Source organism: Physella acuta, unplaced genomic scaffold, assembly GCF_028476545.2.
Source record: "Physella acuta isolate Inbredline_101_S28 unplaced genomic scaffold, ASM2847654v3 ptg002225l, whole genome shotgun sequence".
NCBI lineage: Eukaryota > Metazoa > Mollusca > Gastropoda > Physidae > Physella > Physella acuta.
The window spans coordinates 2,285-74,373 of record NW_026733725.1 but is presented as its reverse complement, the minus strand read 5'-3'; the positions used below and the strand labels follow the sequence as shown (position 1 = coordinate 74,373).

The following is a 72,089-nucleotide window of genomic DNA, read 5'->3' as shown; positions in this document are numbered from 1 at the left end:
ACTACGAACCACAACTAACACCACTAACCGACAACCGACCAACCAACGACAACTAATCCACTAATCGACGACCAACCAATCAACCAACCAACCAACCAACGACCACAAAACTACGAACCACAACTAACACCACTAACCGACAACCGACCAACCAACGACAACTAATCCACTAATCGACGACCAACTAACCAACGACCACAAAACTACGAACCACAACTAACACCACTAACCGACAACTGACCAACCAACGACAACTAATCCACTAATCGACGACCAACCAACCAACGACCACAAAACTACGAACCACAACTAACACCACTAACCGACAACCGACCAACCAACGACAACTAATCCACTAATCGACGACAAACCAACCAACGACCACAAAAATACGAACCACAACTAACACCACTAACAGACAACCGACCAACCAACGACAGCTAATCCACTAATCGACGACTAACCAACCAACCAACCAACCAACGACCACAAAACTACGAACCACAACTAACACCACTAACCGACAACCGACCAACCAACGACAACTAATCCACTAATCGACGACCAACCAACCAACGACCACAAAACTACGAACCACAACTAACACCACTAACCGACAACCGACCAACCAACGACAACTAATCCACTAATCGACGACCAACCAACCAACGACCACAAAACTACGAACCACAATTAACACCACTAACTGACAACCGACCAACCAACGACAACTAATCCACTAATCGACGACCAACCAACCAACCAACCAACGACTACAAAACTACGATACACAACTAAAACCACTAACCGACAACTGACCAACCAACGACAACTAATCCACTAATCGACGACCAACCAACCAACCAACGACCACAAAACTACGAACCACAACTAACACCACTAACCGACAACTGACCAACCAACGACAACTAATCCATTAACAGACACAAAAAATCCACTAATTGACGACCAACCAACCAACGACCACAAAACTACGAACCACAACTAACACCACTAACCGACAACCGACCAACCAACGACAACTAATCCATTAACAGACACAAAAAACTACAAACCACAACACCGTAAATACAACTGACAGACAAGCTAACCAACTTACCGACAACAACTGCACGTTATCGAGAAAACAAAAAGCAGACCAGCAATATCCAGATTGAAAATGGAAGCCCGTAAACTACACCCAAGTCATCAGAAGCCTGTAAACTACACCCAAGTCATCAGAAGCCCGTAAACTACACCCAAGTCATCAGAAGCCTCTGCCCTAGTCAATTATAACACGCAAGAAAGCCTTCAATTCAACAGAAAACCAAAACCAAGCAGTCAAGTCATAAATCGCCCGCGAAACAGACTTCAAAATTCCAGCTGCAGCTAATTAGCAATCAAATTACTCGCAGCCCGCTAACTCGTAGCATCTAAACAAAATCCGCTAAAATAGCTATCATGCCATCAATATTCCGCTAACTAGCTTATAAGTGAAACAAAAGCTAGCCCAATAACCCTCAAGACATTAAACAGCAAGACAAATAGCATTAAGGTCAAAGGCAGCCCGCCGAAAAGCCTAAAGTCATCAACTCCAAGCCAAATGGCTGTCTATTAATCAGCAGCAACTCAACTAGACGTCAACAGCTCGAAAAAAAGGCTTGTCGTCTGCATAAAGTCAAATACCCTACAAGTCATTAACTGAAAACCAATCAGCGATTATCATCTAGTAAACTTGCCGTCAAGTCATCATAACCAAGCCAAATAACTGTCAAGCCATCAGTAACAGCCTAAATCGTAGTCCAGTAATCAGTAACAAGTCAAATAGTCGTCAAGTCATCAGTAGCAATCGAAAAAGTCGTCAAGTCTTTAGTAGGAAACAAAAAAGGGCAAGTCATCAGTAGAAAGGCATATAGTCGTCAAGTCATCAGTAACAAGTCAAAAAACCGCCAAGTAACCAGTAGCAAGCCCAAAAGTCGTCAAGTAATAAATAGTTAGTAAAATAGTCGTCAAGTAATAAATAGCAGTCAATCTTGTCGTCAGGTTATCAGTAACAGTCCTAAAAACCTTCAAGTCATCAGCAGTAAGTCAATAGCCGTAGTCATCGTTAGCAAGCAAAAAAATCGTCAGGTCATTAGTAGAAAGTCATATAGTCGTCAAGTCAGTCGAGAAAGCCAAACAACCTCCAAGTCACCAGTAGAAAGCCCAAAAACCGTCAAGTAATAAATAGTTAGTCAAATAGTCGTCAAGTCATAAATAGCAAGTCAATCTAGTCATAAATAGCAAGTCAATCTAGTCGTCAAGTTATCAGTAACAATCCTAAAAACGTCAAGTCTTCAGTAAGAAGCCAAACAGCCACGAAGTCATCAGTAGCAAGCAAAACAGTCGTCAAATACACAGCAGTAAGTCAAATTGTCGTAAAGTCATCAACAGAAAGCAAAATAGTCGTCAAGTCATCAGTAAAAAAACCAAATAGTCATCAAGTCATCAGTATAAAGTCATATAGTCGTCAAGTCATCAGTAGAATGTCATATAGTCGTCAAGTCATGAGGAGAAAGCCTAATAACCGCCAAGTCACCAGTAAGAAGCCAAACAGCCATCGAGTCATCAATACCAAGCAAATTAGTCGTCAAGTCATCAGCAGTAAGTCAAATAGCCGTAAATTCATCGTTAGCAAGCAAAATAGTCGTCAATTCATCGTTAGCAAGCTAAATAGTCGTCAAGTCATTGTTAGCAAGCAAAATAGTCGTCAAGTCATCAGTAGAAAACAAAAAGTCGTCAAGTCATCAGTAGAAAGTCATATAGTCGTCAAGTCATGAGGAAAAAGCCAAATAACCGCCAAGTCACCAGTAAGAAGCCAAACAGCCATCAAGTCATCAATAGCAAGCTAAATAGTCGTCAAATCAACAGCAGTAAGTCAAACAGTCGTCAAGTCATCGTTAGCAAGCAAAATAGTCGTCAAGTCATCAAAAGAAAGCAAAATAGTCGTCAAGTCATCAGAAGAAAGTCATATAGTCGTCAAGTCATCAGTAGAAAGTCATATAGTCGTCAAGTCATATGGAGAAAGCCAAATAACCGCCAAGTCACCAGTAGGAAGCTAAACAGCCATCAAGTCATCAGTAGCAAGCAAAATAGTCGTCAAGTCATCGTTAGCAAGCAAAATAGTCAAGTCATCAGTAGAAAACCAAAAAGTCGTCAAGTCATCAGTAGAAAAACAAAAAGTCGTCAAGTCATCAGTAGAAAGTCATATAGTCGTCAAGTCATGAGGAGAAAGCCAAATAACCGCCAAGTCACCAGTAAGAAGCCAAACAGCCATCAAGTCATCAATAGCAAGCTAAATAGTAGTCAAATCAACAGCAGTAAGTCAAACAGTCGTCAAGTCATCAAAAGAAAGCAAAATAGTCGTCAAGTCATCAGTAGAAAGTCATATAGTCGTCAAGTCATCAGTAGAAAGTCATATAGTCGTCAAGTCATAAGGAGAAAGCAAAATAACCGCCAAGTCACCAGGAGGAAGCCAAACAGCCATCAAGTCATCAGTAGCAAGCAAAATAGTCGTCAAGTCATCGTTAGCAAGCAAAATAGTCGTCAAGTCATTGTTAGCAAGCAAAACAGTCGTCAAGTCATCAAAAGAAAGCAAAATAGTCGTCAAGTCATCAGTAGAAAGTCATATAGTCGTCAAGTCATCAGTAGAAAGTCATATAGTCGTCAAGTCAAAAGGAGAAAGCCAAATAACCGCCAAGTCACCAGTAGGAAGCTAAACAGCCATCAAGTCATCAGTAGCAAGCAAAATAGTCGTCAAGTCATCGTTAGCAAGCAAAATAGTCAAGTCATCAGTAGAAAACCAAAAAGTCGTCAAGTCATCAGTAGAAAACCAAAAAGTCGTCAAGTCATCAGTAGAAAGTCATATAGTCGTCAAGTCATGAGGAGAAAGCCAAATAACCGCCAAGTCACCAGTAAGAAGCCAAACAGCCATCAAGTCATCAATAGCAAGCAAATTAGTCGTCAAGTCAACAGCAGTAAGTCAAACAGTCGTCAAGTCATCAAAAGAAAGCAAAATAGTCGTCAATTCATCAGTAGAAAGTCATATAGTCGTCAAGTCATCAGTAGAAAGTCATATAGTCGTCAAGTCATAAGGAGAAAGCAAAATAACCGCCAAGTCACCAGGAGGAAGCCAAACAGCCATCAAGTCATCAGTAGCAAGCAAAATAGTCGTCAAGTCATCGTTAGCAAGCAAAATAGTCGTCAAGTCATTGTTAGCAAGCAAAACAGTCGTCAAGTCATCAAAAGAAAGCAAAATAGTCGTCAAGTCATCAGTAGAAAGTCATATAGTCGTCAAGTCATCAGTAGAAAGTCATATAGTCGTCAAGTCATAAGGAGAAAGCCAAATAACCGCCAAGTCATCAGTAGGAAGCTAAACAGCCATCAAGTCATCAGTAGCAAGCAAAATAGTCGTCAAGTCATCGTTAGCAAGCAAAATAGTCAAGTCATCAAAAGAAAGCAGAATAGTCGTCAAGTCATCAGTAGAAAACCAAAAAGTCGTCAAGTCATCAGTAGAAAGTCATATAGTCGTCAAGTCATGAGGAGAAAGCCAAATAACCGCCAAGTCACCAGTAAGAAGCCAAACAGCCATCAAGTCATCAATAGCAAGCTAAATAGTAGTCAAATCAACAGCAGTAAGTCAAACAGTCGTCAAGTCATCAGAAGAAAGCAAAATAGTCGTCAAGTCATCAGTAGAAAGTCATATAGTCGTCAAGTCATCAGTAGAAAGTCATATAGTCGTCAAGTCATAAGGAGAAAGCAAAATAACCGCCAAGTCACCAGGAGGAAGCCAAACAGCCATCAAGTCATCAGTAGCAAGCAAAATAGTCGTCAAGTCATCGTTAGCAAGCAAAATAGTCGTCAAGTCATTGTTAGCAAGCAAAACAGTCGTCAAGTCATCAAAAGAAAGCAAAATAGTCGTCAAGTCATCAGTAGAAAGTCATATAGTCGTCAAGTCATCAGTAGAAAGTCATATAGTCGTCAAGTCATAAGGAGAAAGCCAAATAACCGCCAAGTCATCAGTAGGAAGCTAAACAGCCATCAAGTCATCAGTAGCAAGCAAAATAGTCGTCAAGTCATCGTTAGCAAGCAAAATAGTCAAGTCATCAAAAGAAAGCAGAATAGTCGTCAAGTCATCAGTAGAAAACCAAAAAGTCGTCAAGTCATCAGTAGAAAGTCATATAGTCGTCAAGTCATGAGGAGAAAGCCAAATAACCGCCAAGTCACCAGAGAGAAGCCAAACAGCCATCAAGTCATCAATAGCAAGCAAATTAGTCGTCAAGTCATCAGTAGAAAGTCATATAGTCGTCAAGTCATCAGTAGAAAGTCATATAGTCGTCAAGTCATGAGGAGAAAGCCAAATAACCGCCACGTCACCACTAGGAAGCCAAACAGCCATCAAGTCATCAGTAGCAAGCAAAATAGTCGTCAAGTCATCGTTAGCAAGCAAAATAGTCGTCAAGTCATTGTTAGCAAGCAAAACAGTCGTCAAGTCATCAAAAGAAAGCAAAATAGTCGTCAAGTCATCAGTAGAAAAACAAAAAGTCGTCAAGTCATCAGTAGAAAGTCATATAGTCGTCAAGTCATGAGGAGAAAGCCAAATAACCGCCAAGTAACCAGTAAGAAGCCAAACAGCCATCAAGTCATCAATAGCAAGCTAAATAGTCGTCAAATCAACAGCAGTAAGTCAAACAGTCGTCAAGTCATCAAAAGAAAGCAAAATAGTCGTCAAGTCATCAGTAGAAAGTCATATAGTCGTCAAGTCATCAGTAGAAAGTCATACAGTCGTCAAGTCATAAGGAGAAAGCCAAATAACCGCCAAGTCACCAGGAGGAAGCCAAACAGCCATCAAGTCATCAGTAGCAAGCAAAATAGTCGTCAAGTCATCGTTAGCAAGCAAAATAGTCGTCAAGTCATTGTTAGCAAGCAAAACAGTCGTCAAGTCATCAAAAGAAAGCAAAATAGTCGTCAAGTCATCAGTAGAAAAACAAAAAGTCGTCAAGTCATCAGTAGAAAGTCATATAGTCGTCAAGTCATGAGGAGAAAGCCAAATAACCGCCAAGTAACCAGTAAGAAGCCAAACAGCCATCAAGTCATCAATAGCAAGCACAATAGTCGTCAAATCAACAGCAGTAAGTCAAACAGTCGTCAAGTCATCGTTAGCAAGCAAAATAGTCGTCAAGTCTTCGTTAGCAAGCAAAATAGTCAAGTCATCAAAAGAAAGCAAAATAGCCGTCAAGTCATCAGTAGAAAACCAAAAAGTCGTCAAGTCATCAGTAGAAAGTCATATAGTCGTCAAGTCATGTAGAGAAAGCCAAATAAAAGCCAAGTCACCAGTAAGAAGCCAAACAGCCATCAAGTCATCAATAGCAAGCAAATTAGTCGTCAAGTCATTGTTAGCAAGCAAACTAGTCGTCAAGTCATCAGTAGAAAACCAAAAAGTCGTCAAGTCATCAGTAGAAAGTCATATAGTCTTCAAGTCATGAGAAGAAAGCCAAATAACCGCCAAGTCACCAGTAAGAAGCCAAACAGCCATCAAGTCATCAATAGCAAGCAAATTAGTCGTCAAGTCATCAGCAGTAAGTCACACAGCCGTAAATTCATCGTTAGCAAGCAAAACAGTCGTCAAGTCATCAAAAGAAAGCAAAATAGTCGTCTAGTCATCAAAAGAAACCAAAATAGTCGTCAAATCATCAGTAGCAAGTCATATAGTCGTCAAGTCATTAGTCGAAAGTCATATAGTCGTCAAGTCATAAGGAGAAAGCAAAATAACCGCCAAGTCACCAGGAGGAAGCCAAACAGCCATCAAGTCATCAGTAGCAAGCAAAATAGTCGTCAAGTCATCGTTAGCAAGCAAAATATTCGTCAAGTCATTGTTAGCAAGCAAAACAGTCGTCAAGTCATCAAAAGAAAGCAAAATAGTCGTCAAGTCATCAGTAGAAAGTCATATAGTCGTCAAGTCATGAGGAGAAAGCCAAATAACCGCCAAGTCACCAGTAAGAAGCCAAACAGCCATCAAGTCATCAATAGCAAGCTAAATAGTCGTCAAATCAACAGCAGTAAGTCAAACAGTCGTCAAGTCATCGTTAGCAAGCAAAATAGTCGTCAAGTCATCAAACAAGAGCAAAATAGTCGTCAAGTCATCAGTAGAAAGTCATATAGTCGTCAAGTCATAAGGAGAAAGCCAAATAACCGCCAAGTCACCAGTAGGAAGCCAAACAGCCATCAAGTCATCAATAGCAAGCTAAATAGTCGTCAAATCAACAGCAGTAAGTCAAACAGTCGTCAAGTCATCGTTAGCAAGCAAAAGAGTCGTCAAGTCATCAAAAGAAAGCCAAATAGTCGTCAAGTCATCAGTAGAAAGTCATATAGTCGTCAAGTCATCAGTAGAAAGTCATATAGTCGTCAAGTCATAAGGAGAAAGCCAAATAACCGCCAAGTCATCAGTAGAAAGCTAAACAGCCATCAAGTCATCAGTAGCAAGCAAAATAGTCGTCAAGTCATCGTTAGCAAGCAAAATAGTCAAGTCATCAAAAGAAAGCAAAATAGTCGTCAAGTCATCAGTAGAAAAACAAAAAGTCGTCAAGTCATCAGTAGAAAGTCATATAGTCGTCAAGTCATGAGGAGAAAGCCAAATAACCGCCAAGTAACCAGTAAGAAGCCAAACAGCCATCAAGTCATCAATAGCAAGCAAAATAGTCGTCAAATCAACAGCAGTAAGTCAAACAGTCGTCAAGTCATCGTTAGCAAGCAAAATAGTCAAGTCATCAAAAGAAAGCAAAATAGTCGTCAAGTCATCAGTAGAAAACCAAAAAGTCGTCAAGTCATCAGTAGAAAGTCATATAGTCGTCAAGTCATGTAGAGAAAGCCAAATAAAAGCCAAGTCACCCGTAAGAAGCCAAACAGCTATCAAGTCATCAATAGCAAGCAAATTAGTCGTCAAGTCATTGTTAGCAAGCAAACTAGTCGTCAAGTCATCAATAGCAAGCAAATTAGTCGTCAAGTCATCAGCAGTAAGTCAAACAGCCGTAAATTCATCGTTAGCAAGCAAAACAGTCGTCAAGTCATCAAAAGAAAGCAAAATAGTCGTCTAGTCATCAAAAGAAACCAAAATAGTCGTCAAGTCATCAGTAGCAAGTCATATAGTCGTCAAGGCATCAGTCGAAAGTCATATAGTCGTCAAGTCATAAGGAGAAAGCCAAATAACCTCCAAGTCACCAGTAGGAAGCCAAACAGCCATCAAGTCATCAGTAGCAAGCAAAATAGTCGTCAAGTCATCTTTAGCAAGCAAAATAGTCGTCAAGTCATCAAAAGAAAGCAAAATAGTCGTCAAATCATCAGTAGAAATTCATATAGTCGTCAAGTCTGAGGAGAAAGCCAAATAACCGCCAAGTCACCAGTAGGAAGCCAAACAGCCATTAAGTCATCAGTAGCAAGCTAAATAGTCGTCAAATCAACAGCAGTAAGTCAAACAGTCGTCAAGTCATCAAAAGAAAGCAAAATAGTCGTCAAGTCATCAGTAGAAAAACAAAAAGTCGTCAAGTCATCAGTAGAAAGTCATATAGTCGTCAAGTCATGAGGAGAAAGCCAAATAACCGCCAAGTCACCAGTAAGAAGCCAAACAGCCATCAAATCATCAATAGCAAGCTAAATAGTCGTCAACAGCAGTAAGTCAAACAGTCGTCAAGTCATCGTTAGTAAGCAAAATAGTCGTCAAGTCATCAAAAGAAAGCAAAATAGTCGTCAAGTCATCAGTAGAAAACCAAAAAGTCGTCAAGTCATCAGTAGAAAGTCATATAGTCGTCAAGTCATGTAGAGAAAGCCAAATAAAAGCCAAGTCACCAGTAAGAAGCCAAACAGCCATCAAGTCATCAATAGCAAGCTAAATAGTCGTCAAATCAACAGCAGTAAGTCAAACAGTCGTCAAGTCATCGTTAGCAAGCAAAATAGTCGTCAAGTCATCAAACAAGAGCAAAATAGTCGTCAAGTCATCAGTAGAACGTCATATAGTCGTCAAGTCATAAGGAGAAAGCCAAATACCCGCCAAGTCACCAGTAGGAAGCCAAAAAGCCATCAAGTCATCAGTAGCAAGCAAAATAGTCGTCAAGTCATCGTTAGCAAGCAAAATAATTAAGTCATCAAAAGAAAGCAAAATAGTCGTCAAGTCATCAGTAGAAAACCAAAAAGTCGTCAAGTCATCAGTAGAAAGTCATATAGTCGTCAAGTCATGTAGAGAAAGCCAAATAAAAGCCAAGTCACCAGTAAGAAGCCAAACAGCCATCAAGTCATCAATAGCAAGCTAAATAGTCGTCAAATCAACAGCAGTAAGTCAAACAGTCGTCAAGTAATCGTTAGCAAGCAAAATAGTCGTCAAGTCATCTAAAGAAAGCAAAATAGTCGTCAAGTCATCAGTAGAAAGTCATATAGTCGTCAAGTCATCAGTAGAAAGTCATATAGTCGTCAAGTCATAAGGAGAAAGCCAAATAACCGCCAAGTCACCAGTAGGAAGCTAAACAGCCATCAAGTCATCAGTAGCAAGCAAAATAGTCGTCAAGTCATCGTTAGCAAGCAAAATAGTCAAGTCATCAAAAGAAAGCAGAATAGTCGTCAAGTCATCAGTAGAAAACCAAAAAGTCGTCAAGTCATCAGTAGAAAGTCATATAGTCGTCAAGTCATGAGGAGAAAGCCAAATAACCGCCAAGTAACCAGTAAAAAGCCAAACAGCCATCAAGTCATCAATAGCAAGCAAAATAGTCGTCAAATCAACAGCAGTAAGTCAAACAGTCGTCAAGTCATCGTTAGCAAGCAAAATAGTCAAGTCATCAAAAGAAAGCAAAATAGTCGTCAAGTCATCAGTAGAAAACCAAAAAGTCGTCAAGTCATCAGTAGAAAGTCATATAGTCGTCAAGTCATGTAGAGAAAGCCAAATAAAAGCTAAGTCACCAGTAAGAAGCCAAACAGCCATCAAGTCATCAATAGCAAGCAAATTAGTCGTCAAGTCATTGTTAGCAAGCAAACTAGTCGTCAAGTCATCAATAGCAAGCAAATTAGTCGTCAAGTCATCAGCAGTAAGTCAAACAGCCGTAAATTCATCGTTAGCAAGCAAAACAGTCGTCAAGTCATCAAAAGAAAGCAAAATAGTCGTCTAGTCATCAAAAGAAACCAAAATAGTCGTCAAGTCATCAGTAGCAAGTCATATAGTCGTCAAGGCATCAGTCGAAAGTCATATAGTCGTCAAGTCATAAGGAGAAAGCCAAATAACCTCCAAGTCACCAGTAGGAAGCCAAACAGCCATCAAGTCATCAGTAGCAAGCAAAATAGTCGTCAAGTCATCTTTAGCAAGCAAAATAGTCGTCAAGTCATCAAAAGAAAGCAAAATAGTCGTCAAATCATCAGTAGAAATTCATATAGTCGTCAAGTCTGAGGAGAAAGCCAAATAACCGCCAAGTCACCAGTAGGAAGCCAAACAGCCATCAAGTCATCAGTAGCAAGCTAAATAGTCGTCAAATCAACAGCAGTAAGTCAAACAGTCGTCAAGTCATCAAAAGAAAGCAAAATAGTCGTCAAGTCATCAGTAGAAAAACAAAAAGTCGTCAAGTCATCAGTAGAAAGTCATATAGTCGTCAAGTCATGAGGAGAAAGCCAAATAACCGCCAAGTCACCAGTAAGAAGCCAAACAGCCATCAAATCATCAATAGCAAGCTAAATAGTCGTCAACAGCAGTAAGTCAAACAGTCGTCAAGTCATCGTTAGTAAGCAAAATAGTCGTCAAGTCATCAAAAGAAAGCAAAATAGTCGTCAAGTCATCAGTAGAAAACCAAAAAGTCGTCAAGTCATCAGTAGAAAGTCATATAGTCGTCAAGTCATGTAGAGAAAGCCAAATAAAAGCCAAGTCACCAGTAAGAAGCCAAACAGCCATCAAGTCATCAATAGCAAGCTAAATAGTCGTCAAATCAACAGCAGTAAGTCAAACAGTCGTCAAGTCATCGTTAGCAAGCAAAATAGTCGTCAAGTCATCAAACAAGAGCAAAATAGTCGTCAAGTCATCAGTAGAACGTCATATAGTCGTCAAGTCATAAGGAGAAAGCCAAATACCCGCCAAGTCACCAGTAGGAAGCCAAAAAGCCATCAAGTCATCAGTAGCAAGCAAAATAGTCGTCAAGTCATCGTTAGCAAGCAAAATAATTAAGTCATCAAAAGAAAGCAAAATAGTCGTCAAGTCATCAGTAGAAAACCAAAAAGTCGTCAAGTCATCAGTAGAAAGTCATATAGTCGTCAAGTCATGTAGAGAAAGCCAAATAAAAGCCAAGTCACCAGTAAGAAGCCAAACAGCCATCAAGTCATCAATAGCAAGCTAAATAGTCGTCAAATCAACAGCAGTAAGTCAAACAGTCGTCAAGTAATCGTTAGCAAGCAAAATAGTCGTCAAGTCATCAAAAGAAAGCAAAATAGTCGTCAAGTCATCAGTAGAAAGTCATATAGTCGTCAAGTCATCAGTAGAAAGTCATATAGTCGTCAAGTCATAAGGAGAAAGCCAAATAACCGCCAAGTCACCAGTAGGAAGCTAAACAGCCATCAAGTCATCAGTAGCAAGCAAAATAGTCGTCAAGTCATCGTTAGCAAGCAAAATAGTCAAGTCATCAAAAGAAAGCAGAATAGTCGTCAAGTCATCAGTAGAAAACCAAAAAGTCGTCAAGTCATCAGTAGAAAGTCATATAGTCGTCAAGTCATGAGGAGAAAGCCAAATAACCGCCAAGTAACCAGTAAGAAGCCAAACAGCCATCAAGTCATCAATAGCAAGCAAAATAGTCGTCAAATCAACAGCAGTAAGTCAAACAGTCGTCAAGTCATCGTTAGCAAGCAAAATAGTCGTCATGTCTTCGTTAGCAAGCAAAATAGTCAAGTCATCAAAAGAAAGCAAAATAGTCGTCAAGTCATCAGTAGAAAACCAAAAAGTCGTCAAGTCATCAGTAGAAAGTCATATAGTCGTCAAGTCATGTAGAGATAGCCAAATAAAAGCCAAGTCACCAGTAAGAAGCCAAACAGCCATCAAGTCATCAATAGCAAGCAAATTAGTCGTCAAGTCATTGTTAGCAAGCAAACTAGTCGTCAAGTCATCAATAGCAAGCAAATTAGTCGTCAAGTCATCAGCAGTAAGTCAAACAGCCGTAAATTCATCGTTAGCAAGCAAAACAGTCGTCAAGTCATCAAAAGAAAGCAAAATAGTCGTCTAGTCATCAAAAGAAACCAAAATAGTCGTCAAGTCATCAGTAGCAAGTGATATAGTCGTCAAGGCATCAGTCGAAAGTCATATAGTCGTCAAGTCATAAGGAGAAAGCCAAATAACCTCCAAGTCACCAGTAGGAAGCCAAACAGCCATCAAGTCATCAGTAGCAAGCAAAATAGTCGTCAAGTCATCTTTAGCAAGCAAAATAGTCGTCAAGTCATCAAAAGAAAGCAAAATAGTCGTCAAATCATCAGTAGAAATTCATATAGTCGTCAAGTCTGAGGAGACAGCCAAATAACCGCCAAGTCACCAGTAGGAAGCCAAACAGCCATCAAGTCATCAGTAGCAAGCTAAATAGTCGTCAACAGCAGGAAGTCAAACAGTCGTCAAGTCATCAAAAGAAAGCAAAATAGTCGTCAAGTCATCAGTAGAAAAACAAAAAGTCGTCAAGTCATCAGTAGAAAGTCATATAGTCGTCAAGTCATGAGGAGAAAGCCAAATAACCGCCAAGTCACCAGTAAGAAGCCAAACAGCCATCAAATCATCAATAGCAAGCTAAATAGTCGTCAACAGCAGTAAGTCAAACAGTCGTCAAGGCATCGTTAGTAAGCAAAATAGTCGTCAAGTCATCAAAAGAAAGCAAAATAGTCGTCAAGTCATCAGTAGAAAACCAAAAAGTCGTCAAGTCATCAGTAGAAAGTCATATAGTCGTCAAGTCATGTAGAGAAAGCCAAATAAAAGCCAAGTCACCAGTAAGAAGCCAAACAGCCATCAAGTCATCAATAGCAAGCTAAATAGTCGTCAAATCAACAGCAGTAAGTCAAACAGTCGTCAAGTAATCGTTAGCAAGCAAAATAGTCGTCAAGTCATCAAAAGAAAGCAAAATAGTCGTCAAGTCATCAGTAGAAAGTCATATAGTCGTCAAGTCATCAGTAGAAAGTCATATAGTCGTCAAGTCATAAGGAGAAAGCCAAATAACCGCCAAGTCACCAGTAGGAAGCTAAACAGCCATCAAGTCATCAGTAGCAAGCAAAATAGTCGTCAAGTCATCGTTAGCAAGCAAAATAGTCGTCATCAAAAGAAAGCAGAATAGTCGTCAAGTCATCAGTAGAAAACCAAAAAGTCGTCAAGTCATCAGTAGAAAGTCATATAGTCGTCAAGTCATGAGGAGAAAGCCAAATAACCGCCAAGTCACCAGAGAGAAGCCAAACAGCCATCAAGTCATCAATAGCAAGCAAATTAGTCGTCAAGTCATCAGTAGAAAGTCATATAGTCGTCAAGTCATCAGTAGAAAGTCATATAGTCGTCAAGTCATAAGGAGAAAGCCAAATAACCGCCACGTCACCAGTAGGAAGCCAAACAGCCATAAAGTCATCAGTAGCAAGCAAAATAGTCGTCAAGTCATCGTTAGCAAGCAAAATAGTCGTCAAGTCATTGTTAGCAAGCAAAACAGTCGTCAAGTCATCAAAAGAAGTCAAAATAGTCGTCAAGTCATCAGTAGAAAAACAAAAAGTCGTCAAGTCATCAGTAGAAAGTCATATAGTCGTCAAGTAATGAGGAGAAAGCCAAATAACCGCCAAGTCACCAGTAAGAAGCCAAACAGCCATCAAGTCATCAATAGCAAGCTAAATAGTCGTCAAATCAACAGCAGTAAGTCAAACAGTCGTCAAGTCATCAAAAGAAAGCAAAATAGTCGTCAAGTCATGAGGAGAAAGCCAAATAACCGCCAAGTAACCAGTAAGAAGCCAAACAGCCATCAAGTCATCAATAGCAAGCAAAATAGTCGTCAAATCAACAGCAGTAAGTCGAACAGTCGTCAAGTCATCGTTAGCAAGCAAAATAGTCGTCAAGTCTTCGTTAGCAAGTAAAATAGTCAAGTCATCAAAAGAAAACAAAAAAGTCGTCAAGTCATCAGTAGAAAACCAAAAAGTCGTCAAGTCATCAGTAGAAAGTCATATAGTCGTCAAGTCATGTAGAGAAAGCCAAATAAAAGCCAAGTCACCAGTAAGAAGCCAAACAGCCATCAAGTCATCAATAGCAAGCAAACTAGTCGTCAAGTCATCAGCAGTAAGTCAAACAGCCGTAAATTCATCGTTAGCAAGCAAAACAGTCGTCAAGTCATCGTTAGCAAGCAAAATATTCGTCAAGTCATCAAAAGAAAAGAAAAAAGTCGTCAAGTCATCAGTAGAAAACCAAAAAGTCGTCAAGTCATCAGTAGAAAGTCATATAGTCGTCAAGTCATGGAGAGAAAGCCAAATAACCGCCAAGTCACCAGTAAGAAGCCAAAGAGCCATCAAGTCATCAGTAGCAAGCAAAATAGTCGTCAAGTCATCGGTAGCAAGCAAAATAGTCATCAAGTCATCAAAAGAAAGCAAAATAGTCGTCAAGTCATCAGTAAAAAACCAAATAGTCATCAAGTCATCAGTAGAAAGACACATAGTCGTAAAGTAATGAAGAGAAAGCCAAATAACCGCCAAGTCACCAGTAAGAAGCCAAACAGCCATCAAGTCATCAATAGCAAGCTAAATAGTCGTCAAATCAACAGCAGTAAGTCAAACAGTCGTCAAGTCATCGTTAGCAAGCAAAATAGTCGTCAAGTCATCAAAAGAAAGCAAAATAGTCGTCAAGTCATCAGTAGAAAGTCATATAAACGTCAAGTCATCGGTAGAAAGTCATATAGTCGTCAAGTCATAAGGAGAAAGCCAAATAACCGCCAAGTCACCAGTAGGAAGCCAAACAGCCATCAAGTCATCAGTAGCAAGCAAAATAGTCGTCAAGTCATCGTTAGCAAGCAAAATAGTCAAGTCATCAAAAGAAAGCAAAATAGTCGCCAAGTCATCAATAGAAAACCAAAAAGTCGTCAAGTCATCAGTAGAAAGTCATATAGTCATCAAGTCATGTAGAGAAAGCCTAATAAAAGCCAAGTAACCAGTGAGAAGCCAAACAGCCATCAAGTCATCAATAGCAAGCAAATTAGTCGTCAAGTCATCAGCAGTAAGTCAAACAGCCGTAAATTCATCGTTAGCAAGCAACACAGTCGTCAAGTCATCGTTAGCAAGCAAAATATTCGTCAAGTCATCAAAAGAAAACAAAAAAGTCGTCAAGTCATCAGTAGAAAACCAAAAAGTCGTCAAGTCATCAGAAGAAAGTCATATAGTCTTCAAGTCATGAGGAGAAAGTCAAATAACCGCCAAGTCACCAGTAAGAAGCCAAACAGCCATCAAGTCATCAGTAGCAAGCAAAATATTCGTCCAGTCATCAAAAGAAAGCAAAATAGTCGTCAAGTCAACAGTAGAAAGTCATATAGTCGTCAAGTAATGAAGAGAAAGCCAAATAACCGCCAAGTCACCAGTAAGAAGCCAAACAGCCATCAAGTCATCAATAGCAAGCTAAATAGTCGTCAAATCAACAGCAGTAAGTCAAACAGTCGTCAAGTCATCGTTAGCAAGCAAAATAGTCGTCAAGTCATCAAAAGAAAGCAAAATAGTCGTCAAGTCATCAGTAGAAAGTCATATAAACGTCGAGTCATCAGTAGAAAGTCATATAGTCGTCAAGTCATAAGGAGAAAGCCAAATAACCGCCAAGTCACCAGTAGGAAGCCAAACAGCCATCAAGTCATCAGTAGCAAGCAAAATAGTCGTCAAGTCATCGTTAGCAAGCAAAATAGTCAAGTCATCAAAAGAAAGCAAAATAGTCGTCAAGTCATCAGTAGAAAACCAAAAAGTCCTCAAGTCATCAGTAGAAAGTCATATAGTCGTCAAGTCATGTAGAGAAAGCCTAATAACCGCCAAGTCACCAGTAAGAACCCAAACAGCCATCAAGTCATCAATAGCAAGCAAATTAGTCGTCAAGTCATAAGCAGTAAGTCAAATAACCGTAAATTCATCGTTAGCAAGCAAAACAGTCGTCAAGTCATCAAACGAAAGCAAAATAGTCGTCAAGTCATCAGTAGAAAGTCATATAGTCGTCAAGTCATAAGGAGAAAGCCAAATAACCGCCAAGTCACCAGTAGGAAGCCAAACCGCCAAGTCACCAGTATGAAGCGAAACAGCCATCAAGTCATCAGTAGCAAGCAAAATATTCGTCCAGTCATCAAAAGAAAGCAAAATAGTCGTCAAGTCAACAGTAGAAAGTCATATAGTCGTCAAGTAATGAAGAGAAAGCCAAATAACCGCCAAGTCACCAGTAAGAAGCCAAACAGCCATCAAGTCATCAATAGCAAGCTAAATAGTCGTCAAATCAACAGCAGTAAGTCAAACAGTCGTCAAGTCATCGTTAGCAAGCAAAATAGTCGTCAAGTCATCAAAAGAAAGCAAAATAGTCGTCAAGTCATCAGTAGAAAGTCATATAAACGTCGAGTCATCAGTAGAAAGTCATATAGTCGTCAAGTCATAAGGAGAAAGCCAAATAACCGCCAAGTCACCAGTAGGAAGCCAAACAGCCATCAAGTCATCAGTAGCAAGCAAAATAGTCGTCAAGTCATCGTTAGCAAGCAAAATAGTCAAGTCATCAAAAGAAAGCAAAATAGTCGTCAAGTCATCAGTAGAAAACCAAAAAGTCCTCAAGTCATCAGTAGAAAGTCATATAGTCGTCAAGTCATGTAGAGAAAGCCTAATAACCGCCAAGTCACCAGTAAGAACCCAAACAGCCATCAAGTCATCAATAGCAAGCAAATTAGTCGTCAAGTCATAAGCAGTAAGTCAAATAACCGTAAATTCATCGTTAGCAAGCAAAACAGTCGTCAAGTCATCAAACGAAAGCAAAATAGTCGTCAAGTCATCAGTAGAAAGTCATATAGTCGTCAAGTCATAAGGAGAAAGCCAAATAACCGCCAAGTCACCAGTAGGAAGCCAAACCGCCAAGTCACCAGTATGAAGCGAAACAGCCATCAAGTCATCAGTAGCAAGCAAAATAGTCGTCAAGTCATCGTTAGCAAGCAATATAGTCAAGTCATCAAAAGAAAGCAAAATAGTCGTCAAGTCATCGTTAGCAAGCAAAATAGTCGTCAAGTCATCAAAAGAAAGCAAAATAGTCGTCAAGTCATCAGTAGAAAGTCATATAGTCGTCAAGTCTGAGGAGAAAGCCTAATAACCGCCAAGTCACCAGTAGGAAGCCAAACAGCCATCAAGTCATCAGTAGCAAGCAAAATAGTCGTCAAGTCATCGTTAGCAAGCAAAATAGTTGTCAAGTCATCAAAAGAAAGCAAAATAGTCGTCAAGTCATCAGTAGAAAATCATATAGTCGTCAAGTCATGGAGAGAAAGCCAAATAACCGCCAAGTCACCAGTAAGAAGCCAAACAGTCATCAAGTCATCAATAGCAAGCTAAATAATCGTCAAATCAACAGCAGTAAGTCAAATAGTCGTCAAGTCATCGTTAGCAAGCAAAATGGTCGTCAAGTCATCAAACGAAAGCAAAATAGTCGTCAAGTCATCAGTAGAAAGTCATATAGTCGTCAAGTTATAAGGAGAAAGCCAAACAGCCATCAAGTCATCAATAGCAAGCTAAATAGTCGTCAAATCAACAGCAGTAAGTCAAACAGTCGTCAAGTCATCGTTAGCAAGCAAAATAGTCGTCAAGTCATCAAAAGAAAGCAAAAAAGTCGTCAAGTCATCAAAAGAAAGCAAAATAGTCGTCAAGTCATCAGTAGAAAGTCATATAGTCGTCAAGTCATGGAGAGAAAGCCAAATAACCAAGTCACCAGTAAGAAGCCAAACAGCCATCAAGTCATCAATAGCATGCAAATTAGTCGTCAAGTCATCAGCAGTAAGTCAAATAACCGTAAATTCAACGTTAGCAAGCAAAACAGTCGTCAAGTCATCGTTAGCAAGCAAACTAGTCGTCAGGTCATCAAAAGAAAGAAAAATAGTCCTCAAGTCATCAGTAGAAAGTCATATAGTCGTCAAGTCATCCCTAGAAAGTCATATAGTCGTCAAGTCATGAGGAGAAAGCCAAATAACCGCCAAGTCAGCAGTAAGAAGCCAAACAGCCATCAAGTCATCAGTAGAAAGCAAAATAGTCGTCAAGTCATTGTTAGCAAGCAAAATGGTCGTCAAGTCATCAAAAGAAAGCAAAATACTCGTCAAGTCATCAGTAGAAAACCAAAAAGTCGTCAAGTCATCAGTAGAAAGTCATATAGTCGTCACGTAATGAGGAGAAAGCCAAATAACCGCCAAGTCACCAGTAAGAAGCCAAACAGCCATCAAGTCATCAGCAGTAAATCAAATAGCCGTAAATTCATCGTTAGCAAGCAAAACAGTCGTCAAGTCATCGTTAGCAAGATAAATATTCGTCAAGTCATCAAAAGAAAGCAAAAAAGTCGTCAAGTCTTCAGTAGAAAACCAAAAAGTCGTCAAGTCATCAGTAGAAAGTCATATAGTCGTCAAGTCATGAGGAGAAAGCCAAATAACCGCCCAGTCACCAGTAAGAAGCCAAACAGCCATCAAGTCATCAATAGCAAGCTAAATAATCGTCAAATCAACAGCAGTAAGTCAAACAGTCGTCAAGTCATCGTTAGCAAGCAAAATAGTCGTCAAGTCATCAAACGAATGCAAAATAGTCGTCAAGTCATCAGTAGAAAGTCATATAGTCGTCAAGTCATAAGAAGAAAGCCAAATAACCGCCACGTCACCAGTAGGAAGCCAAACAGCCATCAAGTCATCAGTAGCAAGCAAAATAGTCGTCAAGTCATCAGTAGAAAACCAAAAAGTCGTCAAGTCATCAGTAGAAAGTCATATAGTCGTCAAGTCATGTAGAGAAAGCCAAATGAAAGCCAAGTCACCAGTAAGAAGCCAAACAGCCATCAAGTCATCAATAGCAAGCTAAATAGTCGTCAAATCAACAGCAGTAAGTCAAACAGTCGTCAAGTCATCAAAAGAAAGCAAAATAGTCGTCAAGTCATCAGTAGAAAGTCATATAGTCGTCAAGTCATCAGTAGAAAGTCATATAGTCGTCAAGTCATAAGGAGAAAGCCAAATAACCGCCAAGTCACCAAGAGGAAGCCAAACAGCCATCAAGTCATCGTTAGCAAGCAAAATAGTCGTCAAGTCATTGTTAGCAAGCAAAACAGTCGTCAAGTCATCAAAAGAAAGCAAAATAGTCGTCAAGTCATCAGTAGAAAAACAAAAAGGCGTCAAGTCATCAGAAGAAAGTCATATAGTCGTCAAGTCATGAGGAGAAAGCCAAATAACCGCCAAGTCACCAGTAAGAAGCCAAACAGCCATCAAATCATCAATAGCAAGCTAAACAGTCGTCAACAGCAGTAAGTCAAACAGTCGTTAAGTCATCGTTAGCAAGCAAAATAGTCGTCAAGTCATAAAAAGAAAGCAAAATAGTCGTCAAGTCATCAGTACAAAAACAAAAAGTCGTCAAGTCATCAGTAGAAAGTCATATAGTCGTCAAGTCATAAGGAGAAAGCCAAATAACCGCCAAATCACCAGGAGGAAGCCAAACAGCCATCAAGTCATCAGTAGCAAGCAAAATAGTCGTCAAGTCATCGTTAGCAAGCAAAATAGTCTTCAAGTCATTGTTAGCAAGCAAAACAGTTGTCAAGTCATCAAAAGAAAGCAAAATAGTCGTCACGTCATCAGTAGAAAAACAAAAAGTCGTCAAGTCATCAGAAGAAAGTCATATAGTCGTCAAGTCATGAGGAGAAAGCCAAATAACCGCCAAGTCACCAGTAAGAAGCCAAACAGCCATCAAATCATCAATAGCAAGCTAAATAGTCGTCAACAGCAGTAAGTCAAACAGTCGTCAAGTCATCGTTAGCAAGCAAAATAGTCGTCAAGTCATCAAAAGAAAGCAAAATAGTCGTCAAGTCATCAGTAGAAAACCAAAAAGTCGTCAAGTCATCAGTAGAAAGTCATATAGTCGTCAAGTCATGTAGAGAAAGCCAAATAACCGCCAAGTCTCCAGTAAGAAGCCAAACAGCCATCAAGTCATCAATAGCAAGCAAATTAGTCGTCAAGTCATCAGCAGTAAGTCAAATAACCGTAAATTCATCGTTAGCAAGCAAAACAGTCGTCAAGTCATCGTTAGCAAGCAAACTAGTCGTCAAGTCATCAAAAGAAAGCAAAATAGTCGTCAAGTCATCCCTAGAAAGTCATATAGTCGTCAAGTCATGAGGAGAAAGCCAAATAACCGCCAAGTCACCAGTAAGAAGCCAAACAGCCATCAAGTCATCAGTAGCAAGCAAAATAGTCGTCAAGTCATTGTTAGCAAGCAAAATAATCGTCAAGTCATCAAAAGAAAGAAAAATAGTCGTCAAGTCATCAGTAGAAAACCAAAAAGTCGTCAAGTCATCAGTAGAAAGTCATATAGTCGTCAAGTCATGAGGAGAAAGTCATCGTTAGCAAGCAAAATATTCGTCAAGTCATCAAAAGAAAGCAAAAAAGTCGTCAAGTCTTCAGTAGAAAGTCACATAGTCGTCAAGTCATGAGGAGAAAGCCAAATAACCGCCAAGTCACCAGTAAGAAGCCAAACAGCCATCAAGTCATCAGTAGCAAGCAAAATAGTCGTCAAGTCATTGTTAGCAAGCAAAATAATCGTCAAGTCATCAAAAGAAAGAAAAATAGTCGTCAAGTCATCAGTAGAAAACCAAAAAGTCGTCAAGTCATCAGTAGAAAGTCATATAGTCGTCAAGTCATGAGGAGAAAGCCAAATAACCGCCAAGTCACCAGTAAGAAGCCAAACAGCCATCAAGTCATCAGCAGTAAGTCAAATAGCCGTAAATTCATCGTTAGCAAGCAAAACAGTCGTCATGTCATCGTTAGCAAGCAAAATATTCGTCTAGTCATCAAAAGAATGCAAAAAAGTCGTCAAGTCATCAGTAGAAAACCAAAAAGTCGTCAAGTTATCAGTAGAAAGTCATATAGTCGTCAAGTCATGAGGAGAAAGCCAAATAACGGCCAAGTCACCAGTAAGAAGCCAAACAGCCATCAAGTCATCAGTAGCAAGCAAAATAGTCGTCAAGTCATCGGTAGCAAGCAAAATAGTCATCAAGTCATCAAAAGAAAGCAAAATAGTCGTCTAGTCATCAAAAGAAAGCAAAATAGTCGTCAAGTCATCAGTAAAAAACCAAATAGTCATCAAGTCATCAGTAGAAAGTCACATAGTCGTAAAGTAATGAAGAGAAAGCCAAATAACCGCCAAGTAACCAGTAAGAAGCCAAACAGCCATCAAGTCATCAATAGCAAGCAAATTAGTCGTCAAGTCATCAGCAGTAAGTCAAACAGCCGTAAATTCATCGTTAGCAAGCAAAACAGTCGTCAAGTCATCGTTAGCAAGCAAGATATTCGTCAAGTCATCAAAAGAAAACAAAAAAATCTTCAAGTCATCAGTAGAAAACCAAAAAGTCGTCAAGTCATCAGTAGAAAGTCATATAGTCTTCAAGTCATGAGGAGAAAGTCAAATAACCGCCAAGTCACCAGTAAGAAGCCAAACAGCCATCAAGTCATCAATAGCAAGCAAATTAGTCGTCAAGTCATCAGCAGTAAGTCAAACAGCCGTAAATTCATCGTTAGCAAGCAAAACAGTCGTCAAGTCATCGTTAGCAAGCAAAATATTCGTCATGTCATCAAAAGAAAACAAAAAAGTCGTCAAGTCATCAGTAGAAAACCAAAAATTCGTCAAGTCATCAGTAGAAAGTCATATAGTCGTCAAGTCATGAGGAGAAAGCCAAATAACGGCAAAGTCATCAGTAAGAAGCCAAACAGCCATCAAGTCATCAGTAGCAAGCAAAATAGTCGTCAAGTCATCGGTAGCAAGCAAAATAGTCATCAAGTCATCAAAAGAAAGCAAAATAGTCGTCTAGTCATCAAAAGAAAGCAAAATAGTCGTCAAGTCATCAGTAAAAAACCAAATAGTCATCAAGTCATCAGTAGAAAGTCACATAGTCGTAAATTAATGAAGAGAAAGCCAAATAACCGCCAAGTCACCAGTAAGAAGCCAAACAGCCATCAAGTCATCAGTAGCAAGCTAAATAGTCGTCAAATCAACAGCAGTAAGTCAAACAGTCGTCAAGTCATCGTTAGCAAGCAAAATATTCGTCCAGTCATCAAAAGAAAGCAAAATAGTCGCAAGTCATCAGTAGAAAGTCATATAGTCGTCAAATCATCAGTAGAAAGTCATATAATCGTCAAGTCATGAGGAGAAAGCCAAATAACCGCCAAGTCACCGGTAAGAAGCCAAACAGCCATTAAGTCATCAATAGCAAGCAAACTAGTCGTCAAGTCATCAGCAGTAAGTCAAATAGCCGTAAATTCATCGTTAGCAAGCAAAATAGTCGTCAAGTCATCGTTAGCAAGCAAAATAGTCATCAACTCATCAAAAGAAAGCAAAATAGTCGTCAAGTCATCAGTAGAAAGTCATATAGTCGTCAAGTCATGAGGAGAAAGCCAAATAACCGCCAAGTCACCAGTAAGAAGCCAACTAGCCATCCAGACATCAAAACAATGCAATTAGCCATCAAGGCATTAGCAGCAAGCCGACCTCTTTAGTTCATAAATTTGAAATCTACTAGCCCTCTAGTCATCAGCTGCAAACCAACCAGCTATCAAGATTTTAACAGCAAGCCAAATAGCCATAAAGATTTCAACAACAAGCCAATTAGCCATTATTTGCAAGAAAATAAACATTAAGCCAATTCATATTCAGTTATTCGAATAGCCATTACGTCATCACCAACAAGCCACCTAACAATCACGTCATCTACAGCAAGTCTACTATCCATCCAGTCATCATCAGTAAGCCACCTAGCCGCCATTTCATCAACAACAAGCAAACTAGCCAACAAGTCATCAGCAACAAGCCAACTAGTTGTCAAAGCATCAACAACAAGCCAACTAGCTGTTAAATCAACAGCAGTAAGTCAAATAGCTGTCGTGTTATAAGAAGTAAACTAATAAACAATCTATTCATTAGTAGAAAGAAAAGTAGCTGTCAAGTGATAAGCAGCAGGCAGAATAGCTAAGTCAAGTGAAAGAAACCAAGTATCCATCAAGACATCATCAGCAAGCCACCTAGCCATCAAGTCATAAGCATCAAGCCAACTAATTGTCAAGGCATCATCAATAAGCCAACAAGCCGTTAAATGAACAGCAGTAAGTCAAATAGCTGTCGTGTTATAAGAAGTAAACTAATAAACAATCTATTCATTAGTAGAAAGAAAAGTAGCTGTCAATTGATTAGCAGCAGGCAGAATAGCTTAGTCAAGAGAAGCATACCAAGTATCTGTCAAGACATCAGCAAGCCACCTAGCCGTCAAGTCATCAGCAACAAGCCAACTAGCCATTAAGGCATCATCAACAAGCCAACTAGCTGATCAACAGCAGTAAGTCAAATAGCTGTCGTGTTATAAGTAGTAAACTAATAAACAATCTATTCATTAGTAGAAAGAAAAGTAGCTGTCAATTGATTAGCAGCAGGCAGAATAGCTTAGTCAAGAGAAGCATACCAAGTATCTGTCAAGACATCAGCAAGCCACCTAGCCGTCAAGTCATCGGCAACAAGCCAACTAGCCATTAAGGCATCATCAACAAGCCAACTAGCTGATCAACAGCAGTAAGTCAAATAGCTGTCGTGTTGTAAGTAGTAAACTAATAAACAATCTATTCATTAGTAGAAAGAAAAGTAGCTGTCAAGTGATTAGCAGCAGGCAGAGTAGCTAAGTCAAGAGAAGCAAACCAAATATCCATCAAGATATCATAAGCAAGCCAACTAGATTTCAATTCATCAACAACAAGCATACTAGCCATCAAATCAACAGCAGTAAGACAAATAGCTTTCGTGTTATAAGTTGTGAACTAATAAACAATCTATTTATTAGTAGAAAGAAAAGTAGCTGTCAAGTGATTAGCAGAAGGCAGAGTAGCTAAGTCAAGAGAAGCAAACCAAATATCCATCAAGATATCATAAGCAAGCCAACTAGATTTCAATTCATCAACAACAAGCATACTAGCCATCAAATCAACAGCAGTAAGTCAAATAGCTGTCGTGTTATAAGTAGTAAACTAATAAACAATCTATTCATTAGTAGAAAGAAAAGTAGCTGTCAAGGGATTAGCAGCAGGTAGAATAGCTTTCAAGAGAAGCAAACCAAGTATCTGTCAAGACATCATCACAAGCCACCTAGCCGTCAAGTCATCAGCAACACGCCAACTAGCCATTTAGGCATCATCAACAAGCCAACTAGCTGATCAACAGCAGTAAGTCAAATAGCTGTCGTGTTGTAAATAGTAAACTAATAAACAATCTATTCATTAGTAGAAAGAAAAGTAGCTGTCAAGTGATTAGCAGCAGGCAGAGTAGCTAAGTCAAGAGAAGCAAACCAAGTATTCGTCAAGACATCATCAGTAAACAACCTAGCTGTCATGTCATCAGCAACAAGCCAACTAGCCATCAAATCAACAGCAGTAAGTCAAATAGCTGTCGTGTTGTAAGTAGTAAACTAATAAACAATCTATTCATTTGTAGAAAGAAAAGTAGCTGTCAAGTGATTAGCAGCAGGTAGAATAGCTTTCAAGAGAAGCAAACCAAGTATTCGTCAAGACATCATCAGCAAGCAACCTAACCGTCATGTCATCAGCAACAAGCCAACTGAATGTCAAGGCATCATCAACAAGCCAACTAGCCATTAAATCAACAGCAGTAAGTCGAATAGCTGTCGTGTTATCAGTAGTAAACTACTAATAAACAATCTATTCATTAGTAGCAAGAAAAGTAGCTGTCAAGAGAAGCAAAACAGGTATCCATCAAGACATCATAAGCAATCCAACTAGCCATCAAGTCATCAGCAGGAACCAACTGGCCAATCATTTACAAGAAAGTAGAGAATAAGCCAAGTCATCATAAGCAATTTGAATAGCCTTCAATGCATTAACAGAAAGCAAACTAGCCATCAAGTCATCAGCAGCAAGCCAACTAGCCATCAGCAGCAAGCCAACTAGCCATCAAGTCATCAGCAGCAAGCCAACTAGCTATCCAGACATCAAAAGCAATGCAACTAGCCATCAAGTCATTAGCAGCAAGCCGACTTCTCTTCAGTTCATAAATTTGAAATCTACTAGCCCTCTAGTCATCAGCTGCAAACCAACTAGCTATCAAGATTTTAACAGCAAGCCAAATAGCCATAAAGATTTCAACAACAAGCCAATTAGCCATTATTTGCAAGAAAATAAACATTAAGCCAATTCATATTCAGTTATTCAAATAGCCATTACGTCATCACCAACAAGCCACCTAACAATCACGTCATCTACAGCAAGTCTACTATCCATCCAGTCATCATCAGTAAGCCACCTAGCCGCCATTTCATCAACAACAAGCCAACTAGTTGTCAAAGCATCAACAACAAGCCAACTAGCTGTTAAATCAACAGCAGTAAGTCAAATAGCTGTCGTGTTATAAGAAGTAAACTAATAAACAATCTATTCATTAGTAGAAAGAAAAGTAGCTGTCAAGTGATAAGCAGCAGGCAGAATAGCTAAGTCAAGTGAAAGAAACCAAGTATCCATCAAGACATCATCAGCAAGCCACCTAGCCATCAAGTCATAAGCATCAAGCCAACTAATTGTCAAGGCATCATCAATAAGCCAACAAGCCGTTAAATGAACAGCAGTAAGTCAAATAGCTGTCGTGTTATAAGAAGTAAACTAATAAACAATCTATTCATTAGTAGAAAGAAAAGTAGCTGTCAATTGATTAGCAGCAGGCAGAATAGCTTAGTCAAGAGAAGCATACCAAGTATCTGTCAAGACATCAGCAAGCCACCTAGCCGTCAAGTCATCAGCAACAAGCCAACTAGCCATTAAGGCATCATCAACAAGCCAACTAGCTGATCAACAGCAGTAAGTCAAATAGCTGTCGTGTTATAAGTAGTAAACTAATAAACAATCTATTCATTAGTAGAAAGAAAAGTAGCTGTCAATTGATTAGCAGCAGGCAGAATAGCTTAGTCAAGAGAAGCATACCAAGTATCTGTCAAGACATCAGCAAGCCACCTAGCCGTCAAGTCATCGGCAACAAGCCAACTAGCCATTAAGGCATCATCAACAAGCCAACTAGCTGATCAACAGCAGTAAGTCAAATAGCTGTCGTGTTGTAAGTAGTAAACTAATAAACAATCTATTCATTAGTAGAAAGAAAAGTAGCTGTCAAGTGATTAGCAGCAGGCAGAGTAGCTAAGTCAAGAGAAGCAAACCAAATATCCATCAAGATATCATAAGCAAGCCAACTAGATTTCAATTCATCAACAACAAGCATACTAGCCATCAAATCAACAGCAGTAAGACAAATAGCTTTCGTGTTATAAGTTGTGAACTAATAAACAATCTATTTATTAGTAGAAAGAAAAGTAGCTGTCAAGTGATTAGCAGAAGGCAGAGTAGCTAAGTCAAGAGAAGCAAACCAAATATCCATCAAGATATCATAAGCAAGCCAACTAGATTTCAATTCATCAACAACAAGCATACTAGCCATCAAATCAACAGCAGTAAGTCAAATAGCTGTCGTGTTATAAGTAGTAAACTAATAAACAATCTATTCATTAGTAGAAAGAAAAGTAGCTGTCAAGGGATTAGCAGCAGGTAGAATAGCTTTCAAGAGAAGCAAACCAAGTATCTGTCAAGACATCATCACAAGCCACCTAGCCGTCAAGTCATCAGCAACACGCCAACTAGCCATTTAGGCATCATCAACAAGCCAACTAGCTGATCAACAGCAGTAAGTCAAATAGCTGTCGTGTTGTAAATAGTAAACTAATAAACAATCTATTCATTAGTAGAAAGAAAAGTAGCTGTCAAGTGATTAGCAGCAGGCAGAGTAGCTAAGTCAAGAGAAGCAAACCAAGTATTCGTCAAGACATCATCAGTAAACAACCTAGCTGTCATGTCATCAGCAACAAGCCAACTAGCCATCAAATCAACAGCAGTAAGTCAAATAGCTGTCGTGTTGTAAGTAGTAAACTAATAAACAATCTATTCATTTGTAGAAAGAAAAGTAGCTGTCAAGTGATTAGCAGCAGGTAGAATAGCTTTCAAGAGAAGCAAACCAAGTATTCGTCAAGACATCATCAGCAAGCAACCTAACCGTCATGTCATCAGCAACAAGCCAACTGAATGTCAAGGCATCATCAACAAGCCAACTAGCCATTAAATCAACAGCAGTAAGTCGAATAGCTGTCGTGTTATCAGTAGTAAACTACTAATAAACAATCTATTCATTAGTAGCAAGAAAAGTAGCTGTCAAGAGAAGCAAAACAGGTATCCATCAAGACATCATAAGCAATCCAACTAGCCATCAAGTCATCAGCAGGAACCAACTGGCCAATCATTTACAAGAAAGTAGAGAATAAGCCAAGTCATCATAAGCAATTTGAATAGCCTTCAATGCATTAACAGAAAGCAAACTAGCCATCAAGTCATCAGCAGCAAGCCAACTAGCCATCAGCAGCAAGCCAACTAGCCATCAAGTCATCAGCAGCAAGCCAACTAGCTATCCAGACATCAAAAGCAATGCAACTAGCCATCAAGTCATTAGCAGCAAGCCGACTTCTCTTCAGTTCATAAATTTGAAATCTACTAGCCCTCTAGTCATCAGCTGCAAACCAACTAGCTATCAAGATTTTAACAGCAAGCCAAATAGCCATAAAGATTTCAACAACAAGCCAATTAGCCATTATTTGCAAGAAAATAAACATTAAGCCAATTCATATTCAGTTATTCAAATAGCCATTACGTCATCACCAACAAGCCACCTAACAATCACGTCATCTACAGCAAGTCTACTATCCATCCAGTCATCATCAGTAAGCCACCTAGCCGCCATTTCATCAACAACAAGCCAACTAGTTGTCAAAGCATCAACAACAAGCCAACTAGCTGTTAAATCAACAGCAGTAAGTCAAATAGCTGTCGTGTTATAAGAAGTAAACTAATAAACAATCTATTCATTAGTAGAAAGAAAAGTAGCTGTCAAGTGATAAGCAGCAGGCAGAATAGCTAAGTCAATTGAAAGAAACCAAGTATCCATTAAGACATCAGCAAGCCACCTAGCCATCAAGTCATAAGCATCAAGCCAACTAATTGTCAAGGCATCATCAATAAGCCAACAAGCCGTTAAATCAACAGCAGTAAGTCAAATAGCTGTCGTGTTATAAGAAGTAAACTAATAAACAATCTATTCATTAGTAGAAAGAAAAGTAGCTGTCAATTGATTAGCAGCAGGCAGAATAGCTAAGTCAAGAGAAGCATACCAAGTATCTGTCAAGACATCAGCAAGCAACCTAGCCGTCAAGTCATCAGCAACAAGCCAACTAGCCATTAAGGCATCATCAACAAGCCAACTAGCTGATCAACAGCAGTAAGTCAAATAGCTGTCGTGTTGTAAGTAGTAAACTAATAAACAATCTATTCATTAGTAGAAAGAAAAGTAGCTGTCACGTGATTAAGCAGCAGGCAGAGTAGCTAAGTCAAGTGAAGGAAACCAAGTATCCATCAAGATATCATAAGCAAGCCAACTAGATATCAATTCATCAACAACAAGCATACTAGCCATCAAGTCATCAGCAACAAACCAACTAGCCATTAAATCATCAGCAGTAAGTCAAATAGCTTTCGTGTTGTAAGTAGTAAACTAATAAACAATCTATTCATTAGTAGAAAGAAAAGTAGCTGTCAAGTGATTAGCAGCAGGTAGAATAGCTTTCAAGAGAAGCAAACCAAGTATCTGTCAAGACATCATCACAAGCCACCTAGCCGTCAAGTCATCAGCAACAAGCCAACTAGCCATTTAGGCATCATCAACAAGCCAACTAGCTGATCAACAGCAGTAAGTCAAATAGCTGTCGTGTTGTAAATAGTAAACTAATAAACAATCTATTCATTAGTAGAAAGAAAAGTAGCTGTCAAGTGATTAGCAGCAGGCAGAGTAGCTAAGTCAAGAGAAGCATACCAAGTATCTGTCAAGACATCATCAGTACACCACCTAGCTGTCATGTCATCAGCAACAAGCCAACTAGTCATCAAGTCATCATCACCAAGCCAACAATCCATCAAATCAACAGCAGTCAAGAGAAGCAAACCACGTATCCATCAAGATATCATAAGCAAGCCAACTAGATATCAATTCATCAACAACAAGCATACTAGCCATCAAATCAACAGTAGTAAGTCAAATAGCTGTCGTGTTATCAGTAGTAAACTAATAAACAATCTATTCATTAGTAGAAAGAAAAGTAGCTGTCAAGTGATTAGCAACAGGCAGAATAGCTAAGTCAATTGAAGGAAAACAAGGTATCCATCAAGATATCATAAGCAAGCCAACTAGATATCAATTCATCAACAACAAGCATACTAGCCATCAAGTCATCAGCAACAAGCCAACTAGCCATCAAATCAACAGCAGTAAGTCAAATAGTTGTCGTGTTGTAAGTAGTAAACTAATAAACAATCTATTCATTTGTAGAAAGAAAAGTAGCTGTCAAGTGATTAGCAGCAGGTAGAATAGCTTTCAAGAGAAGCAAACCAAGTATCTGTCAAGACATCATCACAAGCCACCTAGCCGTCAAGTCGTCAGCAACAAGCCAACTAGCCATTAAGGCATCATCAACAAGCCAAGTAGCTGATCAACAGCAGTAAGTCAAATAGCTGTCATGTTGTAAGTAGTAAACTAATAAACAATCTTTTCATTAGTAGCAAGAAAAATAGCTGTCAAGAGAAGCAAAACAAATATCCATCAAGACATCGTAAGCAATCCAACTAGCCATTAAGTCATCAGCAGGAACCAACTGGCCAATCATTTACAAGAAAGTAGAGAATAAGCCAAGTCATCATAAGCAATTTGAATAGCCTTCAATGCATTAACAGAAAGCAAACTAGCCATCAAGTCATCACCAGCAAGCCAACTTCTCTTCAGTTCATAAACTTGAAATCTACTAGTCCTCTAGTCATCAGCTGCAAACCAACTAGCTATCAAGATTTTAACAGCAAGCCAAATAGCCGTCAAGATTTCAACTAGCCAATTAGCAAGAAAATAGACAATAAGCCCATTCATCATCAGCTATTCAAATAGCCATCATGTTATCATTAGCAAGCTAATTTATTCAAGACTTCAACAGAAAGTCAAGTAGCTTTCAAGTCACAAGCACGATTCTTCATCAATTCCACATCCTTTAAGTCATCAACAGCAAGCACGACGTTTCTCGTCAATTTATGAGTAGTTAGTCAGCAAGAAAAGTAACCATTGTCATCAGCAGCATTCCAACTAGCCCTACATTAGCCTACAAGTAAACAGAGGCCCGTCATTAGCCTTCAAGTAAACAGAGCCCCGCCAGTAGCCTTCAAGTAAACAGGGGCCCGCCATTAGCCTTCAAGTAAACAGAAGCCCGCCATTAGCCAAGTAAACAGAGGCCCGCCATGAGCCAAGTAAACAGAGGCCCGCCATGAGCCTTCAAGAATACAGAGGCACCTCGTTAGCCTTCAAGTAGAGGACCGCCATTAGCCTTCAATTAAACAGAGGCCCGCCAGTAGCCCTTAAGTAAACAGAGGCCCGCCATTAGCCTTCAAGTAAACAGAGGCCCGCCATTAGCCTTCAAGTAGAGGCCTGCCATTAGCCAAGTAAACAGAGGCCCGCCATGAGCCAAGTAAACAGAGGCCCGCCATTAGCGTTTAAGTAAAAAATAAGTTAACCAATTAACCGTCAGGTTATTATGTCCTTAAAGAACCAGCATCAACTACCCAACTGAAAACCAACCAACAAAACAAAACAACAAACCACAACCCTACCACTAAACGACAACCAACCAAACGTCGACCACCAGCCAACGAACTACAACTAACACCACTAACCGACAATTGACCAACGAACGACAACCGACCAACCAATGACAACTAATCCACTAATCGACGACCAACCAACAAACGACCACAAAACTACGAATCACAACTAACACCACTAACCGACAACCGACCAACCAACGACAACTAATCCACTAATCGACGACCAACCAACCAACGACCACAAAACTACGAACCACAACTAACACCACTAACCGACAACCGACCAACCAACGACAACTAATCCACTAATCGACGACCAACCAACCAACGACCCCAAAACTACGAACCACAACTAACACCACTAACAGACAAACGACCAACCAACGACAACTAATCCACTAATCGACGACCAACCAACCAACGACCACAAAACTACGAACCACAACTAACACCACTAACCGACAACCGACCAACCAACGACAACTAATCCACTAATCGACGACCAACCAACCAACGACCCCAAAACTACGAACCACAACTAACACCACTAACAGACAAACGACCAACCAACGACAACTAATCCACTAATCGACGACCAACCAACCAACGACCACAAAACTACGAACCACAACTAACACCACTAACCGACAACCGACCAACCAACGACAACTAATCCACTAATCGACGACCAACCAACCAACCAACGACCACAAAACTACGAACCACAACTAACACCACTAACCGACAACCGACCAACCAACGACAACTAATCCACTAATCGACGACCAACCAACCAACGACCACAAAACTACGAACCACAACTAACACCACTAACCGACAACCGACCAACCAACGACAACTAATCCACTAACCGACGACCAACCAACCAACGACCACAAAACTACGAACCACAACTAACACCACTAACCGACAATCGACCAACCAACGACAACTAATCCACTAATCGACGACCAACCAACCAACGACCACAAAACTACGAACCACAACTAAAACCACTAACCGACAACCGACCAACCAACGACAACTAATCCACTAATCGACGACCAACCAACCAACGACCACAAAACTACGAACCACAACTAACACCACTAACCGACAACCGACCAACCAACGACAACTAATCCACTAATTGACGACCAACCAACCAACGACCACAAAACTACGAACCACAACTAACACCACTAACCGACAAACGACCAACCAACGACAATTAATCCACTAATCGACGACCAACCAACCAACCAACAAACGATCACAAAACTACGAACCACAACTAACACCACTAACCGACAACCGACCAACCAACGACAACTAATCCACTAATGAACGACCAACCAACCAACGACCCCAAAACTACGAACCACAACTAACACCACTAACAGACAAACGACCAACCAACGACAACTAATCCACTAATCGACGACCAACCAACCAACCAACGACCACAAAACTACGAACCACAACTAACACCACTAACCGACAAACGACCAACCAACGACAACTAATCCACTAATCGACGACCAACCAACCAACGATCACAAAACTACGAACCACAACTAACACAACTAACCGACAACCGACCAACCAAAGACAACTAATCCACTAACCGACGACCAACCAACCAACGACCACAAAACTACGAACCACAACTAACACCACTAACCGACAACCGACCAACCAACGACAACTAATCCACTAACCGACGACCAACCAACCAACGACCACAAAACTACGAACCACAACTAACACCACTAACCGACAACCGACCAACCAACGACAACTAATCCACTAATCGACGACCAACCAACCAACGACCACAAAACTACGAACCACAACTAACACCACTAACCGACAACCGACCAACCAACGACAACTAATCCACTAACCGACGACCAACCAACCAACGACCACAAAACTACGAACCACAACTAACACCACTAACCGACAATCGACCAACCAACGACAACTAATCCACTAATCGACGACCAACCAACCAACGACCACAAAACTACGAACCAGAACTAAAACCACTAACCGACAACCGACCAACCAACGACAACTAATCCACTAATCGACGACCAACCAACCAACGACCACAAAACTACGAACCACAACTAACACCACTAACCGACAACCGACCAACCAACGACAACTAATCCACTAACCGACGACCAACCAACCAACGACCACAAAACTACGAACCACAACTAACACCACTAACCGACAATCGACCAACCAACGACAACTAATCCACTAATCGACGACCAACCAACCAACGACCACAAAACTACGAACCACAACTAAAACCACTAACCGACAACCGACCAACCAACGACAACTAATCCACTAATCGACGACCAACCAACCAACGACCACAAAACTACGAACCACAACTAAAACCACTAACCTACAACCGACCAACCAACGACAACTAATCCACTAATCGACGACCAACCAACCAACGACCACAAAACTACGAACCACAACTAACACCACTAACCGACAACTGACCAACGAACGACAACTAATCCACTAATCGACGACCAACCAACCAACGACCACAAAACTACGAACCACAACTAACACCACTAACCGACAACCGACCAACTAACAACAACTAATCCACTAATCGACGACCAACCAACGACCACAAAACTACGAACCACAACTAACACCACTAACCGACAACCGACCAACCAACGACCACAAAACTACGAACCACAATTAACACCACTAACCGACAACCGACCAACCAACGACAACTAATCCACTAATCGACGACCAACCAACCAACGACCACAAAACTACGAACCACAACTAACACCACTAACCGACAACCGACCAACCAACGACAACTAATCCACTAACCGACGACCAACCAACCAACGACCACAAAACTATGAACCACAACTAACACCACTAACCGACAATCGACCAACCGACGACAACTAATCCACTAATCGACGACCAACCAACCAACGACCACAAAACTACGAACCACAACTAAAACCACTAACCGACAACCGACCAACCAACGACAACTAATCCACTAATCGACGACCAACCAACCAACGACCACAAAACTACGAACCACAACTAACACCACTAACCGACAACCGACCAACCAACGACAACTAATCCACTAACCGACGACCAACCAACCAACGACCTCAAAACTACGAACCACAACTAACACCACTAACCGACAACTGACCAACGAACGACAACTAATCCACTAATCGACGACCAACTAACAAACGACCACAAAACTACGAACCACAACTAACACCACTAACTGACAACTGACCACCCAACGACAACTAATCCACTAATTGACGACCAACCAACCAACGACCACAAAACTACGAACCACAACTAACACCACTAACCGACAACCGACCAACCAACGACAACTAATCCACTAACCGACGACCAACCAACCAACGACCACAAAACTACGAACCACAACTAACACCACTAACCGACAACTGACCAACGAACGACAACTTACCCATTAACAACCAACCAACCAACGACCACCAACCAACGAACCACAGCTAGCACCAGTAACCGACAACCGACTAACTAACGACAACTCAATCACCAAACGTAACCATCCAAGGTCTACAAACTAACATACGACAATTAACATCACTAAACGACAAACAACAAACAGTCAGTTTATTAGGTAAGAACAAGAACGCGTTGAAACCAGCATCAGAAACCAACCTGCAGCCAGCTAGAACCTGGATCTAACCCGGATGCCGGGAACCCATCGAGAATTCTACAATCCAACAAGAACCCTCCAACCCAATTCTACAATACAAGATCTCTGCAACCCTTAAACAAACCCAACATGAAGATGCAACTCAACATGATTTTTGTGAATCAACAAGAACACTGCGACACAACAGGCAGAAAGATTAAACGCTCTGAAATTATTGGTGAGTGCTTGATGCTTAATGCTCAGTTTTCACAGTTTAGATTTCAGTACTAATAAACAAAATTAATGTTCAAAGTTTTAATAGAAGCAATACATTCTTGTTATATAGTAATAAATCAGATTTGGAAGTATTGTATTCTAATTATATGATATATAAAGAAGCTAAGTAAACTAATACACACCATTTTTCAGACAGCCCACAAGCCCAACACCAAGAAGGAGCCAGCATACTCTCAGTCAATGTAATATCTGCCAGCCTTCAAGTCAACAAGAAAATGGACGTCAAAATATTATCAGCCCAAAGCCCTTAACAAAAAAGAGACTAGCCTACTTTCCATCAACATATTACTTGCTAGCTCACGACACAAATGAAGCCAGCTTTTTATCATCAACCTTTCACCAGCATTCTCACAACCAAGAAGTCAGCCTTATACCCGTCAAAAAACCAGCTGCTATCTAATTAGCTGCAAGCTAATTAGCCAAGAGATTTCCACCAGCCTGCAAGCATCCCGCACGACCGAGAATCAGCAGTTATCCGCAAGTCACTCGCCCAACCAGTAATGAATCTGAAAACATCCACAACCCGACAGCACTTCAGTACCTAGTCTCATTGACAATACTAACTAGCAAATAGTACAAGCAGAAGAAAGCCAACCAGCGAAAAACAAACAGCAATCTACCCATAAATGGAAATACCAATAACGACTACAAACCCAATATTCTAACATCCAGAGCAATACCATACAAGCAACCATCTGCTAGCACATCAGCTAACAACTAGACATAAGTCCGCAAAGAAGCAGACAAGTAACCAGCCTACTAGTTGACCAGCAACCTGACCTCTAGCCATCAACCAAAGAGCATTCAAAACCAATATACCAGAGCTTACACGAATCAAACCTAGAATTCTGCATCCAAATAAGAATCATGCAACCAACCATGAATCTTGCAACCAACCGTGAATCATGCAACCGACATGAATCTTTCAACCCATCAAGAATTTTGCAACCCAACAAAAAGCTGCAACCCAATAAAAAGATGCAATCCATCAAGAATCCTGTCACCTATCAAAAATTCTACAACCCATCAAAAATCCTGCAACCGAACAAGAATCCTACAAACCATCAAGAATTCTTCCACCAATCGAAAATCCTGCAACTCAAAAAGAATTCTGCAACCTATCTAGAAACCTGCCACCCATCAAGAAACCTGCCACCCATCAAGAATCCTGCAAGCCATCAAGAATCCTGCAACCCAAAAAGATTTCTGCAACCCAACAAGGATCCTACCAAAAAACAAGAATTGTGCAGATCAACAAGAATTCTACAACCCATCAAAAATCCTGCAACCGAATCCTGCAACCCAAAAAGATTTCTGCAACCCAACAAAGATCCTACAAAAAAAAAAGAATTATGCAAATCAACAAGTTTTCTGCGACCAAACAAAAAAACCTGCAGCCCATCAAGAATCCAGCGACCCAACATGATTTCTGCAAACCAAACAAGGATCCTACAAAAAAAAAAGAATTATGCAAGATTTCTTCAACCTAACAATCCTGTACCTCATCAAGAATACTGTAACCCATCAAAAATCCTGCAAGCAATCATGAATTTTGCAACCCAAAAAAATTTCTGCAATCCAACAAGGATCCTACCAAAAAACAAGAATTATGCAAATCAACAATAATTGTGCAACCCATAAAAAATCCTGCAATCCTTCAAGAATTCTGCAACTCATCAAGAATTCTGTGACCCACCAAAAATCCTGCTACTCAAAAAGAATCCTGCAAACCATCAAGAAACCTGCCATCCATTAAGAAACCTGTCACCTAAAAACAATAACACAACCTAACATATATCCTGCAACCCATCAAGAAACTTGTGACCCATCAAGAATACTGTAACCCATCAAGAAACCTGCAAGCCATCAAAAATCCTGCAACCCAACAAGATCTCTGAAACCAAACATAATTCATTCAACAGAACAAGAATCCTCAACCCCACAAGAATCCTGAACCTCAACAAGAATCTGGCAACCCATCAACAATTCTTCAACAAGAATCATGCAACCCATCAAGAATCTACCAAAAAATTCAAGATTTCTGCAACCCAAAATGATTTCTGAAACCCAACACGAATCCTGCAAAAAAAAAGAAAAGATTTCTATAACCCAATACGATTTCATTTCTGCAGCCCAACAAGATTTCTGCAACCCAATGCAAATCCTGCAAAAATGAAAATATTTCTGCAACCCAACAAGATTTCTGCAACCCAACATGATTTCTGCAAACCAACATGATTTCTGCAAACCAACATGATTTCTACAACCCAACAAGAATCCTGCAAAAAAAAAGAAAAGATTTCTATAACCCAATACGATTTCATTTCTGCAGCCCAACAAGATTTCTGCAGCCCAATGCAAATCCTGCAAAAATGAAAATATTTCTGCAACCCAACAAGATTTCTGCAACCCAACATGATTTCTGCAAACCAACATGATTTCTGCAAACCAACATGATTTCTGAAACCCAACACGAATCCTGCAAAAAAAAAGAAAAGATTTCTATAACCCAATACGATTTCATTTCTGCAGCCCAACAAGATTTCTGCAACCCAATGCAAATCCTGCAAAAATGAAAATATTTCTGCAACCCAACAAGATTTCTGCAACCCAACATGATTTCTGCAAACCAACATGATTTCTGCAAACCAACATGATTTCTACAACCCAACAAGAATCCTGCCAAAAACAAGAATTCTGCAACCCAACAAGATTTTTTGCAACCCAAAAGAATCCTGCAACCCATCATGAATCCTGTAACACATATTTACCGAACTGTAACAAGAAAAATTGCACACAAAATTGACACAGTGGCCCAAAACCTAACTGTAAACATGTCATTGACACAGTGGCCCAAAGCATAACTGTAAACATGTCATTGACACAGTGGCCCTCAAAACGAAAAGATTTCTCCAAACCAACATGATTTCTGCAACCCAAAATGATTTCTGCCACACAACGTGACACCTGCAAAAAAAGAAAAGATTCTGAAACTCAACATGATTTCTACAACCTAACATGATTTCTACAACCCAATGCAAATCCTCCAAAAATGATAAGATTTTTGCAAACCAACATGATTTCTACAACTCAACGTGATTTTTACAACCCGCGAATCCTGTAAAAAAGAAAAGATTTCTGCAACCCAACAAGATTTCTGCTACCCAACAAGATTTATGCAACCCAACATGATTTCTGCAACCTAACAAAATTGATGCAACCCAACAAGATTTATGCAACCCAACATAATTTCTGCAACCCAACAAGATTTCTGCAACCCAACAAGATTTATGCAGCCCAACAAGATTTATGCAACCCAAAAAGATTTATGCAACCCAACAAGATTTATGCAACCCAACAAGATTTATGCAACCTAACAAAATTTATGCAACCCAACAAGATTTATGCAACCCAACAAGATTTATGCAACCCAAAAAGATTTATGCAACCCAACAAGATTTATGCAACCCAACATAATTTCTGCAACCCAACAAGATTTCTAAAACCCAACATGAATCCTGCCAAAGACAAGAATTCTGCAACCCAACAAGATTTTTTGCAACCCACAAGAATCCTGCAACCCATCATGAATCTTGCAACACATCATGAATCATGCAACCCTTCAAGAATTAAGCAAGTCAATAAGAATTCTACAACCCAACAAGAATCCTGCAACACAAATGACAGAAAGATTTAGCACTCAGAAATAAATGGTGAGTTCCTAACTCTTAACGCTCAGTTTTCACAGTGCTAATAAATATTCAATAGTGTTTATGGTTAGCAATATACAACAGAAGCAATATATTTGTTTGTGTTGCATAGTAATCAATCCGATTAGGAATTATTGTTTTACAATATTACGATATATAAAGAGAAGCAGTAAAATAAAAATCAACCATAATTTTTCAGTCAGCTCACAAGCCCACAACCAAGAAGAAGCCAGCCTATTATCAGTCAATGTGTTACCAACAAGAAAATGGACGTCAACCTATTATATGTCAAAACATTATCAACCCAAAAGCAAATAACAGAGCAGACACCATCCAACCATCCATCAACGTATTACCAGCCAGCCTCAATATGTCTAGCGTCCGTTATCAGCCGATTCACTAACCCACAGCCAACCAGCTGCCAGGCTTCTAATCTTCAACATATAGCCTGCTAGCTCTCAACAAAATGACGCCAGCTTATAAATCATCAACGCTTTACTAGCTAGCCCACACGTCCACAATCAAGACGCCAGCCTTATACACGTCAACAAACCTGCCGCCATCTAATTAGCAGCAAACTAATTAGTCAACAGCTATCCAGTTGGTCCGCTAGCCGACAAGCATCCCGCACGACCGAGAATCAGCAGTTATCCGCAAGTCACTCGCCCAACCAGTAATGAATCAGCAAACATCCGCAACCCGACAGCACTTTAGTTTCTAGCCTCATTGACAATACCTACTAGCAATTAGTACAAGCAGAAGAAAGCCAACGTGCAAAAAAAAAAAAAACAGCAACCTACCCAGAAATGGAAATCCCAAAAAACGAATATGAACCCAATATTCTAGCGCCCAGTCATTAGCTGACAAAGATTTGTGCACACCTAATTAAAACAGTGGCCAAAAACAGAACTGTGTAGGCCTACACTTAATTAACACAATGGCCAATGAAAGAACTGTTTACGTCTGATTAACATGTTGGCCAAAAACTTAACTGTACATATCAAAGTGACACGGTGGCCGAATACAGATCCCCAACAGACGGAGTGTTGGAATAAAAACCTGCAACCCATATTTACTGAACTGTAACAAGAAAAATTGCACACATAATTGACACAGTGGCCCAAACTTAACTGTAAACATGTCATTGACACAGTGTCCCAAAGCATTACTGTAAATATGTCATAGACACAGTGGCCTAAAGTATAACTGTACACGTCATTGTCACAGAGACCCATAGCATAACTGTACACATGTCTTAGTGGCCCATAGCATAACTGTAAACACGTTATTGACACAGTTGCCCATAGCATAACAGTACATACCTAATTGACACAGTAGCCTAAAACAGAAATGTACAGTCATGAAACAAGAAATAGTCCGCTTCACATGATCTTGATAACTCCCCTAGACCATATCCAACTCGACACTTAGATGCTACGATTTAATGTTGTTATTATAGTAAAATTCTAACTACTACCTTTTGATATTCTCTTCGCATCTAATACTAGAGTTTTCAGGAATCTATATCGCAATACAATATGTTTAAACTCTTCAGTTTGCTTAAAAATAATATTTTCTTATATTTAGCATTCTAGACTTTAAGCACAGTATGACCAATCTAATATAAGTTAATTGTCAAATTTGATTGATTCTAATTATGTAACTTTTAAAAAAATTATTAATGTAACTTGGTTTATGACGATGATTAAAAAAACTAGATACGTTATAGGCCTATTTGTTTAATTTTTTAAATTATTTACCCATTGGTCATTGTTATATATATATATATATATATATATATATATATATATATATATATATATATATATATATATATATATATAATTTAATTTAATTTCTTTTTTTATTTATTTCATGTTACATTCTTTTGTATTTCCGGCTAACTTTTGAACACTTTTGGTTGATTTTTTTTCCCCCATCGCTTTGGTTTGTCTTTTAATTTCTATATATAGTTTCTAGGTCACACTATCGAGCACCCCGCCCCTCACCCCTTCCTCCTTTAACCTATTATATTAGGCGGACACCCTTGCCCGTGCACTCTTCCAAAAATAGATCAGACACAACAACAACAACATAAACCATAGACGTAGGTTACGGTTAGGTTTAGAAGCTAGATCTACACAAGAGCTGTCAACAGGATACACGCGGCGTTCGTGTCGTGTGTTCCCGCTCCGTGTGTGAGATCACCGGATGTAAACACTCGGTGACGTCACCGTGTGTTGGGTTTAAAAATCTTAGCAGACGCAGTACTGTTAGCACAGTTACATACATACATTACATCTGTTTGGCGGCGAGTCCTCTCTTGACGTGTAAGTATATTTACCTTATTGTAGCAAGTTTAAATAAAGTTAGATCTAGATTAGATAACAAAATCAAAGGTGTCTGTGAAACGGACTCACTTCATCGAATTATTTGTATCGCTTGTTGTAATCAAATCATGATAAGAATGGTGTGGTTATGGTCTGGTGGTTCAGGGTTTAGGTGTGGTTGCGATCTGCTGGTTCGTGATTCAGGTGTAATTTATGGTCTACTGGTTCGGGGTTTATGTGTGATTATGGTCTGGTGGTGTGTGGTTTTGGTCTGGTGGTTCGGGGTTTAGGTGTGGTTTTGGTCTGGTGGTTCGGGTTTAGGTGTGGTTTTGGTCTGGTGGTTCGGGATTTAGGTGTGGTTATGGTCTGGTGGTTCGGGGTTTAGGTGTGGTTTTGGTCTGGTGGTTCAGGGTTTAGGTGTGGTTATGGTCTGGTGGTTTAGGTGTGGTTATGGTCTGGTGGCTTAGGTGTGGTTATGGTCTGGTGGTTCGGGGTTTAGGTGTGGTTTTGGTCTGGTGGTTCGGGGTTTAGATGTGGTTTTGGTCTGGTGGTATAGGTGTGGTTATGGTCTACTGGTTCGGGGTTTATGTATCGTTATGGTCTGGTAGTTTAAATCCGTTACGACGGTGTTTTGTGTATGGCCTTCCCATTTTAAAAAGTGGTCTTGATGTAGCTGTGGACAAGCATTGAGTGATAAAAATACATCCGGGGGAGGGGGGAGTAGATTATTATTTACCTGCCGTGTTAGTCAAGGTTAGCCTAGGGCTATCAGCTGATAGAGTGACGACACTGTTTACGTGGGAAAGACCGGTCTACTCGCTAAAAATAAACGCTGCCAGTGTTTTTGTTACACGAGGAATAAATTAGACAACAAAATAATATTAACAAAACAAATGAGCGAAGTGAGGGTTCAAGAGCAAGTAATGTTTGGACAGTGTTCTTAATTTTATTGTTGGAAAGGATTCCATTTAATTAACATAATTAAGTATTGCGTGTCAACTTGTTATGCGCTTCTAGAGGCTTTTCTGATCTAGCAACAATGAGCTTTACCGACTTGACCTTCTGATTTTTATCCGTCTGTAAGCTGGTATAATTAAGCTAAAAATGTTCAGGGTAGAAATTGGGGCGAGCAGAGTTTCTTCCAGGTATCTCTTCGGGGAGACGAAGCCCCCCCCCCCCCCCCCCCCGAAAAAATTCTACCGCCCCCACCCCCCGAACGAAATGTAATTTATATAATTTAAATAGAAAATATATACTTTTAACAGTGTCCGCCGCCCCCCCCCCCCCCCCGAAGAAAGTCTACCGCCCCCCCCCCGAAAATTTCAAGTGCCCCCCCCCCCCCCCGGAGAAAAAAGTCTGGAAGAAACACTGGGGGCGAGGGGTGGGGTGACGGGACTTATCATCCCTTAAAATCAGAGAAGGGCTGGATCTTACTAGAATTTACTTATATTTATTGACATGCTTTTTTGTTGTCCATTTGTAGGCATCTGTGTGTGTGTTAAGCTTATATAATGGATCCCACTGATTCACAGTCGAACTCTATGACTGAATCCGAAGATCTAACTCAGTATTTTAGAGGTATGTTAATTAATAGGGTATTTTCAGAGAATAGAATAACAGTTGAATATATATACTTATACTGTGTATCTATTGGACACAATCAAATATTCTCAGTCTTATCTTCGATAACTATTTGCCATTACTACAACCCTAACCCTAATTAAAATCTTATTCCCTGTATTTTATAAAGTATTTTATCAGACAAGGTGTAGTAGTTTTTCTATTTATTGAATACCTGTGTCCAACCACTTTTACTGACCCTGACTTAAGCCGGGTACCTATTAGAGCTGGGTGGACTCAGGGACGTCAGTCAGGTACCCATTAGAGCTGGGTGCCCAACCACTTTTACTGACCCTGACTTAAGCCGGGTACTCATTAGAGCTGAGTGGACGTCAGTCAGCCACTTTTACCTACCCTGACTTAAGCCGGGTACCCATTAGAGCTGGGTGGACTCAGTTACGTCAGTTAGGTACCCATTAGAGCTGGGTGAACACAGTGACGTCACTTAGATTCCCATCAGATCAATTCATCCAAGTATAGAGTAAACTAGACAGAAATTTTTGCTAGTGAGTGCTGCCATGCTAACCCTGCCCCAGAACTCTAACCTAAACCCTAACCGTTGATACAACTTTTCCCCTCGTTTTTTAGTTCCTAGATCTTTATTGGTTCTAACCATAACATAACTGCCCCAGAACTCTAACCTAAACCCTAACCGTTGATACAACTTTTCCCTCGTTTTTTTGGTTACTAGATCTTTATTTGTTCAAACCATAACATAACTGCCCCAGAACTCTAACCTAAACCATGCAGCAATGTTTTCCCTTTGTGTTTGGCTCATGGAACTTTTCTTCCTCAAGGCGTTCACGAGGTTCTGGAGATCGACCCGGACCAAGGTCAAGGTCAGTGTTCGGGTCAAGCCGAGGTCGACCTCCTGTCCCACAAGAAACACTGCAGCAAGAGAGACAGGCACGGGGAGTTCATCCCCGTCAACGACTTCTCCCCGGGGCACCTGCCCTCCGGTTACCATGACAACGACGTCTACCAGCTGGTCAAGAACCTGGCCGCTCTCACGGTCAAGGTCGCGGTGAAGTTCACCAGCCTCGACCGGCCCGCTGTCGTCCCCGACACCAGCGTCCCCTACCCTTGTTTCAACCTCAGGGGCAAGAACTCTCTGAGAACCGGAACCGGGAAAATCGGGGGGTTCCGCATGCATAAGGAATCCGACGGCGTCCCCTGCCCGTGCGGGGCGTGCCGGGAGTCAGGTGACCCGTGTGCGGTGTGGGGGGAGGTGGAGGTGCTGACGGCCAAGCACGTGATTTACGACGACAGCGAGGCTCAAGCCGCGAGCTGCTGGCTGTGGTATGACGAGGAACAGAGTCCCGTGGTCACCGTCACTGGATGGAAGGTGGATAACAGAACCAATATCCACCTGGATTACTGCCTCCTCCACTGCACCACCCACAACCTGGAGATATTCGATCGCCTTCAGCAAGCGCATATTGATTTTACCTATCACCTGCTTGTTGCGAGCGAGAAGTTCGGGAGTCAGCGTGACGAAAATAAGATCACGATAATTGTGTCACATCCGCACGGGTGCACCAAGCAGGTGTCGGTGGGGCGTTGGGTGCACAGGCAGGTGTTCATGGAGGGGATCACCAGGTACACGTACACAACCTGCACGTGCGCGGGCAGCAGCGGCGCCTTCGTCTACAGGCTGGGGACGGAGGTGTCAATGCACCCCCATAGTGGCTCCACCCCTGCACATAGCTACAGCGGGATATCGCTGGAGTACAGTTAGGGGTGACCGATAGAGCGGAGGTTTGAACTGTGGAGTCTAGGACACTAACCTTTTCCCCCATGTCGATTTCCCTTTGCCCATATCCTTCGTCGATTACCTAAATGGTACTGTCATACAAGTTACCGAAAGAGGAATGGCTGAAATGAGCCAGTTGAGATTAAAATACATCGTATTTCTTACTTTGAGGCATTCTCTTAAATGACTAAATAGAGAAGCGGCAAAAATGTTACATAAACTTATACCCGCCGTAAAGTGTCCTAAACGTAATCCTAACATTACTTTATGGTTATCATTATTTCCCGTTCGTGCCCAAGAGACCCCGACATATGAAGGGATAGTATGGTCAACACTATAACGTAAGTTAGGTACCCATCAGAGGACCCATGGACTGATTTGAACACGGATTCGAACTCGAGACTCGGGTTAGCAGTCTAGCACTCTACCGCTAGTCCAGGCCATCCCACTCTATGGTTATGGTAACTCAATATTAGAATTAGCTTTAGGGTCAATTTCAATCGACAGGGGGTAATGTCTTACTCCACTGGTTGTGCGGTGGACAGGGGGGGGGGGCTTTAAATTGCTTTTATATGTACTTATATTAATCACCATCAATCCTGTGAACCACTTGTGGTGAATAGAAACACAACCACATTTTTTTTATTGTACTCTGTTCTGGAAGATTCCTTCAAGTTGGGCCCACGATATTCCGCCTGCTTCGGCTTCACATACAACTGATCTTTTCAAATTTTTTTTTGCCTACTTAGTTCCCTCTTTCCTTGGGGATTCCAATCTAGTGCCTGTCTGGTGATGTTGCTAGTTGGTTTACACAGGGTGTGTCCAATACATCGACATTTGCGACGTATATTAATACTGATGCATATTATTTTTATTCGTTTTATTTTCTTCAGTTTAGTGTAAATGAGAGTTTTGTTACCATGTATATTTTCATTCATTTTTAACATTTTTAGTGTTGAGAACCTTGCATGATTAAAAACAATTATGTACCCATTAACACACTAAAATGGGCGACGTGGCGTAACGGTAGAAAGCTAGACTGTTAACCGGAGAGTCGCGAGTTCGAACGTGGAACGTCCCTGAGTCCACCCAGCTCTGATGGGTACCTAAATTACATTAGGGAAACAGAGGCGGCTGGGAAAAGTGTTGACCACACTATCCCTGCCGAGGTCTCTGAAGCAGATGAACTCTACTTCATGTGTCTTGGGCACGAACGGGAATATGTTGATGCAGTAACTCACTAAATATATACGTAAAAGCGCGACGCCAAAAGTACTTCTTTAATTAGCAACGATGTAATAATGTAATGAATTTTGTAACTAATTAAAAACTGTAATATGTCAAAGTTCATCACGCCTTACATTTATCGGAACTTAGCTGCGCGTGAGTTTGACACTGATCGGGTAGGTAGCAGAGGCGTAGCGATGGGTGGGGCAGGGGGGGACATATGTCCCCGGGCGCCGACCTTAGGGGGCGCCAAAATGGGTTGTAAAAACAAATTAAAATGTCATTTTAGCTGTATTTTTGCAGTCTGAGAGGGGAGGGTACAAATCGAAAGTTTAATGGGGGTGCAAATCAAAAAGTTGAGGGGGGGGGGGGTGCCAAATTGAAAGTTTGTCCCCGGGCGCCGGGAAGGGTCGCTTTGCCTCTGGTAGGTAGGAGTGGGTTGAATTTCGTGCGCAAGTTTCCACCACTTCAACATGACTCACACAACAATCACACGTCAGTTTGATAATAGATTTGTATTGAATGTGTATGAATGATGAAAAATTTACTTACACCATTGTAAAAACTCATATTGGGTGCTTAATTATACTTTGTATCATAAGTGAAATGTAATTTGAGATAATTAAATAAATAAAATCTTGTGTAAATATTTTTTTTTTAATTTTGGCTCGAGTGGTAGAGCACGCAATTACTAACTTGCAAATCTCGAGTTTGATTCCTAGCCTGATTTAGATATCTGTGGCGAAAGGGGGTAAGTAAGGATAGCAGATGAACTCTGCTTTATTTGCCCTTTAGACTATCACGTTTGAGAGCACTTTACTCCATTAAATCAGGTGTTGGTACCAAACTGGGTGTTGATACCGAACTGGGTGTTGACTGTGTTGATACCGAACCAAGCGTGACAGGCACTGGTGATTTGTAGAAAAAAAATCAGGTATCACCGCTACAGGTGGTGACATCCAAAAGGTGATACCAACATCAGTTAGTGACACATCTATGAGAAGAAAGATGATAGTGGTGACAAAAAGCTCTACAGAGCCTAACAATGCCTGCCTGTATTTAAAAGAGGTCTCTCTTTGGAGATACCCTGCATACATTATTATATGTACTATATCAAAAGGTGATACCCGAAACATTTATACAATTTTGATAAAATGGGCGTTTATGGGGCTTAAATAGGAGAGGAAACTCTAATATTGGAAACTAAACTTAGAATGAATACTTCTAATCAGTTATGTTAAGAGGAATACAATTACGTCATATTTCAACTTAGTTATGAAGTTAATCTGCATGCACTTTTCCTGATTTAAAAAATAATATTCCGCAACAGTTACAAATGTTTGATGGTGATAATGGAAGCGTAGCATCCACCTTGACCTTGCAGAGAGGTCACGACCCCTATGTCTATAAACATATCGATCCGTCCGGTCACTCGCCACGCCCAACAGCCCTCGCCGCTCGCCCGTGGAACCAGATGTGTCCTGCTTGGTGCCAGAGGCAAGGGCCGCTACTCCACGTCGTGGGTCTAACTCAGGGCCCGTAACTCCACGTCTGTGGGTCTAAATCAGGGGCCGCTACTCCACGTCCGTGGGTCAAAATCAGGGGCTGTCACTCCACGTCCCGGCACCAGAGGCAAGGGCCGCTACTCAGTGTCCTGGTGCCAAAAGCAAGGGCCATCACTCCGGGTCCCTGAGAGTGATTGGAAAAAGTTGTTTCCAAAACCAGCATCGATCGGGTAAGTCGGAGAGTGAGTGTGTTTATGTGTAAGTGTGTGTATGGTTGTGGGTTTGTTTATGAGCCTATTTTTGTGTGAATTAATTTAATTTCGTTTTCGTCAGTTTGTGTGTTATGCTGAGTTTAAGTTCTGTGATGCCTTTGTATACAACTTTGGTGTGTACGTGTGAAACAACGTTGGTTTTTATTACGTATGTTATACCTGTATGTATGTTGTTATGTGTTGTTACGTATGTTATACCTGTATGTATGTTGTTATGTGTAATTCTGTTCACCAAACATCATTGTTTGGTAGTAAGGCTACATAGTGACCAGGTAAGCAGTATCTTAGGACACAAGGTATGTATGTAAGCATACCAGGTGAGTAGGTAAGTATGTAAGCATACCTAGTGAGTAGGTATGTAAGCATACCAGGTGAGTAGGTAAGTATGTAAGCATACCTAGTGAGTAGGTAGTACCAGGTGAGTAGGTTTAGGTAATTAGTTGTTTCGTGGATAGACACTCGGTGAATAGACATTTGTTGATGTAGGATTTTAGAAAAACGAGAAGTGAGGTCCATGAGGCAAATAGAGTTCACCTGTTTCTGTGACCTTGGTATTTGAAGTTATTGTGTGGTCAGCACTATTTTCAGCCGGCTTTACTTTCCGTAACATGTGTTAGGTACCCATCAGAGCTGGGTGGACTCAGGGACGTTCTACTGAATAAACAAGGGTTCAATCTCGAGACATTCAGGTTAACAGAGTAGCGCTCTACCGCCATGTTAGTATTAAACATTAATTATAAATAATTTGCTTAATAAAATTATGTACTTATTGTTTGTTTGGTTCGTAAGTACAAGCAGTGGCGTAGCGAGGTCGGGTGTCACCCGGTGCGGCACTTAATGGTGTCACCCCCCAGGGGCGTAGCGACCCTTCCCGGGGACAAACTTTCAATTTGCACCTCCCCCTCAAACTTTCGATTTGCACCTCCCCCCTCAAGTTTTCGATTTGCATCCCCCCCCCTCAAACTTTCGATTTGCACCCCCCCTCAAGTTTTTCTCTATATATTTTGCTATTCTTTGCCTTGGTGTCACCCCCCTAAATGGTGTCACCCGGTGCGGTCCGCACCACCCGCCCCCCCCCCCCTCGCTACGCCCCTGAGTACAAGTACTTTTAAATGACGTTCACGCATTGTAAGACTGCCCATATGCTTTCGATTGTTTAATTTTTAAAAAGTTCATCCTACTATTAGCTAGCGAAACGTAATTTTTTAGTTTTTTAAACTAACTTGCATGTTTGGTTTATTTTCTGTTACTAAACACCTTAATTTAGTCTTGTGTAAATGACGTCACGTTTTTGAAACTATTTTACCCTCCCCACACACACACTCACACACACACACACACTCCTTTCCGTCATTACACTTCGTCATAATAACCTTCCACCCCCGCCCCCCTCCCCTCCAGCATGACAGAACTTCCATTGCCACAATTATTGATTTGAAAAATATTGACTGTTATGTGTCGGCCTTCTATATAATGTGCCATTTTATTAGAGTTTTTTTTTAATTGCTTATTTAAATATAAAAATATGACGATAAACTTTCTAAGCTATCATCATCCACCACATTGGCGTGGCATAGCGGTAGAGCGCAAGTCTACTAACTCAAAAGTCTCGAGTTCGAATCCTACTCTACTTCACCTGCCCCATGCCCGTCAGGTTCGAGAAGCGAACTTTATTACACTGCGACTACCATGTTTATATTTTGTGTACTTTATGGACCACGCCATAAAAAATCGAAGTTTCTATAATTGCCGGTTTTTCTTTCACGATCAAAAAACGTAATAATTAACTGTTGCTTACTTATTTTTTCAGATCTGCTAATATAGTTTTCAGCTATTCAGAAGCTAGACTACTAATATCGTTTCCAGCTATTCAGAAGCTAGACTACTAATATCGTCTCCAGCTATTCAGAAGCTAGGCTACTAATATCGTTTCCAGCTATTCAGAAGCTAGCCTCCTAATATCGTTTCCAGCTATTCAGAAGCTAGAATGATATTTCTGAACAGACCATGAAGCCAAATAAAGCTGACCAATTAGATAGCGGCTATTTATAAACGCGACCTAATTTCCCGGAGTGCAATGACCTCAACCCAAGAGGGTGTTCGTGCCGTATCAAACGTATCCGACAGCCAAACAATGTCGGAGCATCGAGAAAATTCCTCCAAATCCCCGAACCGGAAATCCAAACCGTCGGACAGCAAGCAAATCAAATCCACGGAAAACGAAAAACGGAACGCCGCCAACGTCGAGAAAAAACAACAATCAACGACGAACACCAAAAACTCGGATTCAAAACCCGAAATCCGGAAAAAATCCGAAACAAACCATGAAATCGACGCGATTTTGGCGCGAAAAATGAGCAGTACGGATTTGAACAGCGGCGCACGAGCGAAGAAAAAAATCTCCATCATCGCCGCCGTGGAGGAGGATCCGGCGTGGCGCGATATAGGTGAGTACCAGGAGCTGAGGAGGACGAAGTGCAGACGACTCTACTCGAAACTAGGTCAGCACAAGGACCTGGCCTTGTTTTATAGGTCAGGGACGTTTTATGCGATGGAGGCCTGGTGCTCTCATATGGGTGAGTACACGTGTGTGTGTGTGGGTTATGCTGACCTGAGTGGTGTCTGGTACGATATACGGGAAAGTGGGAAGGGTTCAACATGTGTGACGTCATGAAATCGTATCACCACCCCCACTATCCACCCGCTTCCTTTATATGTCGTCATAGAAAGCAAAACTCCATCCTAAATTCGCGTTCAAATAAAGAATCCACCCTCCATCAAATAATCCACCCTCCATTAAATAATCCACCCTCCATCAAATAATCCACCCTCCATCAAATAATCCACCCTCCATCAAATAATCCACCCTCGAATAAATAATCCACCCTCTATTAAATAATCCACCCTCCATTAAAAATAATCCACGGTTCATTAAATAATCCACCCTCCAATAAATAATCCACACTCCATTAAATAATCCACCCTCCATTAAAATAACCGTAACGTAAAGTAACGAGTTTATATATTTACAACTGTTTATCCTTGCTCACAATGTCCGGATACTTGTGCCGTTATGACCAGTTATAAGCTCAATATTGATGTATACCTAACGGATTTATTTCTTTCAAATTTGTCGGATAAGTGCACATACGATCCGATGACAACGCAAGAATATATAGCTTCCAATTGACTTTGTTTTTAAATGTTTTTAAAGAGTAAAGATTCCCCTTAAAATTCACCTAACGTGAGTTAGGTACCTATCAGAGCTGGGTGGACTCGGGTACGTTCCACTCACTTGAACCCGGATTCGAACTCGAGACTTTCGGGTTTATACAAAAATCAATAACTCATTTAGAGATAACAATTTTCAATAACAAAAGGGGAGAGAAGTAGGTAGTAGCGACCACTCGATTAGCCAGGTGACTTGAGTTCAACTGTTATACACGGATGTTGTTGACAAAGCTGTCAACTAAGACGAACAGTGGTTCTTTCAGAGTTTTTTTTCTCTGGGGCAGGGGAGGAGGCTTCGGGTGGGGAGGGGGCGTACTATAAAGATGAAGTGTATATTTTCTACATAAATTATATTTCGTTTGAACACCCCCCCCCCCCTCCTCCCATCAAAGTGAAGTTATTTATGGACTTATTTTTTGACTTGGTTCCATATTTGCCGTCTATTTTAAAGTATACTAAAATTACAGGGTGATTACAAATAAGGAAATTAAATAACAATACATATAGCTTTAGCTCGGACTTGATATTTAGGGAAGGTGTGTGGGGGGGGGGGAGGGGGGCAGACTAATTTTTCCGGAGGGGGGGGACACTGGAAAAATTATATAGAAAATATTTTGTTCGTTGGCGGGGCTAGTGTGTCCGTCCCCCCCCCCCCCCCACCCCACCCCCCAACCCCACCCTCCGAAGAGATGCCTCAAAGAAGCTCTGTAGACTGACGATGCGAAGGTACTACCTTACATGGTGTGCTTGTAATTAGCAATGAATACAGCTAGAACAATTCCTTCATCCCTCTCTCCACTTACAGGGTCGACTATCCTAGCACTAAAACCTGCCCTATGTTTTAAGTATTTAGCCGTTTTACTAACACTTTGCGGATAAATTACTAGGCCTATCTTTAAGTATCTATTAATATTCTTGACTAAATCACGTTCCTAGAATAGATGTGTCGTCAGCGAATTGAGATAAATTACCTCCAAGCAAGCCTGAAGAAGAAAGCCTTTAAACTATTTACCCACTCTGAGGAACTCCAATTGTGCATCAATCAATTTATTGGCGTCTAATTTCACGCAACACCGGGTGGGGAGGGTGGGGTTGTGAGGGGGGGGGGGGGGTAAGGCTAAATTGGGCGAACAAAGCAAGTATTGATTTTATTTCTTCATCTCTCCCAACTTTCTTCTTGGCAGGAGTAGGTCCTTGGGGTATTAGGTCAGGAAAGGTCTGACCTTTTCACTAATTTTGTTAGACCTACAGTTAGCTTCCAGCTATTTTTGTGTTGGTAATTATGTTTTTTTCAAACAGAAATAAGGTGGTAAAAAGTAATTAAAATAAACAGAAAATGTTGTTTTAAATAAATATTGCGTTTTTTATGGAGTAGTGCACATGCTATATAAGACAAACCAACGGGTGTATCACTTTATTATATCTATATATATGATTCTCTTCTGGGAGACGCTAGAAAACAAGCTGTAAGCGCGCTCCCTACCACCCCCCCCCCACCACCACTACATCATCTGGTGAGCTGTGGTTCACTCTAAATGTTTTTAGTGACGAGTATTAGGGGCAGATAATTTAGTTTGAAACGATTTTAAACGTAGGGGTGGGGGGAGTAACTAAGTGGATTTTACTGTAACGGAGGGGGGAAGGAGGGGGGTATCGTCCTTAACGAGCTACTTATAGTGTTTTAAAGAAATATTTTCAGTGGCAGCGTTGGTACTGTCGAATTCACAAATTATGAATTATTGAAAAGTAGAAAAAACAACAACTAAATAGCGGCGTATGATATGCCGCGGGTCGGCTCGTTGTATTCAGAGTTTCTTCCAGGCATCTCTTCGGGGGGGCGAAGCCCCCCCGAAAAATTTTTACCGCCCCCCCGAACGAAATGAAATTTATATAATTTATATAGAAAATATATACTTTTAACAGTGTCCGCCCCCCCGAAGAAAGTCTACCGCCCCCCCGAAAATTTCAAGTGCCCCCCCGGAGAAAAAAGTCTGGAAGAAACACTGGTTGTATTATATAGGCGTTTGCACAATATATTGTTTAACACTGTCTTTGGTTTACCTTGCTCATTGTAGTATTTGTTACACTTTTACTTTTAGAATGGTAAGATATATGAGTTGACAGAATATACGGCTTTCTTTGTCTGCTTGCTTTTCTAATTACAGATAATTATGTATGCTTAAGATTTCTAAGAAAAATAGTCATTTTTTAAAGATATTATATATATATATATATATATATATATATATATATATATATGTATATATATATATATATATATATATATATATATATATATATATATATATTTAATATTTTATCATTTAATTAAACAACGAAATATATCGATTCGTTGTCGCATGAAACGCTTGACTCTGTGCCACAAGGGGTAAAAAAATTTATACTGCTAATACTGCCGTGAGCAGTCAGACATTGACGTCATCGGGTATTTTCATTCAAGGCCTTGTAAAGCCATCCGTCCATTATTGCCTTAGCACGGTTACAGCCACGGAGTTACTTCCCTTTAAAACTAGGGGTTCTTTTTTTTTTTTCCAGACTTTTCATTAGTTCCTGGCTATTTTAAAAGCCACTGCATTACTACTCTCGTTAGGGATAGATAATGATCAACAATTATTTTTTCTTTAAAGCTGTAAAAGAAACGGTGAGCAGAAAAAAAAAGGCAACGGAAAATTGTGTATACGAAAAACAAGAGTAAATACAAAATCATGACTCTAATACAATTTCAATGGGCTTCGTGGCAAGATGTTTTATTATGCTAGGTCTCAGATGTGTCTCTCTTTTATAACTTCTTTGAATTGTCGATTAAAAAAAAACTCCATTCGCACTTTTTTTGTGCGCAATTATCCATTGCGCATTTTTCCGTAAAGTGTTTTTTCTTCTTCTGGAAACCAGAAATAACTGTGTGATTGTTACTGTTTCTGTTGTAGTACCGATTAAGCCAAGTATTCAACACAAACTGTGTTGTTGAGCTCATCTAGCAATAATAATTACCCAACAGTGATCAAATGGGCTGATGAAGTAGAGTTTATACGTTTTTTACCTCGGTATATGAAAGGGTTGTGTATTCAGCACTATGCCCAGCCGCTATTACTTTTCCCAACGTAAGTCAGGTACCCATCAGTGCTGGGTGGACTCAGGGTTGTCCTACAGTCACAAATCTGAACCTAGATCCGAACTCGAAACTTTCGGGCCAGCAGCCAAACGCTCTAGCATTTGACCACGTCGTCCCATAATACCAAACACTCCGTGTACTGAAACACCTGTCTTAGATCTCAATTTTCCAACAGGTAAATGTATTGTCTACACACAAAAAAGATGAAAAGCCATTAAAAAAGTTTATCGGATTAATACATTTTAAGACTTTTAAGATTTCCAATTTATATTTAATTAACACAATGACTTAACAATTATGTCTAGAGCGTGATAACAACGTTATTGTGTACTTCAAACTGAATGTTCCCCAGGGTGTGTTGTTTTGTAAATCTTGATGCTGGTGTTCGTGTTAACAATTAAATCGATTATTAAACCAGGAAAGACAACCTAAATCGTACTTTAGGCGGGGCGTCTAAAAGTACCATCGGATTTTCTATTCTCCGTGTGTATTAGAAAGTGGTGTCCCAACTATTTCGGAGTTTTGTGGTATAGTGGCGTGTCGCATGTTTCGTTTTAGAATGGTGTGTCCGGAATGGTTGTCCCAATGGTGTGTTTATTGTGGTGCGTGTTAGGGTGTTGAGTCCAGGTGTGTTTAGTGATGGTGTATCCAGTGTTTCTTTCTGACTTTATTCTCCAGGGGGGGGGGGGGTGACTAAATTTTCTGGGGGGGGGGGGGGGGGGGGGGCACTGGTAAAGTATATGTTTTCTATATAAATTCCATTTCGTTTGTGGGGGGGAGGGGGTCATAGCCTTTTTCGGTGGGGAGGGGCTGCCTAGAAGAAACTGAGTGTATCTGAGGTGTCTACTGCAATGGTGTGTCGGAGGTGTGTCTTGTAATAGATGTCCGCTGAGTATATCATTGTAGTGTGTCCGATGTGTGTTATGCAGGTGTGTATCCGATGTATGTTATATGTCAAATATGTGCTATGATGTATTCGAAATGTGTTATATGGTGTGTTATATGTGTACGAATGTGTGTGTTGTTATCCTCATTTCTATCCAAAAGTTGTGTACAAAATGAGTTTAAATTCTGTGTCTAGAAACTGTGTTCGGATGGTATCTCAAACGGTGAGTACTAAGTGTGTGTTAGAATTTTAAAGTAGCCTATTGTGTCGGTGTATTGTGACTCAGTTATAAAGCTGGATGGTGTGTTCGGATGTTGTGTGTTGAAGTGCTAGATGGTGTGTTCGGATGTTGCGTGTTATAATGCTAGATGGTGTGTTCGGATGTGGTGTGTTGAAGTGCTGGATGGTGTGTTCGGATGTTGTGTGTTGAAGTGCTAGATGGTGTGTTCGGATGTTGTGTGTTGAAGTGCTAGATGGTGTGTTCGGATGTTGCGTGTTGAAGTGCTGGATGGTGTGTTCGGATGTTGTGTGTTGAAGTGCTAGATGGTGTGTTCGGATGTTGTGTGTTGAAGTGCTGGATGGTGTGTTCGGATGCTGTGTGCTGAAGTGCAAGATGGTGTGTTCGGATGTTGTGTGTTGAAGTGCTGGATGGTGTGTTCGGATGTTGTGTGTTGAAGTGCTGGATGGGGTGTTCGGATGTTGTATGTTGAAGTGCTGGATGGTGTGTTCAAATGTTGTGTGTTGAAGTGCTGGATGGTGTGTTCGGATGTTGTGTGTTGAAGTGCTGGATGGTGTGTTCGGATGTTGTGTGTTGAAGTGCTAGATGGTGTGTTCGGATGTTGTGTGTTGAAGTGCTGGATGGTGTGTTCGGATGTTGTGTGTTGAAGTGCTGGATGGTGTGTTCGGATGTTGCGTGTTGAAGTGCTGGATGGTGTGTTCGGATGTTGTGTGTTGAAGTGCTAGATGGTGTGTTCGGATGTTGTGTGTTGAAGTGCTAGATGGTGTGTTCGGATGTTGCGTGTTATAATGCTAGATGGTGTGTTCGGATGTGGTGTGTTGAAGTGCTAGATGGTGTGTTCGGATGTTGCGTGTTGAAGTGCTAGATGGTGTGTTCGGATGTTGTGTGTTGAAGTGCTAGATGGTGTGTTCGGATGTTGTGTGTTGAAGTGCTAGATGGTGTGTTCGGATGTTGCGTGTTATAATGCTAGATGGTGTGTTCGGATGTGGCGTGTTGAAGTGCTAAATGGTGTGTTCGGATGTTGTGTGTTAGAGTGCTAGATGGCGTGTTCGGATGTTGTGTGTTGAAGTGCTGGATGGCGTGTTCGGATGTTGTGTGTTGAAGTGCTGGATGGCGTGTTCGGATGTTGCGTGTTAACGTGCTAGATGGCGTGTTCGGATGTTGTGTGTTGAAGTGCTGGATGGCGTGTTCGGATGTTGTGTGTTGAAGTGCTGGGTGGCGTGTTCGGATGTTGCGTGTTAACGTGCTAGATGGCGTGTTCGGATGTTGTGTGTTGAAGTGCTGGATGGCGTGTTCGGATGTTGCGTGTTAACGTGCTCACACAATTTGATGTGTCGGCCAGTTCTGACCAGCCTAGAAAGTGAGATAATGGTTTTTTGTTTTAATGGATTTTACACGAAGGGTCGGGTTTAAGTGTGAGCAAATGGGGAGTGGGGAATCTGGTTCTCTTCATTTGTAAAAGGGGGAGTGGGGAATATGCTTCTCTTTTATTTATAAAATAGGGAGTGCGTTCAGACGTGTAGAGTATGTTGGGATATGTCGTGACGTAGTTTAGTGTTAAGATTAATACCGAAGTAATTTGTTAATGGACTTAAACTTTAAGTTATAGTTAGGACTGAGTGAGGAGTTAAGATTAGGATTAGGCTAAAAATAGGGCTAGATTTCTGATACAAAGGCGTTCGGGTGTTAACGGCCTATAAAGCGCAATACGAATGTTGTATAAAGGGCAACACGAATGTTGTATAAAGGGCAATACTGTTGTTGTATAAAAAGCATTGCGGATGTTATATAAAAGACGTTTAAACATACAGGTGATTTCGGTCATTTGGTTGATAATTCATGCGTTTTGAAATCTGATTTTATTTACATAAATCTATTTAGAAAGACTTCTGATTGACTGTCTAAATAAACTGCCTGCAAAACAAATCAAATACTCATCAATGTCTTTTGTCTCCCTTGAGAGTGGAGCCAGAGTAACCGGCCCTTGAATCGGTCCTGACAATGAGATCAATTGTTCGCCCACACAATATGGGAAACAACTCGGATGTTACATTACCATTCTTGTGTGATACGTGTTAAAAGCCAGTGGTTTGTCCTATTGTCACTGTTACTAAAATACCATAATTTGTTCACGATTATAATTAGTGCTAAACATCATCTAAATGATCACATATGAAAAATATACAATTTTTTAAAATAATTTGATATCAAAAACACATTATGATTTTTGTGGTTCATTTTCTTTCTTTTTTTAAAAAATTATTACATTGATTAATTGGTGATACAACACTTCTTTCTCGCTGATAATTTATTTATTAGAACCACTATAATGGTATGAAAAAAAATTTAGGCTGTTAGCCAGATCTAGTTCTGAATCCAATGGCAGAAGCCATCTTCAAGTATACATTGAATTTGACAGCTCAATATATCAGTACTATGAAGCTGACGTGTTTTAGAGAACAGGAATGGTAACCCAAATGTTGCCAGTTAACTTAGCTCATTATGTGCTATATGGAATATGTTTATGGCCGTTTTTAATTTACATACGGACAATTGCGATTATTAACTCGTTCTGGATGGATGTGTGTCCGATGTGTGTCCGCAGCTTTAAGTCGTATCTCCTCCTCAACGAAGCAATATCGAGGACTAGTTCCAAAAACAAATATGTTAAGCAAGTTCCGAGGATGGTTGTGGGCAAAAACAATTTCCGGAATTCCTTCCTGGATTTCCCGGAAAAGCCAAAAAACCTCGAAAAATGCAGTTTTTTGCCCATATCTCGGCAACCAGACCACTTAGCGACTTGAAACATTTAACAATCGATTCCTGCCATAATGTAGAACAATATTGCCGAAGAAAGTTTTCAAAAAATATCCTTTCGTTCCGTCACAAAAAATTAATTAAGGAAATTGCGCTTAAATTGTCACTAGACTTTTTATTAACTTGTTTTTTACATTTATACGAAATATAAAAGAGAAAAATGAATGACCCATTTTCGATTCAGTTTATGAATTTTAATATTTTATTAACGAAACGCCCTCCCTTTTTCGTTAAGATTTTTAAGAAGGTTGATGACTGAAGTCAATTTTAGCTCATTAACCTAATGAGTCTATTCCTTCGTAATTACTTTATTCTCTAAAAATACCAGCTTTGTCATAAAATATTGTAGGAGGGGTGATGGTCTGGGAAAGTCGACATTACATTATATGGGGTAGGGGTTGTATCGTCATCAGGCGGAGACTGGGGAGGGGGTGGCTGCCCCGGATTAAAACATTTAGGGCATTACTCCTAATCGTTAAATTTACTGTGAAAAGAATGTTCATCGAATCATAAAAGAGAACTGAGAGAGGTTTAAAACGAAACCGGAAATGAAACATTTTTAAAAAAATGAAGGGGGGGGGGGTGACACTCTCAGTCACTGCACCGGGGGACACCTAACCTAGTGACGCCACTGGGTATGGGTCTATATACCACCTCGACCAGAATTTCTTTCAGGCATCTCTTCGGGGGGGGGGGGGGTAACTGCCCCCCCTCTTCTCCCCTCCAACCTACCCCACCCCGGGCGAAATAGAAAAAAAATTAGTTTAAATAGAAAATGTATATTTTAACCAGTATTTTCCCCTTTCCACCCCCACCCCTACGGGAAAAAAAATGTAAATACCCATCCCCTGCAGAACATTATCTGAAAGCGTGGGCACCACCCTTTTTGAAAATCGCTGGAGGTCAAGGTACATTCAACTTGACCGTATTGTTCATGTCAACTCTTGACCGATGTGTCTATGTCCTTGACCGATGTGTCTGTCATTGACCGATGTGTCTATGTCCTTGATCGATGTGTCTATGTCCTTGATCGATGTGTCTATATCATAGACCATGTGTCTATGTCCTTGACCGATGTGTCTATGTCCTTGACCTACGTGTCTATGTCCTTGACCGATGTGTCTATGTCCTTGACCGATGTGTCTATGTCCTTGATCGATGTGTCTATGTCCTTGACAGATGTGTCTATGTCCTTGACCTACGTGTCTATGTCCTTGACCGATGTGTCTATGTCCTTGATCGATGTGTCTATGTCCTTGATCGATGTGTCTATATCATAGACCATGTGTCTATGTCCTTGACCGATGTGTCTATGTCCTTGACCGATGTGTCTATGTCCTTGACCGATGTGTCTATGTCATTGACCGATGTGTCTATGTCCTTATTGTTTTGCCAATTCTCCTTGCTGTGATGTTATTCGTCAAAATGAAAACCCACTTTACCAAGTCTTTCCTAAGGACCTTAAAAAAAAATTAATTCACGACTGTTTTTCATGCGTGTTTTTTTTTTCTAAACATGTTCTTGATTTTCAAAGTAAACTTTTTTATTTTTTTATTTTTTTTTAATGACACAATTCTGCGTTAACCTTTTTAAAACAAATAAAAATGACGGCTGCACGGTAACCACGGCAACGCGTCGTTACGGTACATCAACAATTCAAAGCTTCAGAGCAATCAATGGCGGGGGAGGGGGGATATAATTGATTGTTTTGATTTAATTATGTTGTTATTTTTCCATCTGCTAATCAAAAGCCGCTGTGGTGAGAAAAGAAAGAAAAAAAAAGGAATAAAAAATGTAATTATTGGAAATGGGAGGATAGGTTAGCATGGGGGGGGGGGCGTATGGGGAGGAACGAAAAGGTATTATCTCTGTAATTAAGTTAGACGGGGTGGGCTGAGTTAATTAATGAGGTGTTTTTTTAACTAAAAAAGCGATAGGTCGTAGAGTAGTGCTGTGGTGTATTGACTTACGGAGACGGACCAAAATTTATGGTTAGATAAATACAGATACATATCTAAAGATTATATACATATACATATCTAAAGATTATATACAGATACATATCTAAAGATTATATACAGATACATATCTAAAGATTATATACAGATACAAATATAATGATTATATACAGATACAAATATAAAGCGTATATACAGATACAAATAAAAATATTATATACAGATACAAATATAAAGATAATATACAGATACAAATATAAAGATTATATACACTTCCACACCATAGGCCCCAGCGTTTCTTTCAGGTATTAAAGTCCGCCCCCCCCCCAAAAAAAAAAAAGAAATTAATTAAGCCCCCCCCCCCCCTCCCCTCTCCTTCTCCCCAAGAGAAAAATGTCTGAAAGAAACACTAATGGGCTCATAAAATTTTCTTCGCTTCATGATGTTTAAAAATAACTTGTTCACCCAATTGTAAGCCTCCCTTAGGTTATAACGTAGGGCCTCATTAGTTACCGTACCTTAATTAAAGGCTTAGTAGATGAGATCAATAAACACAAACCCTAACTGTGAGCCTTAACATAAATGTGGTGCTATAGTTACCCATTAGTCAGCCTCGGGCAGGCTACTTTGTCGTTCTTCCTCCCCACCCTCACCAGTTCCTTCCTTCCTTTACCCACCTACCCCTATACTCCCTCTTTAACTTCCCCACCCTGCCCCACTCACCTTCGATTTTTTTTTTCTGATAATACACATACAAAAGCAAAAACTACATACACTGTAAAGACTTTGACCATTTCACCCAAGCTACTTTACTGCTCTTACCTAACCCTAATCCATACCATCTGTAATGGCTAATGTAACAAATCATAATACACGCGCAGTGACCCTCCCCTCCCCCAACTGCCCGGCTGCTCACCTCACCACACTACTCACTCACAAGTGCCATACCTTGATCAAAAGCCCCACCCCCCCTACACACACACACATTTTACCACCCCCACCCACTCTGCTGTGTCCTATTCGTGTAAATTTTTTTTTTGACAACGGCAGATGTCCATTGATCGCGTTGGTTACGGCATTCTGTCACCATGGCAACGTTAGGTAATTGATGAAAAATGTTGAGATTGCAAAATTTCTTCTTCGTGAGAATAAACTGTTAAAATCTTGGTCATTATTAGCCGTCAGGACATTTTCGAGTCGGGTCATATTTCTAGTAGGGACAGATTTCTAGGAGGGACATATTTCTAGGAGGGACATATATCTAGGAGGGACATTACACGTAGGGACATATATCTAGTAGGGACAGATTTCTAGTAGGGTCATATTTCTAGTAGGGACATATTTCTAGGAGGGACATATTTCTAGGAGGGACATATATCTAGGAGGGACATATTTCACGTAGGGACATAGTTCTAGTAGGGACAGATTTCTAGTAGGGACATATTTCTAGGAGGGACATATTTCTAGTAGGGACATATTTCTAGTAGGGACATATTTCTAGGAGGGACATATTTCTAGTAGGGACATATTTCTAGTAGGGACATATTTCTAGTAGGGACATATTTCTAGGAGGGACATATTTCACGTAGGGACATAGTTCTAGTAGGGACAGATTTCTAGTAGGGACATATTTCTAGGAGGGACATATTTCTAGTAGGGACATATTTCTAGTAGGGACATATTTCTAGGAGGGACATATTTCTAGTAGGGACATATTTCTAGTAGGGACATATTTCTAGTAGGGACATATTTCTAGGAGGGACATATTTCTAGGAGGGACAAATTTCTAGGAGGGACATATTTCTAGGAGGGACATATTTCTCGTAGGGTCGTAACGTAATTATTAAAATCGTCTTTATACGTATGGTCAAGAAATACACTGTAGTCGTGGATTTACGAAACTTCTTAACTTTCTTATTGTTACAAACTGTTTATATTAATGTGTTATTTCTATTTATTACAATTACTTTTTTTACTTCTACGTATAAATACTTTTTATTTATTCATTTATTTATTATTATTATCATTATTTTATTATTATTATTATTATTATTATTATTATTATTATTATTATTATTATTATTATTATTATTATTATTATTATTATTATTATTATTATTATTATTATTATTAATTTGCATTTCTAATTATTATTTTATAATCCTAAATGTATTAGTATTAGTTTTTTTTATTACTAAGTAAACTTTATCATAAATAATTCACTTCAAACATCGATACATTGTGATAAAAAATTTGGAGTTATAAATCGTTCGCTAATGTCTTGTCAGTCTATTGAGGTTTGTTTACCTTCGTCGTCATGGTAACTCAGTAATTACCTGAGAAACATTTAATTTCTTAAGCAGTACGAGGGCATCACTTATTAAAGAAATCAGGAAAGGAATCCCTCGAGTAATTACATAATGCCTAACGATGTAATTAAAAATGTATGCAGGTGTAATTACCTTAAGTGTGTAAAAGTAATTAGAGTAACAAATAATGCATGCAGAGTTGATTATATTTATACACCGTATATTCCCCACCTCATGTATTTACACTTTCTGCGACCGTAGCGAGCTAAATTAGCTAATCGCTAGGCGACACGCTAAGCACTCCCAAAAGCTACCCGTAACAGACCTTGTTTCCGTAAAACCGGATTCTCGCTGTAAAGAGGTTGTTGGAGGTTCTCGATGTAAAGGGGAATGTTGGAGATTCTCGTTGTAAAGGGGAATGTTGGAGGTTCTTGCTGTAAAGGGGAATGTTGGAGATTCTCGTTGTAAAGGGGAATGTTGGAGGTTCTTGCTGTAAAGGGGAATGTTGGAGATTCTCGTTGTAAAGGGGAATGTTGGAGGTTCTTGCTGTAAAGGAGAATGTTGGAGATTCTCGTTGTAAAGGGGAATGTTGGAGGTTCTTGCTGTAAAGGGGAATGTTGGAGATTCTCGTTGTAAAGGGGAATGTTGGAGGTTCTTGCTGTAAAGGAGAATGTTGGAGATTCTCGTTGTAAAGAGGAATGTTGGAGGTTCTATAACTCTCCATTCACCCAGTTTGTCTGATCGCTGCTCGAGGGTCCAGTACCGTAGGGAGGGGGGGGGGGAGATAGCTTCTAAACTTGTGTATACACTCTTGTCCTTCCTTTACGTAACTAATTCCGTGGGGAGTGGGTGGTGTAGAGATAGCTGTTGAACTACTTGTTTAAACAGTTTTGTCTTTCTTTCAAATCTCAGTAACCAGTATAGCACGGGTGGGGGTAAGAAGTTGATATCGAGCGTCACAAGCCGTTTTTAACCCCCCCCCCCCCCCACACACACACGCACACCCACACCCACACACTTCACACCCATAACTTTCGTCCGTCACAATTCCTCACAACAAGTCCAACGCTTTAAAATGATTTCATAACGTTACACCACCCCCACCCCCCCCCCCAACCCCCACCACCCCCCACCCCAACCCTCCCCAATGTCAAATGACAATATTTTTAAAGAAATTTGTATTGTTTACTCCTTTTTTTTTTCGTTTAGAATTACAGACTAATTTCTACGTCGCTTTCTTTTTAAAACCTACGAACCACCACCCCCCTCCCCCAACCCTAGTGTGTGACGTCATGTACGACCCATCACTATCAAAAGAGAGTTACCCTACGCACTGGTTCCCATGGTGCTACCTCGTTAGAGAGTGTGAATTCCCCTCATTAGCTGGTCACTAATCACCAATACACTGTCTGCACCACAACGACTCACCGACCTATGACCTCTGACTCCCCGACCTCTGACCTCTATGCGCTCAATTCGGTCAGGTCGAGACAACTTTTGTAATATGTTGGTTTTGGCCTCTGTGTCGTCCAATGAAAGGGTTGACGAGATTAAAAATACTTTTTTAATGATAACTCTACTCATCTTAAAAGGAACTTATCGTACTCAAAACAATATATATATATATATATATATATATATATATATATATATATATATATATATATATATATATATATATATATATATATATATATATACAGATATACAGATATACAGATATATGTGTGTGTCAGCAAAGATTAACCATCAAACTGCACTTAAGCATCCTGCACTGTTCTATAACACAAGAAGGGGACATTGTTGGCTTACCACACCATTATATGTCGCTATACATCAAAATAGACCACCGTCCTACATATTATACTACATTTATAATAACAGCGTTCCTACCCCAACTCCATTTCACGCAAACTAGGACTTAATTATGAAGTGCGGTGAAAACTTGATTTTATTTTTATTGGAATCTTACATAATTGAGGCAAAAAAAAAATGTATCCCTTCATTAGAAATAATTGAAAGTCTTAAATTTTAAAGAGAAAATATGTGGTAGGTTAAGATGCTTATCCAACAGTGAACATAGTCTTCCAGGTGTTAAATAACAATGTTGTATCCATCTAGAATCTGGTGGTGTGGAGCTAGAAATGCGAATGGGGTTTGGGAGGAGGGGGGGGTATGCTAAAAGAGCGTGACGTAATTAATAGACAATACATAAGACCATGAATTTATGAATCACTTCGTACGTGTTATATGTACAACATGGGCCCATATAGCACCTAATGTTTTTTGGCATGTTACAGTGAGTATTTGTGGGGAAGTGTTAATTAATTTAAAATCGTGCAAAGATTCGAAAGCAATATTTTGAACGTTTTAATCTTCCTGGGCTGAAAAAATATGTTTCATTTCTTGTCTGTATGTGTGTGTGTGTGTGTGTGTGTGTGTGTGTGTGTGTCTGTCTGTCTGTCATTCTGAATGTGGTTGTGTTCACACGATAACTTCCTTACCCTTTTAGTAAGTTTGACGTAATTTTTATTATTTATAACTACTTTTGAATAGGTTTTTATCATTTTTTTGAGCGAATTTCGGCCACCGGAATTACCGTATATTTGATTTCTTATAAAGCCTCAGGATTTTATCAATTTTATAACGTAATCTTATAAAACAGCGTAATCTAAGAACTTTTCGCCTTGAAAAATACTATTTCCGTCATAAACTGACATATACGAATTTACAAGAAAGTTTACGGGAGATAACTCCCGCTTTAAAAAAAAATAAAACATCTCAGATTTTTAAATTGAAATCAATTTCGGTCAATGCACTTTACGCACTTTTGCACAAATTCCTGGTGCGCATACATGATCGCTTCACGCCACTTAAGCCATGGAATCGTGTAGAAAAATAAAAACAGAATTGTGCAATTTTTGTCTAGGCTGGTAACATGGAAGTGATTGATCATTATCAGTCAAGGGAAAATAATTATCTCTAAGTGTGAGGTGTACTTCAGTTGGGGGGAGGGGCGTGTTTCTATTAATAGTCTACACAGCTTAAATAAATAATCGGTTCTCATTAATTTGTCGTACTCGCATATTAATTCAAACATGTATAAACGAATACAGATACCGATACCTGTGGTTAAGTCTAGGGAAGAGTATTAGAAATGTAACAGGAAAAAAATATCACAAAACGATAACTTGAATGACAGTGTGTATTTTACTTACTAACTGTGATTGAAGCGCAAAACGTCAAAGAAACTGAAACAATATCTTAGATTACCGTGCTACACCTGAAAAAAAGCTGTATACATTGTTTAGGTAACTATTTGTACTTCTTTCTTCAACATATTTATTTCTTGTGACTTTGTTTCTGTGACGTTTTCCTGAGCTTTTTCTGTGACTTTTTTCTGTGACTTTTTTTCTGTGACTTTTTTCTGTGACTTATATTTTGATTACTTCTTTCTGTGACTTTTTTCTGTCACTTTTTTTCTGTGACCTTTTTTCTCTGACTTTTTTCTATGATAGAGACTTGGCCTATAGATCAATTAATCTACTTAACTAGCGCCTGATAGCTGGACAGACAGCACTAATTAACCCCCTTATTAACTACCTTCATTTAGAAATAAACCGGGAGTGATCTCCCCTAAACTTTCTCGAATATTCTTATATAAAATAACAGGGGATGGGAACTCGGGCTATAGACATGATTTTTAATCCATTTTAAATACTTTAAGTTTTAAAAATAGAATAAAATCTCGTAGTCAAATTAATTGCACACCAAGTGAACGCCAAATAAAAAAGCGCATAATGGTGCGCAATATTATTATTACTTTTAAAATTTACATTAGTTTTTTGAGAAATCGGAAGTAGCGTAAAGTACTACTTCCAGTCAACGGAAATGGCTCAAAATTTAATAGAAGGTAGAGAATTAGATCTTTTACTTACATATGAAATTTCATTTATCTATTTGAAATAGTACTCAACTTATAGGCTTTTGAAAAATTCAAAGTAGGACAAGTACCACTTCCGGTTATCGGAAATCGCTCAAAAGTTGATACGGATCTACGATTTTGATTAAATACTTATATATGAAATTTCATCAACCTAGCTGTAACGGTACTCAAGTTATCGTGTTTACACACGGACAGACAGACACACAGACACACAGACACACAGACAGACACACAGACATACGGACAAGATTGCAAAATTATGTTTTTCCGTATCAGTGAGGTGTGAAACGTCGAGATTTGTAAAAATCTCGATTTTTTTTTTTTTTGCACGATTACAAGACTTTCTCTATACTTCGTATATACGAGAAAGTAAAAATACTGTTTGAACTAATTGCAGACATTTAAGTGTAGTTTTTTTTGTTCGCTAGTTGGTTAGTTGTTAAAGGGAGATGTAGTGGGGTAATGTGTGGCATAGAGAAATATAGGAGGTGGGTGGGGTTGATGGGGTGATGGTGATGGGGTGATGGTGATGGGGTGATGATGATGGTGTGATGGTGATGGGGTGATGGTGATGGGGTGATGGTGATGGGGTGATGGTGATGGGGTGATGATGATGGGGTAGGCCTTTTATGGTGAGAACAGTCGGGTGAGGTTAGTACGGTAGACATGGTACGGTGGATATGGTATCGTGAACATGGCACGGTGGATATGGTACGCTGGACATGGTACGGTGGATATGGTATCGTGAACATGGTACGGTGGATATGGTACGGTGGACATGGTACCGTAGATACTGTACGGTCTGTATGGTACGGTAGATATGTGTACGGTGGTCATGGTACGGTGGATATGGTACGGTGGACATGGTACGGTGGTCATGGTACGGTGGATAAGGTACGGTGGTCATGGTACGGTGGTAATGGCACGGTGGATATGATACTGTGGATATGGTACGGTGGTCATGGTACGGTGGATAAGGTACGGTGGTCATGGTACGGTGGATATGGTACGGTGGTCATGGTACGTTGGATATGGTACGGTGGTCATGGTACGGTGGATATGGTACGGTGGATATGGTACGGTGGACATGGTACGGTAGATATTGTACAATAGGTATGGTACGGTAGAATGGTACGGTAAACATGGTACGTTGGACATGGTACGGTGATATGGTACGGTGATATGGTACGTTAGATATGGTACTGTAAGGATTGAATGGTTAGATTGGTTGGTCAATGGTCGGAGATCGTAATGTATTAATGGGATAGTGGGGTGAGATGGTCGAGAATAAATGGATGGAGATTGATGTATAAATGGGTGTGTGTGTTTGTGTGCATGCGTGTATGTTTGTATGTGTTGTGTGAGTGTGTGTGTGTGTGTGATTATTTGAATGTGTGCACGTACATGTTCGTATAATCCTATATGGTATTTATTTTTATTTACTTTGCAATTATTGTGCTACATATTTACGTGTTCAATATTTATTTGTGTCGATGTGTTTCTCTACCTGGACAGGTGGGCCGCTGTTTGAAGGTGACATTGAGGAGTACAAGGGCTCGTGTCACGTGATGTGTCCCTGGCACGCGTACATGTTCGACCTGGCCACGGGGAGCTCGGACATCGGTCTGCGGGTGAGTACCGTCGTTAGCGTTGTGTGTGGTGGAGGGGGGGGGGGGGGTAATTGGTGTGAGTGGAAATCGATCGGGGAATAGCTCGTGATTTGGTTGCTGAAGTGAGTGGGTGGGGGCAGGGGGGGGGTAGGTGGTATTGAGTTTGGGAGATATGTAAGCGGGTTGGCGGGCAGGTAGGTAGGTAAGTCGGTTGGTAGATATGTTAGTAGGTTGGTAGGTAGGTAGGTAGGTAGGAAGTTTGGAAAGTGGGTTCGTAGGTAGGAAGTTTGGAAAGTGGGTTGGTAGGTAGGTAGGTAGATAAGTGGGTTGGCAGGTGGGTGGGTAAGTGGGTTGGCAGGTGGGTGGGTAAGTGTGTTGACAGGTGGGTGGGTAAGTGGGTTGGCAGGTGGGTGGGTAAGTGTGTTGGCAGGTGGGTGGGTAAGTGGGTTGGCAGGTGGGTGGGTAAGTGGGTTGGCAGGTGGGTGGGTAAGTGGGTTGGCAGGTGGGTGAATAAGTGGGTTGGCAGGTGGGTGGGTAAGTGGGTTGGCAGGTGGTTTGGCAGGTGGGTGGGTAAGTTTGGATGGAAGAAGATAGGTGGACAAGCGATTGGATAGTGTTTTAAATTACTGATCTTTGAAACAAAAAAAGCTAATAAGTGATGCCCAGGCATTTCTTTCAGACATCGTTTTCTCCTCACCACGTCTTTAAAGAATCTAATTATTTTTCTTTTAAAAAAACTTAGTCGTTGTAATGATTGACTATAACATCATCATTTCACAATAAATATTGACGACCCTCTAAACGTTTGAATATAACATCATCATTTCACAATAAATATTGACGACCCTCTAAACGTTTGAATATAACATCATCATTTCACAATAAATATTGACGACCCTCTAAACGTTTGCCCACAGCAACAAGTCTACCAGGTCAAGGTCGAAGACGGCCATGTTTTTATCGAGTACATCTCACCACTCGCCCTCTACCCCTATTTATAGAACTAGGTCGTGTCAAAGGGGGGTCACCCAGACGATACAGCCCCTTGGAAAAGGAAATGAGTAGAGAACGGAAAATATGATGGATGATTCTTTTATGCCGACGGAAACACCAGAAGAAAAAATTATAAATGAAGGAAAATGTTGATATTTTTTTCCAAATATTTTTTTATTTTTTTAAAACAAAATATTTTTGGTTTTAAAAATTTAAATAAAATGTTGCTATTATAAATGGTTGTGACAATATATTATACTGTATGATTTGAATATTTTTCCGATATTTTGAATTTGGCAATGGTAGGCCTAAAAATAATACTTTGTATTATAATTATAAAAGTAGATAAAACAGTGCGAACTCTAATGTACCATGAACTACCTACTCTGGAAGTTTTAAATAAGGGGACAGGGATGTTGACCTAGTATTGATATGACTGTCCTCTAATCAGTGGCGTGTCAGAGGTGATGTTAATGGGGGGGTCAAAACCTTCTTCCCCCACCCTCATGGTCAGACACTTGAAACTTCCGGAAGCACTAAAAAATATAGGGGGGGGGCTGATTTTCTTTATAAATTAAAAATTATTTGTTCGGGTGGAGGGGGAGCGGCGAACGTTCTCTGTGTGAGTGGGGGCGAGAAGTGCCTCTCCCTTACCCCCCCCCCCCCCCTCGAAGAGATGCCTGAAAGTATCCCTGCCGATGATCCCAGAAAACGTCACCTGTCTCACGTTACGTTACAGCTATTGGTGACGGCGCGCTCGTGTCGCTTCCAAAGCTTTCAGTTCCCACATAGTACTCTATCGTCAGACAATGTAACGGAATTGTGAGCTGGTAGTTGCTAGTTACATCGGTTGATGTTTATCTCTTATTTTTATATTCTAATGTATTGTCTGTTTAGTGACCTTTTTTAAAGATATATATATATATATATATATATATATATACATATACATATATATATACATATACATATATATATATATATATATATATATATATATATATACATATACATATATATATACATATACATATACATATATATATATATATGTATATATATATATATATATATATATATATATATATATATATATATATATATATATATATATATATATATATATATATATATATATATAGCCTACGTGTTGTATTCAATGTTTCTTTTAAACATTTGGCTCAGTCGGAGGGGAGGGGGGCATTTGACTTTTCCGGGGCAATTCTATTAAATATTTTGACTACGTATCCCCTCCTCCTCCCGGAGAGATGTATGAAAGAAACATGTTGTTTTTATGCACAATATCGCTTTAGTTTAAGCAATTAAGTGTTGTCATTGTTGAAAAGTAAAATATCCAGGTTTGTGATTGGATGCCGTGTAGCCTTAATGTTGTTGGTGTTTTCTTACAAGTGGTAGCAAGTTTTATTGAATCAGGTGTTGGATGAAGTTGGATGACACGATTTGTCACCATTTAAAGGGTCTGATCAGATACGTTTTACCCAACATTTTTTTACTGTTTCTGTTTTTTTTTTTTTAATTTATTTATATACGCATTTCGTACTAAAACCTTGTGTCATCATAGGGGGCGTAGCTAGGATCTGTTGTACCCTCTCCTGATTATTTTATGCGACAGGATTTTTAACCTGAATTATTATATATAGAGGGAGGAGAAATCGACAGTTTTTCCAGGGCGTCTAAATTAGCAGGTGGGGCCGCGCTCCCACGCGTGTCGCCTCTGATATTTGTACTATTGATCAACTTTTTTAAAAGCTTGGAATAGGAGATCACTTGTTAGTGACAAAATACCTTGATGGGTTTAGCTTCATCTGACATTTAAATGTCATGAAATTGTCATGCTGCAATAAAGGTGTTCAAAATATCAACTTCGTCTTTTTGCTTTCCTTACACTATTACAATCTGATGTAGGGTTTTTTTTCGTTGGTAATTTCCTGCGACAATTGAATGAAATCTATCCGTAGGTTAAATAATACCATCAGTAAATTACTGAGCTACTGCTCTACTGCCAGTTTGTGAATAAAACTTGCATTACCTTGTATTAGAATTTTTATTTATATATCAATTTACCTTTCAATCCACTAGCGTTTTCAAATCCTCTAACAAAATAAGGGTGAAGATTTGGGTTAAGATCCAGGGTTAAGGCAACGCCACTAGCGTCGAAAGATTCTCTACGTGATCTAACCAGTACCAGATACTCTAAAAGATAGTACCCCAATAGGCACAGTAGGGTACACGTGTTATCATTAGGGAACCACTGTTAGAGACAATACTTGTCTCACAATTCCTACACAGCTGTGATAACAACGTATCAACGTACAACGGGGCGGTGTAGTCGTGCGATAGCGCACACGACTACCCACCCAATTGTCTCGAGTTCTGTTTCAAGTCAGTAAAACGTCACTGAGTTCACTCAGCTTTAATGGAGACCTGACTCAAGGAAGGTAAAGACAACAGGGTAAAGAACACGTGATCCTTTGTCTTCCGCGTGAAATGCACATACGTCACACTTGACTGAACAGATTGTGAAGCTGCGAGTTATTTCACATAAATCAATATCAGTGAGAGAGTTTAGGGTTAAAAACATTGACAACAAAGAATTCTAAAATACTTGTTGAAATAAATCTTTTAATTCTGCAGGATGCTCAATAGTTGACCAATTAAAGTATTACAATGCAATGCATGACTTTGTAGAAGACGCGTCTTTAAAATAAAATTTGTAGTGGACATGAACGGCAGCTGGAGCATTTTATCACAAGATAAACCCCATATTTACCCACACACCACACTACATCATACCCCATATACCCACACTCCACATTACCCACACTCCACATTACTCCATATACCCACACTCCACATTACCCCTATACCCACACTCCACATTACCCATATACCCACACTCCACATTACCCATATACCCACACTCCACATTACCCCTATACCCACACTCCACATTACCCATATACCCACACTCCACATCACCCCATATACCCACACTCCACATTACCCCATATGCCCACACTCCACATTACCCCATATACCCACACTCCACATTACCCCATATACCCACACTCCACATTACCCATATACCCACACTCCACATTACCCCATATACCCACACTCCACATTACCCATATACCCTCACTCCACATTACCCCATATACCCACACTCCACATTACCCCATATACCCACACTCCACATTACCCAATATACCCACACTCCACATTACCCCATATACCCACATCCCATATTACTCCACATTACCCACAAAATATTACCACCAACCCAATGCACACATTCCACATTACTTCACATTACCCCCATATTCCCCCACTCCACACATAACCTCATACCCCCATATACCACATTCCCCATATTAACCCCACACTCCCACATTACCCCACACCCATTACCCCACACTAAACAAACCCAAACCTGAACTCAACACCCAAACACATCATTACATCTATA

At 40.1% G+C, this 72,089-nt stretch overlaps 2 protein-coding genes across 3 annotated transcripts; both read left to right on the top strand.

Annotated features, from left to right (window-relative positions):
- Window positions 1-42,586: 42,586 nt before the first annotated feature.
- LOC131932588 (uncharacterized) lies at window positions 42,587-44,484 on the top strand. Its single transcript, XM_059289517.1, has 2 exons — window positions 42,587-42,679; window positions 43,519-44,484. The coding sequence occupies exons 1-2, from the start codon at window positions 42,613-42,615 to the stop codon at window positions 44,457-44,459; spliced, it is 1,008 nt and encodes a 335-aa protein (XP_059145500.1). The 5' UTR covers window positions 42,587-42,612; the 3' UTR covers window positions 44,460-44,484.
- A 2,824-nt stretch (window positions 44,485-47,308) lies between these two features.
- LOC131932589 (uncharacterized) lies at window positions 47,309-68,731 on the top strand. 2 transcript variants are annotated; one of them, XM_059289518.1, is made up of 4 exons: window positions 47,309-47,436; window positions 49,289-50,054; window positions 67,512-67,627; window positions 68,524-68,731. In XM_059289518.1, exons 2-4 carry the CDS (start codon window positions 49,556-49,558, stop codon window positions 68,605-68,607), a joined length of 699 nt encoding a protein of 232 aa, XP_059145501.1. In that variant the 5' UTR covers window positions 47,309-47,436; window positions 49,289-49,555; the 3' UTR covers window positions 68,608-68,731. The 2 variants fall into 2 exon arrangements, with proteins under 2 accessions (XP_059145501.1, XP_059145502.1); XM_059289519.1 differs by lacking the exon at window positions 47,309-47,436 and adding an exon at window positions 47,575-47,626.
- The last annotated feature ends 3,358 nt before the right edge of the window (window positions 68,732-72,089 follow it).

What these genes read in the sequence shown, in the direction of transcription:
- LOC131932588 (XM_059289517.1), top strand. Translation starts at nt 42,613, where the DNA reads ATGGATCCCACTGATTCACAGTCGAACTCTATGACTGAATCCGAAGAT. An exon ending in TCTAACTCAGTATTTTAGAG is followed by an intron (nt 42,680 to 43,518) that starts GTATGTTAATTA and finishes TTCTTCCTCAAG; the next exon opens with GCGTTCACGAGGTTCTGGAG.
- LOC131932589 (XM_059289518.1), top strand. Translation starts at nt 49,556, where the DNA reads ATGACCTCAACCCAAGAGGGTGTTCGTGCCGTATCAAACGTATCCGAC. An exon ending in GGCCTGGTGCTCTCATATGG is followed by an intron (nt 50,055 to 67,511) that starts GTGAGTACACGT and finishes CTACCTGGACAG; the next exon opens with GTGGGCCGCTGTTTGAAGGT. An exon ending in GCTCGGACATCGGTCTGCGG is followed by an intron (nt 67,628 to 68,523) that starts GTGAGTACCGTC and finishes GTTTGCCCACAG; the next exon opens with CAACAAGTCTACCAGGTCAA.